The sequence below is a fragment of the Macrobrachium nipponense genome, chromosome 11 (assembly GCF_015104395.2).
Source record: "Macrobrachium nipponense isolate FS-2020 chromosome 11, ASM1510439v2, whole genome shotgun sequence".
Taxonomy (NCBI): Eukaryota; Metazoa; Arthropoda; class Malacostraca; order Decapoda; family Palaemonidae; genus Macrobrachium; species Macrobrachium nipponense.
The window spans coordinates 14,525,441-14,590,440 of record NC_061087.1 but is presented as its reverse complement, the minus strand read 5'-3'; the positions used below and the strand labels follow the sequence as shown (position 1 = coordinate 14,590,440).

The 65,000-nt window shown below is 36.6% G+C and overlaps 2 protein-coding genes and 1 long non-coding RNA gene across 5 annotated transcripts; 2 read left to right on the top strand and 1 right to left on the bottom strand.

Annotated features, from left to right (window-relative positions):
* The first annotated feature begins 26,454 nt into the window (after nt 1-26,454).
* On the top strand, nt 26,455-33,035 carry LOC135194847 (uncharacterized). 2 transcript variants are annotated; one of them, XM_064221144.1, is made up of 3 exons: nt 26,455-26,629; nt 30,462-31,390; nt 31,785-33,035. In XM_064221144.1, exons 1-3 carry the CDS (start codon nt 26,596-26,598, stop codon nt 32,565-32,567), a joined length of 1,746 nt encoding a protein of 581 aa, XP_064077214.1. In that variant the 5' UTR covers nt 26,455-26,595; the 3' UTR covers nt 32,568-33,035. The 2 variants fall into 2 exon arrangements, with proteins under 2 accessions (XP_064077214.1, XP_064077140.1); XM_064221070.1 differs by lacking the exon at nt 26,455-26,629 and having other exon boundaries at nt 29,509-31,390.
* A 7,000-nt stretch (nt 33,036-40,035) lies between these two features.
* On the bottom strand, nt 40,036-45,050 carry LOC135207761 (uncharacterized). 2 transcript variants are annotated; one of them, XR_010313091.1, is made up of 4 exons: nt 44,804-45,050; nt 42,785-42,896; nt 42,419-42,538; nt 40,036-41,069 (listed from the first exon to the last, which is right to left on the bottom strand). It is a non-coding gene; the product is annotated as an uncharacterized LOC135207761 (long non-coding RNA). The 2 variants fall into 2 exon arrangements; XR_010313138.1 differs by lacking the exon at nt 42,785-42,896.
* A 7,050-nt stretch (nt 45,051-52,100) lies between these two features.
* On the top strand, nt 52,101-55,099 carry LOC135213235 (uncharacterized). The gene is made up of 3 exons (XM_064247246.1): nt 52,101-52,137; nt 53,916-54,190; nt 54,546-55,099. Exons 1-3 carry the CDS (start codon nt 52,101-52,103, stop codon nt 54,888-54,890), a joined length of 657 nt encoding a protein of 218 aa, XP_064103316.1. The 3' UTR covers nt 54,891-55,099.
* Nucleotides 55,100-65,000: the final 9,901 nt, after the last annotated feature.

Here is a 65,000-nt window from a genome sequence, read left to right as displayed (position 1 = left end):
AGATTTTCTGTCACTCCTTCGTCTAGATTATAAGAAAACGGGGGGAAAATGGGCAAGCATGTCAGGAAGCAATAAGTTGATAATCTGAGATTAGTTAAAAAAGAGAAATACTCTGGCTTCAGCGGACTAAATCTAGATATTTGGTCACCTCTCAAGGACGTCGCTTATGTTCCTTAAGGCTCCGAAAATATAACATTCACTTTACGTCTCTCGCTCGTCGTCGATCGAACAAAAAGAGAGCCTAGTTGTTTTTAGTCCTGTTGCTCTCGTTGTTGTTGTTGTTGTTGTTATGGGGAAACGACGCTTACAAACAAGGAGATTCCTTAAGGCGAGGAGTACAACCCAGCCCGCAGCGAAATGTTAATGCCAGTGATTGTCCGAGAAGCCCCATCAAATCACCGTGATTGACATCCTTAGAGGCATCGCGGCTCTCTGGTAAGCGCTGCCTTTCGCTAAAAATGAATAAAAAATAAAAATAAATCCCAAATAGTTGCCAAAGCTTGAAAATAGCGAGCGAGGATCTTCAGAAAGCCTCCAGGGACGCTTCGGAGTTTCTTAAAATATCTCCGTTTCAGGTCATGATGAAATAAATATATATATATATATATATATATATATATATATATATATATAATATATATATATATGTGTGTGTGTGTGTGTGTGTGTGTGTGTGTGTGTGTGTATACATATGCATATACATATGCATACATTCTTTTGTTGCTCCTACTTTCGAAATAATATCAACAGACCGACTTACTCTATATCTTGATAAAACAGAAATCTTATGCCCACTTTCCAAATAAAGTAAATAATGCAGGATGCTTTTTCTGTTTCCTTACTAGATTATTCCTCTCAGAGAGCTTTCGTGAATAATTCATGTTCTATTTTCAGGAAGTATTTGACACTGCATTTTCACTCTTCCGAAAAAATATGAAATTTCTGTGCACGAATATGGATGCATCAACATAAAAACAATACTTATGTATTTTTTTCAATTTCCTCCCCTTACTGTTTATTCTTTAAGTTCAGAGTTAGAATGAGGAGATGAGCGCTTGTGTTCCTGTAGTACAACGAGTGTACGGTTCATTACGGAAATCACTTGCAGATAATAATGTTAAATATAATTAAAGGTAGTAACCTTCACCAAACTCCACATAAAGTATCATCAATAATCTTACATTTAAAAAGAAACGCCAAGTGCAGGGTGTCCATAAAGTCCCAGTGCCATTACAAGTATTTATTGCTTGTAATGGCACTGGGACTTTATGGACACCCTGTATAATAAACAAAATCAATTAACAAGAAGAAAGAGAAGAGAAATAACAAAAAAGCTATCAATCTACCTTTTGTGGCGCATACGACGATCAAGCTAGGACGACCATTCACACTTTAAAAAAAAGGAAAAAGGAAAAAAAAAGATAAACTGATACAACCCATTCGTCTTCAACCAAAGGCCACCCAACACAGATCCCGAGGGAGAACGAGACCTTCCCCCAAATGACCGAAAACCATTCACTCAGACGCATTCCCATGAATGCGAAGGTGACGATGACAAAATGCCTTTATCAGTTTTACCAAGCTATTTACGGCCGAGTTAAAAAAAAAAAAAAAAAAAAAAAAAAAGGAGGGAAGGTAGTTTCCGAAGACGCAATCACTCAAATGCCGAGAAAACGTTCTCTGGAGAGAGAAAAAAAATAGAGGAAAGAGTTCGGCTTGTGTCCCAATCAGACAGCAAAAGCCGTAGGAGATTAATTTTGAATTTACGGAGGTTGCGACAATCTTCGTCGGTATGGGGGGTGGGGGAAGTGGATTCGGGCTGTTCTTTTACCAGTATACCTATTTTGGTAATTTGCCTTTCCTTTCTGGTGATGTGGTGATATATATATATATAATATATATATATATATATAAATATATATATAAGATAATATATATATTATATATATACACACACATATATATAGCTATATATATAAGATACTACAAAGACCCATAAAAACACCACATCTTCATTGCCACCATATATTTCGAATACCATCATGTCTCTATTCCCGATCAGGAAGTACAGACGTATTTGCTACTCGAAGTAAATGGTTGTACCGTATAGTATATATATATATATATATATCTATATATATATATAATTATATATATATATATAATATATATATAATAATATATAGTGTTTTTATGGCCTTTTACCTTCATAGTATAAATTTAGATTACAATAAGTCACATTCATATGTATATATACATATAAAAAAAATTTTGTAAGGTTGTTTTCAAATGGTGTTAGCCTTCCAGTTCACAATACGAACCTCTCTTGAAGAAAAAATGAATATTCTCTTAAGAAATCCATTGGCCAGATCATCTCATGACTATTTGTGTAAGTTGTAGAAAATAAAATATTTTTCAAAAAATCGGAATTAGTAGCACGAAGACCTTCATAATTAGTCCAAAAAAATTTATCATTCTTTTTATAAAGACAAAACACTTCGGTTTCATTTCATGAGACTATGAAAACATTGCCACTATAATAGCGGCAATCAGCTCGTTCAAGCTTGGATGGACTTTGACAGGAGGGAGAAAAATTTGGAAAAAAATCATCAAGTTTCTTGTAAACTGCACGGACAGTAAAATACCTGATCACATTTACTTCATAGAAAAGGAGCTGTGCATTTGTCTTGCAAGTTGAAAAATGAGGTGTAAAAAAAAAAATTTAAAAAGTTTCTATATGAGCTTTTCACTGGTGTTATTTAGGCAAGGATTATTTTTACCTTATGTGAAAAGTATATGTGACGTTACTCAAATGAAATTGAATATAATATTTTAAAAATTATCTTATACCACCAATTAAAATTCAAATAACTTCCAAGGTCTTAAACCTATAAGACATATTTTCAGGGTTTTCTCATTTTTGCTAATTTCTTTAATAAATATTGCCATCATTCATGTCAATTCTTCATAAACTCCCGAAGGAAAATTAAACCATACTTAATTAGCTATACGCTCTTTTCGGTCTAATTAAATCTAATCCAATCCACTCATTCATTCATTCATTTCCAGCCAAATTTGAAAGTATATCTCTCCTCCCATGCAACGACTCTTTTCGACTGCAAACGCAAGAAACGGTAACAACTGTATGCCAAATATGCACCTTTGACTCTCACAGGTAATTAAAATGCCGTTAAGTATACATCCCCCCCCCGCAGCGCCCCCCTCCCCCGTTTTTTTTTTTTTTTTTTTTGTTTTTTTTTTTTTTTTTTTTTTTCTTATGACAGGTGAGGGAAGAACTGCAAAAGAGAGTGCCAAGAAGAAGCTCCCTCTCTTGCGAGATAGCTACGAGCCTCGTTCGCTATTGTCGACTTCTTTTGACAATAGCCAATGCGTGAGGTGCTGTCGGAAACGCAACCAGTGGCCGGGGATGACCCTAATCGCATAAAAAGATTTACAATAAAACCTCAATGAAGAGCTTGAATTTTTACTTTTCCTTTCATGATCAGGTGGGTTCAAAAGAAAAAAAACATACGCGTATTCCATGTGAATTAGTGGAAGGCAGAACAAGCCCGCACAAAGAGATAGTCTCATTACCATAATTTTTGGATTGTGGGACATATGTCCTATCAGGTTGGTCGTGCCATTGACTGATTTGATTATCTTGCGTAAGAATGGTTTGCGTTTGAACGCTTAGCCAAGGGATGGGGATTGGTGAGGCCTGGATAAGTTGTAGGGGGGAGGGTTGAGGGGGGGGGGGGTTGAGGGGGGGGGGGTTAGATGAGGTACTGAAAGGAAGGCCACAAGAAACCCCTTTGCGCTCACTCCATCTTCAAGGAGAAAACCACAAAGTGTAGTCACATGATCATACTTCAGGGTACGTTATCTAGTATTCATTCATTCAACAGACTCACAAACGTATGTACGTCATTGGTGAAATACATGGTTGGCTGCAAAATAGTTGCAAAGAGATCATGATCAACACTTTTTTTTAATTGGCAATTAAAGCTTTAATCACTTGTGGCCCCCAATGGAAAATTATTAAACAAACCATTCAGACAAAAAAAAATAGTAGAAAATCAGGGAAACAGTCATTCATAATCTGAACTATTAAATGTCTTTGCACAACGCGTAAAGACAAAAAAAAAATGTACGCCATGTTTCTGATTCAAATGAATTTCAATAAAGCCCAAGCAACACTTTCGGTCCCGGTGACAAAACATTTTTATAGTCTCATTGTTACGAAGACGAGAAAAAGGAAGACCTACGAGCAAAAGAATAAAACGTGTCAGCCGGCCCCCACCCCTCACCATCACCCCCCCCCCCCCCTCCATGAATAAAGTGAATAACGTGAGAATTGCTCATTCATTGACAGCAGACACAGGCGATTTCCAATCACGAAGACGTAACCGCAGCTATGTTCTTTATTCGTGCCCAACTCACTCCCACCTTTCCCCTCCCTTCCCCCACTTCATCCTTCCCTCTCTATCCCGGAGTTACTTTGAATCCAAATTCGTGATAAGGAGTCCGTTTCTTACTTGGGATTCTAATGGCATTCCATTAGTCGCTGGTTTCCTACTTCCCAAGAAGGTCTGAGAGTTACCAGTTTTTTGACGGATGCCAGTAACACTTGTCGTAATTTTTTTTTTTCTTTTGTCGCGTGATTTTCGATTTGATAAGGTGCGTTGTCACTAGTGAATTTATAGTCTTTCAGAACTGTTTGTATATATATATATATATATATATATATATATATATATATATATATATATATTATATATATATATATAGAGATAGATAGATAGATAGATAGATAGATAGATAGATAGATAGATATATAAAATTCTGAAAGTCTGTAAAATTCACTAGTAACAACGAACCTTATCCAGTCGAAAATCATGTGACAAAAAAATAAATTACACGACACATGTTACTCACACCCATCAAAAAAAAAATCTGGCAGTTATGACATATTTTTCCAGACTGCTTACACTTCATCCCATCGTTCCACTCGAAATAACTATTTATCAAAATAACACCAGCGGCTGGCAACGCATTAACCTCACCATCCTAAATGCAGGAAAACATGAAAGCCTTATAATACATTTTTTCACGATATTTCTCAGAATTAATATCGCGACCTCGTTCTTCTTCCAGCGCTGCTTGCTGCAAGCGTAAGTCCTCTTCCAAGCAGAGCTTAAGAGGCTATTAGCCAAAATCCCTCATTTCCTTTACAACTGCCAATCTCAAATTATGCATATATACGAGCGTCTGTTTCTAGTAAGAGGAAATGCCATTGCAAATGGAGTATTGTTCGGAACTTTGTCACATGCATTCTTTCTCAACATCAATATCATTTCAATTTCTACTACAGGTATTGCTGTTATTGTTATAATTACGACTATAGTAAAAAAAATAGTAACAAATTCCGTGAAAATAATCAGTGGTGGCCTGTCTTATAGCGTTGCCAGACGCACGATCATGGCTAAATTTAACCTTGGATAAAAAAGAATAAAAACTACTCAGGCTAGAGGGCTGCAATTTGATATGTTTGATGATTGGAAGGTGGATGATCAACATACCAATTTGCAGCCCTTTAGCCTCAGTAGTTTGTTTTTATTTGATTTTGTTTTATATAGATTTTTAGCATTATGCCAAGCACTGGGGCAATTAAGGTCATTCAGAGCTGAAACGGAAATTGACAGTAAAATGTTTGAAAGATTTTACAGGTGGAAAACCTCAAAGCAGTTGCACTATGAAACAATTGTTCGGCGAGGGTGGACAGTAAGATAGAAAAAAGAGAATATGAACGGAGGTACAGTAAAAGGAATGAAAGTAGTTGCAGCTGTAAAGAACCTTAAGTAATGCCTACATTGCACCGAATGAGGTGCACTGACTGCACTACCTCCCTACGGAGCTCAGTAGTTTTTTGAGATCTGAGTGCGGACAAAAAAAACTGCGGACAGAAAAATGTGCGGAAGGACCGACAAATCCATCTCAATATTTTCCTTCTCCAGAAGACTAAAGGGAATTTCCGTTCAAAATCCGGACCAAGATTCAATCATACGGGAATACCAACAGAAGCCTCACTTCCCTTCTATTTCGCTTTTGTTTTCAGAATCGTCGACGATGGTTAAAAGCTCATTATGCAAATGAGATGCAGCGACAAGAAGGAAGAGGAACCGAAATTAACATAATGACCGAAAACCGTCGAGCTTAAAATGACATTTCAAAAGTTGATTACTATATTTCTTGCTTCACGAGGCTTTCCATTAAGCGTCTATTACTGCGCCATTTTGGTAATAAAGTAATTGTTGAGTTAATTGGCGTTGGCGGTGATGAATGCGCATGTTTTTAGTGTATGAATTTGCATATAATATATATCGTTTGCAGATGTACACAGTTCGGTTTAAGCATACAGATTATATAGTATAGATACATAAATACGCTCACACACATATGATATATATATATATATATATATATATATATATATATATATATATTATATTCATTATACATATAATATAATACATATATATATATATATACATATTCATTAATACATATACTATATATATATATATATATATATATATATATATCATAATACATCATATATATCATATATATATATCTAATACATATAATATATATTATGTATATATATATATCATATTATTTATACATGATAATAGATGATATATATATATTATATATATATATATATATATATAGATATATATATATATATATATATGGTTTCAATACCGTTTTAAGGAACCTTAACGTTGGTTCATTTTACAAATTATATTAATATAGTATATATATATATGCGTGTATGTGTGCATATGCGTATATCTATATGCGTGTGTGTACGTTAGATTCAGGGTACATTAATTGTGCGTTTACGTACTCATGCGTACGTATACATATGCGTATACAAGCACTGCTCTCTCTCTCTCTCTCTCTCTCTCTCTCTCTCTCTCTCTCTCTCAGTACCCATTGTGTCTCAGAAGACGCCCCTCAAAGGCAACTGTCTTTCATCTGTTTTGCAGGAAGGAAGGAAGGAAGTAATGACGATGCACGAAAATCACCCCATAATTAGGAGCAAAAAAAAACAAAAACACTTTTTTGAGTTACAGGTATTTCTAACCACAGCGCAATCTCAGGTGTCGTCTCCGTGACCTGATTTATAATGCAAAGGTCACAGATGACGTCAGGAAAAAGTCTTAGATTTATAACAAAGAATCAGGGAGGATTAAACACCAATTACTATAGTTTAAATGTAGGGAATGTTCCAAGTTCAGAACAAAAATAATAAGAAAGATTGTTTAAAGGGAGGGAAAATCTGTATCAATTCTAAGGAGAAATATTTTCTGGGCGAGAACCAAGTAATGGTGAAGATGATTAAGGAGATGCTCATAATAATAATAATAATAATAATAATAATAATAATAATAATATAATAATAATAATAATAAATTTTACTTCAGCTCAAGGACATATACATGGAATATACATAGTACAGAAAATAACATACACAATCTAGATACATGAGATAACCTGATAAAAAACGATCAATCGGCAATATGAACACAGATGCTGCAGAAATATAAAAATAAAAAAGTATTCATTCATGATAATGTTAATGGCAGTAATAATACTGACTTTAAGACAAAGTACGACAACGATAATCTAATGAAAAGGTTCAGAGGACCCCCAAAAGAATCTCAGAAGCGATTCTCTTTCGACCGCTCCGAGGGAACACAGCGCAACCGATGCTCAAGAAATAAAGGAACTTTTGATGTCAGCTTCCTTTGGGAATTGCAGGGGAATCCAAAACAATGGATCGCTTACCTACTAATTTGAGGGTGAGGTACGACATGTTGTTAGCGTTGCAGCTAACGACAAGGTAGGTATCTCCAATAACAAATGAAGAGCGGTGTAGGGAGCTGCCAGGGAGTGCGAATTAGGCCGTTGCAAACTGCAACTAAAAAAAAAAAAAAAAAAAAAGACCTCACATTTTTGCATGTTGAGATGCAGTGCGTAATTCCTCACTCAAGCACATTAACGCACACATACGTTGGTGTGTGTGTGTGTAAAGTATGAATATCAGTATGAAATGTTCTATTACCCAATACAAATTATGGAACGAATATGATTTTTTTTAGCACTGTTCCCTTTTCAATTTTCACGTTATATTGCCCTGATATAACACTGCGTAATACGGAAAACGACTGTAATGAGAACAAATTACCTATACAAAAGTTAAACGAGCATTTGCCCTGTATAACCTGTCATTGATGATTAACTGAAATGGGCTCGACTATATCTCCATGCCTACAAACAGGACAAGAAAGACAATATAAAAAGAAAGTCTAAGTAGAATTCAGCAACATACGAAACAGTTGCCTTTATTGATCAAGTCGTCCACGTGCTAACACGGGCTCTTGCTTCTTGAAATGCTAGCAGTACGCGAAATAAACTCCTGCAAGAAAAAATTCTAAAAGTAAGACATTTACTAACAGTCATTAGCGTCTGTACGTTGAATATACCAGCACGGGCTCTTGCCCAATGAAAAGTTAATAGCTAGCGTATAATACCTTGCAACACGCAGCCTAAAATGATTGATTTTCAGGCACATCCATGCTTCCATCCAGCGATGAGAAATAATGCAGAGTGAATATCAACCTTGGCACTCGATCCTTTTGTGTCAAAATAAAGGGTGTGAGACTTTGTCAAAAGACTGAACGAGAAGATATTCTGTCTCGACAGAACCTCCATTGTATAAGTCGCTCCCGGCGCTCATTAAGCTGTCACTCACTCACTTCCCTAGTTACTCAAACATGTTCTGGATAACTCAAATTAGTGTTCCGATCTCGTAATGACGGTTTTTACGTCTTCCTCTCTGCCCTCTTGAGCAACAGAAGGTATTATTGGGATCTCCTCTTCACCCGTTACTATAAAAGCTTTATTTTTTTAAACAATTCACAGTCAATCGGGAACTTAGCATGTTTTGTCATCCTTATAAATTCAGCTGATGACGGTCATAAATAATCATTTTCATGTGAAACCAGAAGAAGAGAATGGAAGATCTTGGCGTCATAGAATTATTCAACATTCCTTCGTGAAGCGAGAATTTAACAATCGCGAAAGTTAAAGTTGTTCCCTGGGAGTCATCGCCAATTGGTGGTTTTCCTTCTAATGCTCTGCTCGACTGGCAAACAAGCGGTCATTTCCTACGATCAAAGTATCGAGAGACGGATTGTTTTCTCCGAAAATTTTCACCCACGACGAATTACTCTCAGCTCCCCGTTTGGTTTCTCGGCAGAATATGGTTTTAGAATGGTGTAGGTAACACTCAAACAATTCCTGATCTTCGTTAATGAGGTGTTATTAGGGGCTATAAGGACTGCAAGATGGCAAGTATTGAGGACCTGAGTCTAATTTGTAGGCATCTCCACGACGTTCCGTCTCCTCTTCAATATGGCCAATGTCTCTTAACTGTTTGTGAATTATACTCAGGTCCTCTGCCTTATGGTTTATTGCTTGCTTTCAATAATAGAGAGAGAGAGAGAGAGAGAGAGAGAGAGAGAGAGAGAGAGAGAGAGAGAGAGAGAGAGAGAGAGAGAGAGAGAGAGAGTTACTTGCTGGCGTAAACCTTTGTTTTATGTAAAGAATTTGCTTTTTATTTGTTTATAGAAGAAGTGTCTATTGCTTAGGTAAAAAATTTTGTTACCCCCTTAAAAAATTAGTTGTAAGTAGTCAGTGAGGCTTATATGCATATAACAGTAGATACTAGTTTTCTTTGAAAGATAAAACTGAATCAAAATATTGATTAAAAACATTTTTTAAAAAAAGTAATGACAAGAAACATTGGTCAAGAGTACATCCCTACTTCAGATCATGGATATGTCCACATTGTCTGTTGATGTGTTTAATGTGAAAGATACACGCATTTAACATTTTCTTGCATGCATTAGTAAATGCAAGATTGACAACAAGTTAGAAAAAATCTGCCTTTCTTGCAAACTGTAACAGATGATTTCAACGTATCCTCAGAAATTACGAATATTACGCTTTGCAGTCCTGTAGCAATTCCGACTGAAGAGAACATTTTTACGAGCTGCTCTATGAGCAAGAGCCCGTGTTGACTAAGGACCAGCTCAATCAAAAACAACAACAGAGAACATCTAGATCACGTAGTCATATTAAATTCCTGACTACAGCGCTATACGCAGTCCCTCAGCTATCATAACAATGTGATTCGTTGTTCTTTGCAATCCTACTACGGTAGATATCCTGAATGCAACGCTACGCAGTCCCTCAGCAATCTGCAATCCAGGCTCAGGTATCTATAAAAGATTTTAAATCCTAAAGCAATTCTGAAGGAAAAGGATGTTTGCACTTTGCATCCTACCGGAATCGGGACTGAATAGCGCATCTGCCTTGGCGACCATTTTGCAATCCTATCTAAGAGGGAGCATAATGCAAAGCATAATGACAACTTGATACCATATAACTGCCGTTCTCATCACCTGAAAACCTCGAAGTTCTCGTAATGATAGATCTTTAGCATCAGGGTAAACATTTTCTTTGAATTTTACTTCCTTCCGCTTAATTGCGTGTCCCTTTGTTTCCTATTCTAATTAACCTTTTTCTCTGTTTTTCCAGTTTTAATGTATAGTGTCATGTTCCCTTTACTCGCATGAACATTTCTGCTTCCTGATACCAGCCATGTTGGAGAGAACGACACATATGAAGACCTCGTACTCATTACGGGGTCCCCTGTGACGTATAACCCTCACGCCATTCCCGAGCACACAAGCAGCAATTTCAAAAGGCACCAAATAAATCTTCAATAAATCTTTCCTGACATACAGCTTACTTCTCCGTCATGGTTGCTGGGAGGTTGCTGCCAGAGCATCGATAATTCCCATCGTGTGAGTAATTAAAGTATATTGATGCTTCCTTGGGTGTTTGCAGAGCGAGAAGTTAATCTGATTTCTGCCGACGACCTGCGCTATTCAACCTCCCCTATCTGACTCCCTCTCTCTCTCTCATTCTCTCTCTCCCTCTCTCTCTCTCTCTCTCTATATATGTATTATTATTATAATATAATTATATATTAATATATATATATATATATATAATTATATAGAATTATGTATGTAGTTTTATGTATTTATATATATACATATATATATAATGTTTTTACATATTCATCATACATATTCATATACATATACCTTATATATATATCATTTTTATACTCTCCTCTACTATTATATATATATATTATATATATATGTATATAGTTAGTATAGATATACATTAACATGCATATACATATTTTCTCTCTCTCTCTCTCTCTCTCTCTCTCTCTCTCTCTCTCTCCTTCTCCCCACCTATCTGCCTGGCTCTCTCTCGCAGTGGAGGAAGTCGTTCAAAGAGATATTTACCCTTTTCCAGGTGAGGCATTGTCTTCCAAAACCTCCCGTCCCATTAATCTCTCATAGAGGAATTATCTCGAGTGTTTGCCTTCACCCTTTAATCCAATTCCACCGAGGCTTAATTGTCGTTCGCATGATGCGGTCTCCTTCCGCGACCTCGAATCAGTTCTTGAGATTTCGTCTCGCAATGATTCCATCTGAAACTGAAAATATCCCCCCCCCCTCCCCCCCCCCAAACAACACAACCCCACCCCACCCACCTACCATCCAACGAGATCCACTGTCCTTGCTTGTGAGAATAGTTTGATTTTCCTCTATGGAAGCAATTTCGCGAAGGTATGATTCAGTGTCGTGGTGACAGATCTGTAATTTTTTTTTTTAATATAAAAAGGCTTTAGTATTTGCTATTTATTCAATTTAACGTTCACTTTGTATCGCTGTTGATTACTTTTGAAATTCTTTAATCTAATTATTTGCCTTTTTAAATTTATTATTTTATTTTTATTTTTTGCAAAAATGTGCCATAGAAAGATTGTAATATTCACTAAACAGAATCGAATTTTGTAATTCTTCCGATAATTGATCCATCATTTGCATTTAATACCTTATCTATCTGTGGCCTTTCTAAGCTTATAATCTATCTATTTCGTTGTTTACTACAAAGCAGCAGTTATCTAAACACTGAGTGAGGTCTTGAATGAACATTAATAAAAAAAAAAATGGCCTCACTTTCTCCTTCCCTTTCTCTCTCTTTCTCGTTCATTATTGTTACACACTGACAAATTGTTCTCCGTAATGTATTAAATCTTTTATCGTCTCTGCTCCCTGCTCCATTAACAACAACGAAAACGACATCAACAACAACAACAACAACAACAACAATAATAACAATGATGGTCCCGAATATAATAATACATCTTGGGTTGAGGAATGAAACTTACCTCGTGAATTCTACTTTTCGTTTGAAGGAGAGTTCTAAATCTGTCCTAATCTATCGAATTTGCAATCAGGATAAGCAATCTCTCTCTCTCTCTCTCTCTCTCTCTCTCTCTCTCTCTCTCTCTCTCTCTCTCTCTCTGTACCTAGCCGCCTCCGACAGCTTAGCTGCAATGTATAAAAAAATTTTATAGCTTGAGTTTAGTTGGACTTATGATCTAATTGTTGAGGTATATATGATATGCAAATTATATCTAACTTACTTCCTGCACTAGACGTGGCTCGGAACCCACGATAATCGGTAACGCGATGAATCAAAAACAATTGTCTAAAAAATATTAGTTAATATCTAATTAATTAATAGATTTTTGCTTACTAGGGGAGTAAGCTTACTAACTACTTTGTTGCTGTTGTTGTTGTTGTTGTTGTTGTAGAGGGTTAGGAGAGGTCTGTGGAAAAGCCTGAAAAGGTCTAAAAAAAAAGTGTGTAGCGTTGAGTTAAAGATACAGGAATTTTAGGACGGGATATTTATTATTTATTTATTATAATGAAAATGTAAACAATAAATAGTGTGCATGTTAAACAGCACAGAAGAATTATATCTAATAAAACATTGCGTATTTAATTTTTGTTGGTGAAACAAGGCTCTATTTGACCATAGATTTTAGCACGTTTTAATTAACGATAAAAGTTAGGAATATCCTGTTTACAACTTATGCTTAAGGGGAAAATCTTGCATGTGTTCCGAGTAAGCTGGAGGTCGGATCACGTCTTGTTAAATTCCTCACGCGTCTTGTTAGTTTAGATGCAATGTAGACGTGATCTCCTGGTTAAGAAGTCCTCTGTCAATCAACATTTCTCAGGGAAATAACACGAAATGGCAACAAACAGAGGGAAACGAAACAGCAATCCAGTACCAGAGGAGCCTTCTGATACCTCGTCAGGTAACCTCGCACCCGACTTACTTTTCTTCTCTTCAAGGAACAGAATAACGCAAAGGTTACGCTGTTGCATGGCATTTTCCTGCACTTATGTATATTAACGTCCCAAAAATATCCATTTCTTCTTCAGAGGCAAGGTTTATCGTCATGCGTATGACGGGTACGGTTTTATGCACAAGTCTGTTTTCGTCTCAAGGGCATAAATTCTTTTACCATAAGACAAATCATGAAAGATATATTTGAGATTTTTTTTACAAGGATAGCTGAATTTATATCTAATTTTCTCTCTTCTATCCAAGGCAGTTATTTCTGTTCTTCACATGGAAATTAGTCTTTATTTATTTGGTCTTTAGGACATATAATTCCATCCTTCATTATTATCAATATATTTTTGACTAGTATATTTTATTTTTTCAGTAACATGTCCAATACTAATGAATTCTAAAAATTATTTTACAGGATGCACTGTGGAAAAATATTCAATAAAGTCGCAAGCCGAACTAAACTGTTACCGAGACATAATCAATTTCCAGAGAGCTTTTTTAAATTAAATATTCCCAAGAACTCTTCACACTTTCACACTGTTATTGAAGACCATCTGAATGGGACCTTTCCGTTCCTCTTACCCCTACACACGTCCCCCACCCAGCCCTCAACCAACCCCCCACCTCCCAACGTCCCATCTATCGCCTGATGATCGGCGGGTATCATTAATAGCAGAATGATACCAAAAACAATGGGTTAATTATTATTGAATACCCTTGATGATGTAGCTGGAATGCCTATCGTAATTACAGCCTAATGGTGCCATTTTTAAGAGGGCCTTCTTGTGAAATAATGACATGTTTAGCAAAGTTGTTTTTCTGATTGATGGCGTTGATAAGTTGCACTATAATTCGACAATTATCTTCGATGGTTGTTTAGGGAGGTCGATAGGCAGAGATAAAAACAAAAAACTTAGTATTTGTAAAAGATTTAGAGCCTTCTGAAGAAAAGGACGTCTAGGCGTCATTAGTGTGTCAAAAACGGTTCGTAAGAGGAAAAATTGGACACATTTGAAAAGGAGGTCATCGCGGGTTTCAGCCAGGTGACCCAAACGCCACAACCGACGGATGTTTTGGCGAAGGAATACAGTAAAAAATGAGAGACAAAAGAATTATCATTATAAATGAGAAATTTCCAGCTTTTGTAAACCATAAACATTCATTACCTTACGTCACCGTCATATTTTTCGCATCCTTTCTGATTTATTGAGCTTCTGAGAGTGTAGACGCCGTAAGGGGAATTGCCGTCAGTGCACCTTATGCGGTGCTCTGTAGGCATTACTTAAGATCTTTGTAGCTTCCATCCGGCCCCTATCTGCAACTCCTTTCAGTTTGTTTGTTTGTTTATTTGTTTGTATGGTGTTTTTACGTCGCATGGAACCAGTGGTTATTCAGCAACGGGACCAACGGCTTTACGTGACTTCCGAACCACGTCGAGAGTGAACTTCTATCACCAGAAATACACATCTCTGACCCCTCAATGGAATGCCCGACAATCGAACTTGCGGCCACCGAGGTGGCAGGCCTAGACCAAACCAACCGTGCCACTGAGGCACCTAACTCCTTGCAGTCCTTTCTTCCATCTTTCTTTCCACCCTCTCCTGACAACTGAATCATAGTGCAACTGCGAGGTTTTCCCCCTGTCACACCTTTCAAATCTTCCTACTATCAATTTTCCTTTCAGTGCTGAATGACCTCGTAGGGCCCAGCGCTTGGACTTCGGCCCTAAACCTATATTCTGTCTATCTAGCTAATGACTTCTCAGGGAGACTCTCAGAGATGAATTATTAGGGATTCCACTTATCACCGGAGATGAATATTGTGATAATTCAGCATCCATATAAATCATATTCTAAAATATCACAGATTTTTTCCGCTCGTAGTTTCCATTTCCTAAAAATGGATCAGAGTTAGGATTCAACACACCCCCCACCACCCACCCCCCCACCCACCCCCCACCCCGCTCTATGGAACTACCGTCCTCAGGAACATTCGTGTAAGCCATTCTTATAAACCTGTAAACCATTGGCAAACGGTCCAATGTCCAAGGCCATTTCGACGAAATTTACACCAGTTGTCCATTTGAATTGTGACGGTAAAAGTTACCGTGACAGAACACCATAATGTTTCACAGACGAGCTGTTCACTGAACAAGAGCCCGTGCTGTCCCAAGTCCAACAATATCTAACAACCAATTCAAACTTCCTTTTTTTTTTAGGGGAAGGTGGTCGGGGGAGGGGGTGGGTATTATTCCTGTCATGAGGATATTTTTTACTCCTGTAAACAAACGAAACCACGAGTTCGAGGATTAGTGTCTAATTTACATATTCGAGATATAAATTCTCCTCTTCAGGGTGAATGTTATTCTCATTGAAGAGGAGACAAAATGTCTTAGAACTTTTTGTGAATCTAATGCTCGAACTTGAGGACGTAATGTATTTATTGTATTCATTGTAATACTAAGTTGTTCTTGGACCCCTTAACGTATGTCCATCGTTTTCCTATTGAGATTAAAGAAAGGAAAAAAAGAAAACGTTGATAATCCCCGCATCCTTAACCTGATCTAACATTAAGCCCATTTGGAAGGTGACAGTATCGTAAACTAGAACAACACGTCATTGTTGCTTCAGGTAGTTGTTCTGACTTACATCGGCGTTGTTTCATGTCAATGTCTTTTGTTTGTCATTTACCTTGTTGTAGGTCATTACTGCATTTTTAAGCCTGTTCCATATGACTGTCTGTACATTTCGAATAATAATAATAATAATAATAATAATAATAATAATAATAATAATAATAATAATAATAATAATAATAATAATAATAATAATAATAATAATAATCTTCCCATTTATCAGTCGCACTAGATATCTCGATTTTCATGAAATACTTTGCAGCTAATTATCCATATATCTTGATTTTTAGGAAAAAATACTAATTTCAAATTACGAACATAAGATGTATATAAGAACGCTCTCTCTCTCTCTCTCTCTCTCTCTCTCTCTCTCTCTCTCTCTCTCTCTCTCTCTCTCTCTCACAGAAAAGTTTACGAAAGCGCACGTAAGCAAACATTCACAGGGAAACGTTGTAAATGCGCAGAAGACCCAAGTATTTATTGCTCTATTTTCTATCTAAATGACACACATCATCCGTGGATATATCACGGACTTCTCATATCCTTTATGCTTTTTTTTTTTTAGTTCGATACCTGGAATGGCGATTGGCAATATTGGCAGTCGTAACTTTCACAACACGAACGATTATGATTCAGCATTTAATTTCGAAGAATGCTCATTTTCTTCTCCTTCGTAGGAACTTATAAACAAAAAACCAAAAGAAAAAAAAGTTCTGTCGTCATTTCAGTTAATTGATAAGTAGCGTGGTCTCATCAACACTGGGGAAATTCATTTACGACTGAAGGGTCGTCTATTTCGTCTAAGTTTTTCTTCTCTTCTATTCATCCTCCGCCATTTTACTTTCACTTTCTTTCAGGAAGATTATGTGTAATCTTCAACTTCGTTTCGTATTCCCTTGGTTTATCCTTAAACCCGATCAGAGATTTATTTTTTTATGTATAATAATCTTTCCTTCGTTTATGAGGTTGCAAATGGCTATTACCACACACTTCTTGAATGGGTCAAGTACCCTTTTAACTTGGCACATTTCAACCTAAACCGATATAAACACTTTGTAATGTCGCCACAAGATAGGAATAATTCGGCGTTAGGTACAAAGATACCTGAACTCGTCATGTTTGTGTATGTGCGAGCTGATATAAATTCTTTCTTGGTGGTAGACTTTCATCAAGAAACAACCTATGCGTGGAGCAGTTTGGGTTCAAAATCCACCTAAGGAGGAAGTGACATTTATTTATTGCCTCTTTAGGCTCTCATTGAAGATCGTATCTAAAATCACTATGAGACAGAGCAGCTAACAGGATACTGCTGCTATTTCAGAGTATATATATATCATATATATATATATATATATATATATATATATATATATATATATAGATATATATATGTGTGTGTGTGTGTGTGTGTGTGTGTGTGTGTGTGTGTATGTGTATGTGTGTGTGTGCGTGTGTGTATATTCACTCTCTCTCTCTCTCTCTCTCTCTCTCTCTCTCTCTCTCTCTCTTACGATTATGTCTTATGATTATGATGTAACAATCTTCAAACTTAACCTATTCAAAGCAGTCTACCTAGAAACTAACCCTATTCAAATCCTGTTCGTAGTAAAATCAGATTCAGTATATATACTCTAGTTCTTATGTTTTTTTTGTTTTTGTTTTTGACGGAATATACACGCTAACTAAACACAAAGCACCTACATGTAGAAAGGAAGGTCACAACACTCTTGTCTGTTGCATACAAAAAAAAGAAACACTATCATTTCATTTCTTCGTGTTTTAAAAAAAGTCATTGACTTCTGTATATGATCTCATTAGAGATTGTGACAGACGTGCTTGCTTTAAAGGCAACTATTGTCGTTTTTGAAGAAGGATTCTCAAGAGGGTTACTGAGCGCCGCCAAGTGAAAAAGTGAAAATCTTTATAACAGATAAACAGACTTCAGAGTAAAATAAAAAAATATCATGGCAAATACAAAATTAAGACACAGGAATAAGAAAATTGCACAGGAAAAGAAAAATTATTAGAGGCCAAGCACTGGGACCTATGAGGTCATTCAACGCTGAAATGGAAATTGACAGTAAAAGGTGTGAAAGGTGTAACAGGAGGAAAACCTCGCAGTTGCACTATGAAACAATTGTTGAGAAAGGATGGAAAATAAGATGGAAGAAAGAGAATATGAAAGGAGGTACAGTAAAAGGAACAAAAGGGGGGTTGCAGGTAGGGGCCGAAGGCACGCTGCAAAGAACCTTAAGTAATAACTGCAGTGCACCGCATGAGGTCCACTGACGGCACTACCCCCTAAGGGGTTCCTCTTGTTTATTTCTTTACTTCGACGTCTATTTACCAACGATAAAGATTTTCACTTCTTCACTTCGTGGCGCTGAACAACCGTCCTGAGAATCCTTCTCCAAAAACGATAATGGATGCGTTTAACGCGAGCGTATATCACGAACATGTAATTCCGCTGCGTGTTTTCTTCGTCTTTTCACATTTCCCCGCGGCTAATTTCTCCGCGTTAATCTGCCATATTCAATTGGACCGACCTTCAGTTCTCAATGAGACTTTCACTACAAGCATAACCTTTATTTTAGTTATGTTACTAAAAGCTTTTTTTTTCGACAGTTTAACAAACAACTAATTTCGCGTTTAGAGCCCATCTTTACCATCAACAGAGACCTTCAAATGAGTCCATATTTCTTTCCAGAATTGGTTTCATATTTCTTCTGCGTTTGAACGTGACTGGCAAAATAAAAGTACAACGGAAAAATAGTCAGAGTGAAGTGAATCATCAGGCCTAACAACAGTAAATTTGAATACTCGTGAAAGAATCTCTTCGCAATTTACGAGCGAATGAGATATGGTGTTGTGGCGTATTGTATCATAAATTTCAGCAAATTATGTATATATATATATATATATATATATATATATATATATATATATAATGCATATATGTGTGTGCGGGTGTCTGTATATGTATGTATATACATACATACATACATACATACATACATACATACATACATACATATATATATATATATATATATATATATGTATACATTCTTGAAAGGTGGCTGTACACCCGTCAAAACCTCAAAAAAAAAAGTCTCATGACTGATTGCCTGATTTATAGCGAGTCTACTCAAGCAACCGCAATCCCACACTGGAAACGAATACGGGAAACACGAAAACAAATAATCTATAAGTTTTATTAATATAGACGAATAGCTTCAACTTCCAATCCTATTTTCATCTCATCAAAAGGAATTTGGTAGATAGCATACATTGTAAACTCATCTTCCGCTGGTACGTTAACGTACCTCTCAACAGAAATGCCGATAACGGGTTTATTGATATCTTATTCGCACGCGGCCGTTCATTATAGTTCATTTCGAGAACCCGTTCAATGAAACCATTGACAAAAAGTCATTTGAATAAATGATATTCTACGGAAACCTCGACCCAAAGGAAAAAAAAAAAGACAACTATAAAAACATTGTTTTGGCAAATGTGAAAAAACAGGTTAGCGAAGATCAATACAGTAAAATGGACAAATATTAAACATGTAAATTTTGCCGAAATCTGCTGTTAATGAATTCGTATGCTCTAAAAAGATCAGTAACAGAATCTGCTACCTCTGCAATTCTTATCCTGCAATTCTTATCCAGATAAATTTAAGATCGTTAATGTAGAAATGTAGAGCATTTAAGTGTACTGACGTCAATACAGGTCTATCAGAACCAATAGTGCAAATTTACGATATGGCATATAGAGCTTGTAATGAAAATCCTCTTTTGTTCGAACTGTTACATTTTTCGTAGCAGAATATAAGTAGGTGGTTAGCCATTGGCTTCTAAGCTAACATGCTATCTCAAAAGAGGTTTCTGCTCAAATAAATAAGTAACCAAACTTTGGTAGCAGAGTCAATACAATTTTTAAAGCCGAAATCGTATACACATAGTAACAGCCTCCAAAATCTTTAAATTTATTGGTTTCATAGTAAATTCCTCCAAAACCCTTAAATTTATTAGCTTCATAGTAAAAGCCTCCAAAAGCCGTAAATTTATGATTGTTTTAAACTGAACATAAACAGATTTAAATATCTCAGTCTATCACGCTGTAAGTCTTGCTAGTTTTCTCATCATAAATTATCTAAATAAGTGTGTCTATAAATACACCAACAAATCTTGCACGGTACGGCAAGACCTCCGAGATTTATGGTGCTTTCGTAAGATGACTTCCGTTCTGCTAAAATGTATTTATTTTCCCATGGAAGCCACTAATTGTCATTTTGTCATGCGCGTCTCCGTTTACAACTCGAAACTGCTCAAGGGTTATGGCAGGTATGCTTATTTTCTCCGTGACTGCCCATATGTTAAAAATTACAATCTGTATGTATATACATATGAATATATGTATATACATACATATATACTTATGCGTAAATATACACGAACACACATACACATTTTACAAACATACATATATATATATATATATATATATATATATATATATATATATATATATATATATATTATATGTGTGTGTGAATTTTTATCACATCACAGTGATTCACATACATGCATTAAGCTACAAATGTCCTTTAATATCCAATTCGCTCTACCTCGGAATTAATATATTTTCATATATGTTAACCGAAAGGGAATTTTTTAGTTGATAATAATTCCGTCCTCTCGTGGGTTCGAACCAGCGCCCAGCGGGCAGAGGAGAAATCAGGACTTCAGTGACGTTATCGACAGCATCCTAACAATAGGACTCACTTTTGACAACATCAGTGATCTAAGTAGCTGGTGAATATCTCAATTTTCATTTATAACATCACATTCCTTCAACAAGAATTACTCCAGCTATAAAATAAAGCGCCCTCATCCTTCGTTATGAAAGAAAAGCAAGAAAATCAATTCCTATCAAACTGTGTACCAGTATGGCTCCTAATCAAGGTGTCATGCGTTCAACCCCCATTATCCAGAGTAACCTATACGACACCTACCATTGCAAAACAATGTTTAAATGCGAACAATTCATCGGTTATGACACTTGAATATTTCCTCGTCTCTTCGCAAGAAGCTTTACCTTTGCTCAGCTATCAAACGCTTCCTCTTGCCGCTTTACAACTCAAACATGACTGTACTTAAAGGTGTTTTAAATGAGAAGGATTGCACAGCCGAGAGATAATGAACGGCAGCGGCAATAGCAAGTAAATAATGGTGACGCGGCAGAAATGGCGGGAGATTGGAGCGGTCCTATTCAGCCAGCGATGAATATCTATCAGCGAGAGACAGACAATGCGAGGGAAAACTAATCCGTCTTCGGGGCGAGTGACGAAAGAGTTGGGGAATGTGTCTTCTGTCTCAGCTCTCACTGCTTTTAATATGCCTTCTTTTATTTTTTTTCGTTCTTGCTTTTATGTCTCTTTCCTATCGCATGTTTTATTGTCGGTTTATATTTGTCGCTAACGCACAAGGACAAGATACGCCTAAATATATGAATGAGATTGAAAAGCAGTTACTTGGGGTTTAAATCAAGAAAATACTGTATTCTTGAAGGGCGTTGTAAAATTTTATGCCTATCGAGAATGCATATAAACTAAAAAATATGACTAGTTTAATATATTTAATAAAAATATTTATTATATATATGAATTTTGATCACGACACCGTGATTGATATACATGCATTAAGCTACAAATGTCCTTTAATATCCAATTCGCTCTACCTCGGAATTTATATATTTTCATACATGTTAACCTAAGGAGAATTTTTCATTTGATAATTTCGTCCTCTCGCGAATTCGAACCAGCGGACAGAGGAGAAATCAGGGCTTCAGTGAATTTACCGACTCGGCCAACAAGTGATTAATTATATACTTACATACACACACGCACACACACACACACACACACATATATATATATATGTATATATATATATATATATATATATATACTATATATATATATATATATTCTATATATATATAGTATATATATACATATATATTCTATATATATATATATATATACATATATATGTATATATAAATATATATATATATATATATATATATATTATATATATATGATGACAATTAATATTAGCTCACGGTCAAGGTGTGCAACTTTCTTGTCTCGGCAGTATCAAATATAATAATATACCTCTTCCAAAAACAGCGAGCAGCAAGCTGAGAACTTTTGCCTGAAAAAGATCGATGGCAGCCATAGTTGCATTGGGCCATCCAAGTGTCTTTAGGGTGGAACCACCTTTCTAAACAACAAGATCAACCTCGACTGAAGACTAGGACCTCCTTAGCTTCTGTCGGGATAAAACTAGAATCCATTCTGCATTCCAAGTGCATCCACAACTGTGGCTCCTTCATTCGGGGAGGTCCCTAAACCTTTGACTGAATAGTCTACGACATAGCAGTGAGATTTACAGTCGGTATACCTGGCGCTAGTTTCAATAGAAGGTGACATCACTCTTTCCTTTCGCTGACGCTCTGCAAACGGGGCCATCATAATCTTCTATTTACTTGAGATATTTATTGATGACAGTGTTTAAAGAGAAAGTCTTGTATATTTAATTATGAATACTTATGTACCCTAATACCTATGTTAATTACTGTACCAAATCATTCATATTTGGTGGATGAGTTTGGTAAATTAATGATGAATGAGGGAACATTTTCTTCTGGGCATAATTATGAACTTTATCTATCTTTGTATCTGGTAGTAGATATGACGTAAAATATCTATAAACAGGAAACTGGAAATCCTTTTGAGCTCAGTTCGCCATTCGAATTCATAGAAGCAAACCCTTCTTTTATCAACCTCTTGTCCGAGATTAACTTCGATGAAGTAAAATTTACATCAGACATCTTTTTTACTATGTGTCAGGACATATGAAAAGGCTCCACTGATCTGAAAACATATTCAAAAGCAACGACGAACTCTGTTTCCGCTTTTTGTTAATGTAAACTTGAAATAACTAGAGATTGTACGTCATAATAGCTACATATACACCGATAAGTTTGTTTGTTTGTTTGTGTGGTGCTTTTACGTTGCATGGAACTAGTGATTATTCAGGGACCACCGAGGTGGGACGCTAATACTATACCAACCACGCCGCTGAGGCGCTCTACACCGATAAGTAAAGCTAATAAATGTGTCCATGAGAAAATATTGCCTCATCCATCATCAATTCACCAAACTTATCCCCCAAATATGGATGACGGGTTGGTAAATAACACACATTACGGTACATACATATCTATAATTACATATACAAGACTTTCTCTTTGAATAGTCACCAAAGAATATCTGAATTAAATAAAAGATTATTATACGCCCGTTTCGAAAGCGTCAGATAAATGACAGAACGAGGTCATTACGACCAACAAACGCTTGAGGGTGAAGACGAAGAAATCACCCGAGTAGGGTCACGGGTGATTTAGATTTTGCTATCGCTACTTGCTACTAAGGAAACATTTTGAAAGCACTAAGTTGCAGATTGGGTAACCACATCGTCACCTCCAAACACCTGTAAATTTTTTAGGATACAGAAGTGCATATCCATTTTATTTAAAATATTGAAGTGCATATGTTTTTTTTTTTACATTGACATGCTTATATTTTTTTTAAACATTTTCAAGATACAGAAGTGCATGCACACATCTTTGCATATAAAGCAAATTATGTCTCTATTATTAGAGAAACGAATTGTCTTAACGATGCTATATATTCGTTAAAGACTATATGAATACCTATTTCTCCTGAGGAATATAAACAAAAACAAAACCTGACTCCATACGTAAATCTAAGGAATGTGTTTGCATGAGAATGGAGAACATTTTCACTCCACAATGAGGAAACGGTCTCTGAGATTCGCTTCCTCGCAGCCGAAGATTTATTTCTGTCATGTAAATGACGGGTAGCTTCGCTGGCAGTGACAAGTATTTTTTTGTAGAAAATGAGGCATCTTTATGCAGTACGGAAGTGCTCTACCTACTCGACTTTACCTAGATGCAAGAGTATAGTAGTTGCTTGCATGCGCTGAACAAGCATTTTTTAAAATAGTGCTCTATATGCAATGAGGAAGAATCAGAAATGAGGATGCTTGCTATGATATGCACAAGCAATGGTATGCTTGCAGTGGAAAAACATGCATCTGTTTTTTTTTTGTTTTTTTTTTTTTTTTTTTTTTTTTTTTTTTTTTTTTTGCTGATAGGCAAGATGGATGAAAGAAGAGTAAGGGCAGTTAGCTAGATAACCATGGTAGGGAATAGTTTCGAAAGTTAAGTTTTAGTATGAGTAATGTAAAGTGTGGTTATCCACAATTTTATTTGGGTAAGGATACAATTTTCTTACTATGTCCTTAACATTGATATTATTACAATAATGATCTTATTTCACCATATATCAATATGGTGAATTGTACAGATTACATGTTTTAAATTTTATTTCTTTTTATTATAACTCTACGCTAATTGAAATTAAAGGAAGCGCACAAATAACCGTAACTCAGAAAATGTGTAGAAAGGCGAAACAAAAAGTTGAAGACTTTATATTATTGCGATGAAAAATATACCTACACTATCGCACAAAAGATCCCTGCAAAATAATGTTAGTTTAAGAATCTAGAATGGCAAGTCAAATTCTACGCTAAAATGAGGCGGCTAAACAGATTGGTTAAATCTTATTATTATTAATTTATTTCTATTTGCAAGCTGATACAGACCTATATACCAAACATGAAAGGAAGAACATCGGAACAAGCATCTGACTCGGTTAAAGAAACTGCAGATGGAAATGCGAAATGCAGACTAATAAACAACAACAACAACAAAACAAGCAAAGCAACAGCAGACCCACAACAATTGAGAAAATCTCACAGACAAACAAAAGCATTTTACAATCAGACAGACAAAGATGTTTATACACCGATTGATAGAGGAGGAGGAGGAGGAGGAGGAGGAGGAGGAGGAGGACTGCCTCTTCCCTACCCAACATGATGGAAGATCAAAGATCACGTGAGAGACAATGACAGCATGAAGGAAAAAAAAACAAAAGAAAGACAGAAGTGAAAAGGTGACCTAGCAATGGGTCATCATCAGCAGCAGCAGCACAGTTCTGCCAAAACCGAGGACCTTGACCTGGGTCCGAACTGTGACCCGCCGTCAGGGGCAACTGATGTTGTTTTATAATGGTCAGGTCACGGCAGAAACGAAGATGCACCAGAAGAATGATGTCGAATGCAACAATAAACTTTCTGCATCGCTTTACAATGGGTTCTCAGAATGTCCCTCTGAAATGACGATGGCTGAGAAGTGACAGATTTCAGTAAATAAATGCCTATTTCTTTTTTCTCCTTTTTTTTTCAGTTGCTGAAAGGTAATAGGGTTTAACCATTTAATAAGGTTGAGATAAATAAGACCTGGAGCAATAAATGTGCTAGTGTACATAAAATTATAAGAATTTACATAATCATGATTATGCACTAAACACAGTGCACACACACTCTTTATATATATATATATATATTATATATATATATATATATATAATATATATTAGTTTGTGTGTAGATATGCATACATGAAGTCAGGTGAGTATGCTATCATGTGTTCATTTAGCTTTGTATATTTTGAGTCAGCGTCCCTAATGCAGTTTTATTAGATTTATTTATTCATCGAAAATATCTGTATTCTATTACTAGCAAAAGTATGAATTCTCTAAACAAATATACCGGTCGATTCATGAATCGTTCAGGATCAAAGTTTGCCTCAATGAACCTCTCTCTCTCTCTCTCTCTCTCTCTCTCTCTCTCTCTCTCTCTCTCTCTCTCTCTCTCTCTTGTCTGTGTCCATACCCGATTCAATCGCTCGGCGAATGAACTCTGAGAAATGAGGTAGGTCTGGCAATGCCCATAGAATCTGTTATAAGACGAAGAAGCCCTTCTTCCTTCCCTGAGGCTTCCCTTTAAACACAGGTCGCGTCAATCGCGCGATGATCATCGGGATCATCGAGAGCTCTCGACACCGACCCTCGCCGCTCGTGACCCCTTGGTCTAGCAGCAGTTGCCAGTGCTTGTTTATGCCGCTGTGCTTTCAGTCAGCTTTTCGCGTCTAATTCACAATTGTTTATGAGGTATTAAGGGGGCGATATCATCTTCGCAATTTTAAAATATGAAGCCCTGTGAGCTGAGAGGTCCCCAGCAGGTGCCAAACACATTTATCGCATCAGATTATTGTGGAAACAACCTTCATAAACGATCCCCCTTCTCCGCCCCTCACCTTAACGTCTGAAAGCTTCTTCTTCCCCTGGCCTCCTCCCCCTTCAGAAGGGGGGAGTCCATTTCCCCTCCCACCAGCGTAGCGTAGTATATATTCAGTGATCCCGTCCTCCCAAAACATCACAACCACCGTCGCCGCCACCGAACGAACATCGTCGACGTGAGCTACTTCGAACAAACGTCTCTTTTTCTCTTCTGAAATTTGGGTTCATTTCTCTCGATATCGAAAGTGAAGAAATAGAACCTTTCGCTTAATTCGCCTCCCCGACCATGGCTTGTGTTTCGCGCAAAATACTTTATTTGGGTAAGAGTTTACCGCTCAGTTTCTGCCATAGACCGACCGCTACACTAGGACGTTACAGATTGCAGACGACATCGGTCTACAGATACGATAACTCGTCACATTTGCACGACGACTCTGAGCAGCAACCCAAGACACGGCGTGACCGGCTTCTTATCAGTCGCTGTTTCGGACCTCGGTGCTTTCGAGGTGTTAACACTCCAGGGATTATCGAATATATGAAAAATTATCAACGACTATCTTTGCTTTATTTAACAAATTTTTTGGAAGATTTTCAGTGTTTCTCTCTCACACATGAACAAATGGTAACTTTTACTTCAGTTCAAACTTGCATACATAAAAAAGGTCACGTCACTGAAATATTTAAAAAATTATTTTGAAGAGAACGTTGTTATAAACCCCGTTTAAATTACTTACTCGTCTTTTATAACTATCAAAATTTCTTTTTGAAACGATCTCTCTCTCTCTCTCATCTCCCTCATCCTCTCTCTCTCCACACAGATCTCTCTCTCTCTCTCTCTCTCTCTCTTAATTGTCTGACTAGCTATTGATCTATTTGTCTTTGTTCTCCTTCTACCTTTCTGACTTTCACTTACGTTTACATACTAACATATATATGTGTACATAATATAATATATTATAAATATATATATAGATATATTCTATTATATTAGATATAGATATTTATGAATATATTATATATGATATATATATAATATATATATATACACCCTGCGTGTCTACGAAAGATTCCACATTTATTTCTTCCACTTTAATGTTTACATAAATACAAACGTAAATAAACGCACCCATACACACGCACACACACACACACATATATATATGTGTTGTACGTGTGCTTGTATGTGTGTGTTTCTGTCTGTATAAAACTAAATATTAGGAAACGTTCTCTCCTTCAAGCGCAACACTTCATTTTCCCCGAGAAAACTCTGAGGTAACGTTCAATGGGAGACATTATATACCAACGGCGAAAACTGGAAAAACAGTCCAGTCACTCTGACCAGAATTATTTAACCTGTCATAAAAGTCTCTCGCAGGTAAGAAAAATGTCGCAAACTGTTTTGAGCAACACTTGGGACTCTTGTTGGACTTCCAGAAAAGACTCTGACCTGTTTTCTCAGTGTTCCTCTTTTCTTGTGATTTTTTTTTTTTGTGCTTTCTTTTTTCTCCTACTTTTGCTTATGTCTTTTTCATGATTTTAGTCTCATTTACTGAATCAGTAAGTCTTTATGAAATTTTTATTTTTTCTTCCTATGTAAAATTGGTAAATGTGTATATTTGCATAAATGTGAGCCTGTCAGCTAGTGATTGTATATGTATGTATGTATATACTTATGTATATACTTATATATTTATATGTATATATATATATATATATATGTGTGTGTGTGTGTGAGTGTAATTAAAGTTACATTTGAACAAGTGATAAAAAAACCCCCCCCAATATAGATAATAAAACAAAATAAATAAATAAATTAGAATACCAAATATATCATAGATAAATATATATATATATATAGATATATATTATGATATATACATATATATATATATATATATATAGATATATAATATATATATATATATTATTATATATATATATAGTTTCATCAGCTGTTCTCACGTAACTATATACAAAATACATATATATATATATATATATATATATATATATCTATATATATATATATATATTGTAGATATTATATATATATCTATATATATATATATTAATAATATAATATATTAATATATAGATTATAATTTAATATATATAATTATAATATATATAATATATATATATATATAGAGTGTGTGTGTTTGTTTGTAGCAGTTCTGCCTATTTACTGGATAACCACTTATCTATTTAACATTTCTGTTTCCTTACTTCTATTTGGATACACTTATGTCAGGCCTGAATGCGAATGAGAAACAGATGAAAAAGCCTCTCTAACCCACTATTGCTAGTAAGAGCGAGCATGCTGCCGTGATATGCACGGGTTCGAATCCCACCATGAACGGAAGGCAAACTTTACGAAAAAATGTGTGAGGAAATTGAGAGAGTCTAAGTGAGTGTTGTAACTGATCTAAATTGATATTACAGTTAAATACACACACACACACACACACACACACACATATATATATATATATATTAATTATATATCTATATATATATATATGTATATATATATAGATATATATGTAGTTATGTGTGTGTGTATGTATGATATATTTACATTATATGTGTATATATATATATATATATATATATATATATATATATATATATATATATATATATATATATATATATATATATATATATATATATAATATATATATATATATATATATATATATATATATATATAAACATGTGTGTGTGCGCGCATATGTATTATGCATGCAGTTACGAATAACTTTGTACAGAACAATTCCATGTCTAAAATACTACTGATGATTAGACCATAGCATCTACGTTATCTTTTAGTTTAAGCACGCCATAAATTACAACGTAGGTACTTAGCGAGTATAAGGATGGTGCATGGCTCTTGTTTTTTTCTTTTTGTTTTTTTTTTTTTACCTACTTTAGGTGTGTAAATATACAGTGGGTATAATGTGTGCCAAACATTCTTGCACAAACAGGCTTTGGAGGGTCTTGACATTTTCTCTTCGATTCAGTTTTCCAACTAACTTTATATAACGATCCTATTCAGATGATAATTAAAAAAAAATTATTGTAATAAATACGTAAGATATATATATATATATATATATATATATATATATATATATATACATATATATATATTGCTTGATAGGTTAAAAACAATCAGTATTTTCAATTAACAGGATTATAAATAGATCCGGTGTTAACTCTAAATGGGAATTTAAGTCCTAAATCTAGATTCTGATATGGTATATCTTGGATTTCATGATTTTCGTGATTCGAAATTAAGATTTTGCTGCTCAATTAAAAGTAAATCTTATATTTAACCTAAGTAAAGGAAGCCAGTAATAGTTTAGGTTAAAAAATATAAAAGACTGTATAGTTACTCGTGAATTAAATAACGAATTCATACCTGACCCGAAAATAGTTGTAATTACTGTCTAATATGAGATGACTTTTACAAAGTGTTATCCATTACCCATTCACTAGTAAATAATAATAACAAAACTCCGATAAAGATAAGAATGCTTCGGAGTTAGGAAGATGGCTAAATAGAACTGGGGGCCACTGATCTCTCAGTAATTTATAATAGCAACCAATAACAAAAATTCCTTCTTAGAGCATGAGTTGAATTGCCCATGAGAGATCTTTGTTCGTTACATTTACTTTTTGTTTCACTAATCTTATTATAAAAAAGAAAATGGTGGCCTCACCCTCGGGACAACGAACGTACTCTACATCGTAGTTCGCTGTCTAGTCTTCATTTTTTCCCCTCGTGGCGCACGGTAGGCATCATTTAAGAGTGTTTGCTGCGCTCCTTTGGCCTATAGCTGCATCTGCTACTTTTTCCCCCGTTACTTTACACCCATTCCCGCATCCTATCTTCAATCTTGCTGTCCAACACCTCTAACTGTTGTTTCTTGATGCAACTGCGGGTTTTTCTCCCAATTTCCGCCTTTAGATCTTTGTACTCCAACTCCATCTTGTCACTGTCTTGAGCGGTGAGGGACCGAAAATCACTCTGTGCTTGGCAAGACAGCCTTAAATTTCATAACTTAATCCTTTTATTCCCTTTCCACAAAAGGTCTTAAATGATTTCCTCTCTCTCCCCTCCTCCTAACCCCAAATGGCGACCCGCAGCTCTGCTGGGGCTATGCAGCGCCGCCTATCTTCAAGACCAGGGGCCGAAGTCCAAACCGTTCAACCCTGTGGGCGCCGGCAGCGGCGGTGGTGGAGGCCATGGTGGCGGCGGCGGCAACACCGGAGGCTTTGGAGGCAGCGGAGGTCAAGGCGGAGGCAGCGGGGGCTTTGGAGGTAGTACTGGTGGAAGCGGAGGCTTTGGGGGTAACACAGGAGGAAGCGGGGGCTACGGCGGTGGCAGCAGTACTGGAGGAGGAGGAGTAGGAGGAGGATTCGGGGGCAGCGGTACTGGAGGAAGCGGAGGCTTTGGAGGTGGTAGCACCGGAGGCAGCGAAGGTTATGGTGGTGGTAGTGGAGGATCCGGGAGTGGTAGCGGAGGATTTGGAGGTGGCAGCGGAGGATCTGGAGGTGGCAGCGGAGGCTTTGGAGGTGGCAGCACCGGAGGAAGCGGAGGCTATGGTGGTGGCAGCGGAGGACCTGGAACTGGCAGTGGAGGATTTGGAGGTGGTAGCACTGGAGGAAGCGGAGGAAGTGGAGGTTATGGTGGTGGCAGTGGAGGATCCGGAAGTGGAAGCGGAGGTTTTGGAAGTGGCAGCGGAGGATTTGGCGGTGGCAGCACTGGAGGAAGCGGAGGTTATGGGGGTGGCAGTGGAGGATCTGGAAGTGGCAGTGGAGGATTTGGAGGTGGCAGTGGAGGATTTGGAGGAGGCAGTGGAGGATTTGGAGGTGGCAGCGGAGGAGTTGGAGGTGGCAGTGGAGCATACGGAGGAGGAAGTGGTGACCCCATAACCGACTTAGCCAATGCCATCGGAGGTGGAGGAGTACCAGGCCAAGACTACCCAATCCTCGCCTCTGTACCCAATACAGGATTCGTCTGTGATCAGCTCCCAGGATACTATGCCGACACGGCACCAGAAGCTGGATGCCAGGTGGGATGTTATCTTTGCTATGAAAGACTAGTATTAATGTCATGCAAATGCAATCCATTTCCAAAAACTATTAACCTTTATGAATGTCTCTGAAAATGCACTAAATACTAAGATAAAAAGGGTTATAAATAGCTTGACTGCTAGTTATCACCATTCAGCAAGATTGCTTATCAAATACATGTAACATGTATGCATATACCTTCAGCACAAACACACACACACACACACAGCTGAAATGCAAAACTGAAATATATGTATAACTTCAGTTCTGGATTTGGGTTCTGTTTATTTGATTGTATTAGAGCAGTGGATATAAAGCATCAATAAAACAGCCCAATAACATTCAGGGCAGAAGGATAATGACTGGTATTAACTATATCTCATCATTATCCAGGTTTTCCACATCTGTCAAGAAGACGGCCGTCTGGACTCCTTCCTCTGCCCCAACGGTACCATCTTCAACCAACAGTATTTCGTCTGCGACTGGTGGTATAACTTTGACTGTTCAACTGCCCAGCAATTCTATGGTCTCAATGCTGAGATTGGAAAGGTCGTAGGTAACGGAGCTGGCGGAGGCGCTGGCGGCAGCGGCTACTCAGGTCCTGGTGGAGCAGGAGGAAACATTGGCGGTGGTGGAGGTTTTGGTGCTGGTGGCTCCGGAGGTGTTGGTGCTGGTGGCTCCGGAGGTGTTGGCGCTGGTGGCTCTGGAGGAGCTTACAGCGGGCCTGGAGGAAGTGCCGGGTCATTTAATCCCAACGCTGGAGGTGGTCAGTCATACAGTGCTCCCGGTGGGAATCTAAACGGTGGTGGAAGGAGAAATGGAAATGGTGGTGGCGCTCCCTCAGCATCCTATGGTGCTCCAGGAAGGAATGGCAACGCCGGAGGATCTCTCGGTGGTAACAGAGGTGGTGGTGCTCCATCCCAATCTCTTGGTGCTCCAAGCAGGAACGTAGGTGGTGGTGGTTCGTCAGGTTTTGGACCCTCCGGCGGAAGTGCTGGTGGTGTAGGTGCTCCATCTGCATCTTATGGCGCTCCAGGAAGAAATGGCAACGGAAACGCAGGTGGTGGAAACCGTAATGGAGGATTCAGTAATGGCAATACTGGAAATGGAAGATTCGGTGGTAATGGCGGAGGTGTTCAGGCACCTTCCGCTTTATACCAGACCCCAGGTAAATAAGTTATGACCAAAGCCCTAGGAGGTGGCTTTCTCTAGTGATTACCCTGAATTTGTCTAAATTTACTACGATTCATCATTTATGCAATTATTCTGTACCTGAAGGCCAAAATATGACTACTTGACCAAAATCCAGAAACCTGTTTAAGAAACAAACGTCACTAGAGCAGACCACTAGTTGTTGTCTCTGTTGAAGAATTTTCCCAAATAATACTCGTCGAGCATAATATTTACGATTAGGAGATAGATCTTATATATTTTTATATGTATATATGCCTCTTTTTGTCATTTTTTCCTGGCACACGTCATTCAGAAATTACCTTTTCTGCTGCTTTTAATTCTGCCTCCTCTTTTTTTTTTTTATTGTCTTTGCTCTTCTGTCCTGTGCCATAATGCATTTTCAGTGGACACTGAAGCCTGTTGTTCATTTATCATTTTACTTTTTGCAATGCAAATAAAATTATGAAGTTGCTAAAAGTGTTTTTAAGTTCCACCATGTGCATTAAACCAGTGCCCATGATTTTCCACAAACTTCTACACAAACCCTTTAGCCAACGACTGAAAGTGCTTTCAAGATAAAGCTGAAAGTGGATGGGAGCTAGAGAAAGGAAAGGAAAGCAACTGGGAACTAGGAAAATGGTCTCCCTAGATCTGGTATCAATGGAGAGTGAATGTCAATGGTTATATAATGCATCTACTGTGATTTTTTTAAGCATTATATATATATATATATATATATATATATATATATATATATATATATATATACATATATATATATTATATATATATATCTATATATATATATAACACTAAATATATATATATATATATATATATAAATATATACTAATAAAAGGAGCCCATAAAAACACCAAAATATAGAGAGGAAAGTACTATATTTCAGAGACTGCTGTCTCTCTCTTCAGGTATATGAATGAGAAAAGTTTACAGAAAAGGTGGTATTTATACCGAGAGATCCGTCCACAAGTAAGCCAATTTAGGTCACCCCCGCTGATAATCTTCCTTTAATCTTCTTAACCGTTGGTTGAATAAACACTTCGTCGACGACATCCGAAATCCATGCCCCTTTTGAGATGTTCATTACCTGCTTCTCTTTTATTAAGGCCGATTCCATCATTTGACTCTTGTACCGGCAGTTGCTGCTATAAATTACACGTGACAAATTCCAGTTTATTCTATGGTTATGTTCATTTATATGGTTGAAAATAGCCGAGTTCTGTTGTCCATACCTAACTGACCGTTTGTGTTGTATTAATCTCTGGGGAAGTGATTTACCTGTAAATCCGATGTAAGATTGGTCACAGTCTTGGCAAGGGATCTCATAGACCCCAGAGTCCTTGGGAGATGTCTTTTGTTGGATGTTAATCATGGGATTTGGCTAAGGTGTTTGGGTAGGTAAATGCAAAAGGGTTGGATTTCCCAAGGGTGTGCATTACTCTTTTAATCGTCTCCAGGTGAGGAATTTTTATTTTATTGTTGGGTGTGTCTCTGGTCTTGTCTTTAGGGGTCGGTAGAAAATTACGTTTGCTTTTTGAATTGCTTTCTCAATTAAATGGTCAGGATACTTTAAAGATGAAAGTTGCTTGCGAATTAGTTCAAATTCTTTTTCCAGGAAATCTGGGGAACAAATTCGTAAGGCTCTTAAGAATAGGTTGCTAGCTACGCCTATCTTGATAGTAATGTCGTGATAGCTAAAGTAGTGAATATATGAAAGTGAGAACGTTGGTTTTCTGTATATGGTAAATTTGTATTCTGTCGTGTCTCTGATTATTAAAACATCAAGTAAAGGAATTTTGTTGTCTGTTTCCCATTCAACTTTAAATTTGATGCTGGGCACTAATGCGTTTAATTTTGAGAGGAATTCATTAAAATTACCCCACCTATTATCCCAAAATGTTAGAATATCATCCACGTATCTCAGCCACAGCATGTTTTTGGGTTTTATTGCATTTATTACTGTAGTTTCAAAGTATTCCATGTACAGATTGGCTAAAACGGGACTTAAAGGACTACCCATACTACACCCGAATTTTTGCTTGTAGAATGATTCCCTGAATGAAAATACGTTATTAGATGCACATAATTCAACCAACGCTTAAGATGATTAAAGGAAGATTATCAGCGGGGGTGACCTAAATTGGCTTACTTGTGGACGGATCTCTCGGTATAAATACCACATTTTCTGTAAACTTTTCTCATTCATATACCTGAAGAGAGAGACAGCAGTCTCTGAAATATAGTACTTTCCTCTCTATATTTTGGTGTTTTTATGGGCTCCTTTTATTAGATGGAATTCTGTTGTTACAGAACATTTTTACCAGTCATATATATAGATATATATATATATATATGGATATATATATATATATATATATATATATATATATATCATATATAATCTTATTAATATAATATATATATATATATATATATATATACATATCGTCTAGCTATCAGGCGATGAAGGCAGATAACTCTGGAAAGCTTGCAACTGTTTTAATAAATTTCTCTGTTAGACACTATCCTGATTAAATGAAGTCCTGGTATTAATTACATTAAAACCCAGAACAATTGTGTAAGTGATCCAAATTAATTTAAAGTATATATATATATAATATATATATATATATATATATAACAATTAATCATTTCCTGTGGCACCCACGTGTATGCCTAAGACCTCATGCTACCACATTCTGTCCTGGTCTAACTCCTCAAGATCTCCCCAACACTCATCTCCATCTTCCCACCTCATTGTCCTCAACCACATCTCCTTTGGCCTCCCTTACCTCTTCTACCAAGGGCGACCCAACCCAGTGTATTTCGTATTATTCCCTGTCTTCTACACACATGGCCTAACCACTTCCAGGGTGAGAACTGATAATTATCCACCGGCTGCACTCCTATTACTTCTCTAATTCTGGTATTTGATAACCTATCCCTTTAATTAATTCCTAATATTCTTCTGAGCGCCTTATTTTCAAATGCTCAGAATTTATCATCAAAAGTCACTTAATTGTACCATCACTCAAGGCCATAAATCAAAATAAAATACTCTTAACCATTACCTTATAAATTTTGATTTTTGTATGCACAGAAAATTGCTATTATTCTAAATATATTTGTAAGCATTCCCATTGCCTGATTAACTCTTTTAATCTCTTCATGAATTCTGTGCTCAGATAACTATCCTTATCTAAATAAGACCAAAATATTTCAACTTATCCACTTGCTTCACAACCATGCCGTCAATTAGATAATCCTACGTGTTTTCAATACTCATATTCATGATTTCAGATTTTCCACTATTAACAACCAAACCAACCTTTCGACCTTCACTCACTAGACAATACAACACTGCAGCTTTTCTGGTCCCTCGCAAGTCAAGAAGTTTCCCATTTTCGCCCCAGAGTATACCTGCATCCGTTTCCCTTTTAAGCCTTCTAATAAAGGTGCGTCCACACGGTCGAAGAATGTCCGACGGACAAACATTGTTACCATATTATGGGCGAAGCAGGATGACGTCATAAGCATTGAAGCGATGGAAGTAGATCTGGCAACAAACGTGGTACCAGATGAGGTTGTATACCATTGCTTGTACTCTGCTCACAAGGCAAAGACCGGCAGACAATTGTTAATTGGTAACAATGTTTGTCCGTCGGACATTGTTCGACCGTGTGGACGCACCTAACGCAATCTTAGACCAATACAAACAACAGAGGAGACAGAATGCCACCCTGAACGACACCAGACTTAACTTAAAATGTATCACTCAATTACCCGTCAACTATCGCTTCACAAGAAGTGCCTTCACTAAACGTTTCGGTATTACATAATTCCTCATGGTTTTCCCATAGTCCGACTCGAAATACTATCAAAGGCCTTCTAAAATCAACAAAATAAGAATCTAAAGGAGTTCCCTCAGAGTACCATCAAACACTGCCTCAAACCTATTTTCAAGGCTACATACAGGTGACAAAGTGATTCCCCTACAATTACCACACCTACTCAGATCTCCTTCCTTTGGAACTTTAATGCTCACACCATTCTTCCAGCCTCCTAATGGTATTATCCCCGTCACCCGTATCTCATTGAATAATATCTGCAAGACAAATAATTATCTATCTTCCTCCACTTTAAACATTTCTGGGAATAAACCCTCCTCTCCTGGTGCCTTATAATTCTTTAACTATTTTATTGCCTTATCTCACCTTCATCAATATTTAAATCTTCAATGGCAGGTAATATATCCTTTTCGGGACGCGGGGGGGGGGGGGGGGGGGGAGACTGGTCTGCGCGGGGGCGCTCACACGCACGCGCGCACTATCTCTCTCTCTATCTCTCTCTCTCTCTCTCTCTCGTCTTCTCTCTTCTCTCTCTCTTTTCTCTCTTTTTACTGAACCAATCTTTCACTGTTACTAGTACCGAGTTGCAACTCTCTCCCCTATGAATCTTTTGAACGTTTCATACTCACGTTTGTTTTTGTTCTCTCTTATTTGTTTGTTCATATTAAGCAGGTTTAATATTGTCATTATGGAAGATGGGAAAAAAACTTGCGTATTTTAACATAGTCATAAAATAGATCAAAGACCTTGGGGAATATTTATGCGCAGTCTCTCCAATTTGGTTTTTATTTACAACTAGACTGACCAATTCAAAGCTCTGGCAGTCGAATTGAAATTTTAAAAAATAATAATAATTATTAAAGTCTTTGACAAGACTTTATCAAATCACGTATTTGGAAACGTGTACAGAGAATTCTTCGCTAAAACCAAGAAAATTTAGTCAGATTCAATAGTTCGTCGACAATCGATTGTTCATTACTTCCTAGTTTAGTAAAGTGCCGAGTTTCATTTTAGCTACTTTAGCTGATGAGTGGCTAGTGAATGTAGGGGTACTTTTGAATTTGACAGCTCTTACAGGAATGGAAAATATTAACTCAGGAACAGTTTTTTTTTTTACATTGATTTCGTAACAGAAGTAAAAACTATTTTTTAAAGCTTACAGCGCCTCTATAAGAAACTGATGTAAAGTGAGTTCAAGTCATGTCTGCCATGCCCTGTTTGATGAAGCGAGGTAGGCAAGGTTTAAATAAGCAACTGGAATATTCAAATTTCCATAAGCATAATTTTATTGATATATAATCATGACCATACTAGCGTGTCCCATGAACAGAAATTTAGAATTAATTTCAAGTAAAAAAATACTCTGCCTTCATCACAAATTCCATAAAAGAATAAAGTATTCATGACAAAAGAGTTCTGACCATCACGTTAAACGTTAAAAAGTTTCTTGGCTCTTACGCATCACTGATTTCTAACATTTTTTACTTCCCTTGGACAAAAGTTAATGAAAATAACACTCAAGTTATCTTATTTCATGAAAATTAAAACCTTAGTATCCAAAATTAGAAAAAAAACCTGGGGGTATTTCACATAGTAACAGTAAGTATGGCAAATACCTGTCTCTATAGATATTGCTAATGCTATAAAGCCAATAGTCTCGGTAAAATGGTCGTTGATTTGAAAGGGTGACAATGAGACATTCGATCTGGATAATGAGACCTATTTGCGCACGCAGCATGATCAGCTGTGCTCAAAGGAGTCTTTCAGTAACTATGCACCGGAACCCAAAGCGGATATTTTTTTTAAATACGAACGAGTAAAATGAGTATGTCGTCATATCTATCATCACACAGTTTGTCCTCGGTAAACGACTATTTCCACCAGCTGAATAAAACTGATATGGCATAATTCCCCAAACTGCATGACACTTTATACCCCATTATATCTATGTTGCAACTATTGCCGGCAAAATCAGTCAGGAGGTAGTATCCGAGAATGTTTGTTTTGTATGGAGTTTTTACGTTGCACGGAACCAGTGGTTATTTCAGCAACGGGACCAACGGCTTTACGCGACTTCCTAACCACGTCGAGAGCGAGCTATCACCAGAAATACAGATCTCTAAAGGTGCTTTCCACACGGTCGAACAATGTCCGACGGACAAACATTGTTACCATAGCATAGGCGAAGCAGGGTGACGTCATAAGCGTTGAAACGATGGAATTAGATCTGGCAACAAGCAGTGGTACCAGATGAGGTTTTCTACCCCTGCTTTTACTCTGCTCACAAGGCGAAGACCGGCAGACAATTGTTAATTGGTAATAATATTTGTCCGTTGGACATTATTCGACCGTGTGGACGCACCTTTAACACCTCAATGGTATGTCCGAGAATCGAACTCGCGGCCACCGAGGTGGCAGGTCAAGACCATACCGATCACGCCACTGAGGCGCTATCATTTCTCTTAAACCTCTCGTAGTGCTAATGACAGGTCACAGGTCACCAAATTTACGGCGAGGATCAGAGACATATCGCCAACCAAAACGTTCAGACATCCAAAGCTCTCAGACATAAAAACTCAGTCATATCTGGTTAAGGGCGCCATTAGCTTTCACCGACAGGCGTTTGAAAGAGTTCAATTCGCCATTACCTTTTAATCGGCAAGTTGCTGTCAAAAGTTATTTAGAGGATGTACTCAAGAGGCTGTAAAAATCTGAGGTAATGAGTATCTCCGAGATGCCTGCAGCAGAGAATGACGCAGGCTGTGAAGTTAAGTTTTATTAGTGCCGTAAAACAATGGGGGGTGGAGGAAAAAGTTCCATTCTTCAACATTGGATCTTGCATTTAAAAACAGTTGCTTTTATGTAATTTTATCTAGTTATTTCTATGACATTTACCCAGCATTACACCACGTAGTTATCCGTAGGAATAATGGTAATATTTATCCATGTAGTCAGACTATTATGAGGATACTTCAAATTTAAAATTTTCAATTGTTATCAACCGAATATCAAAAGTTAAGAAATGGACTTTTTAAAGCTAGAAAAATTTAATTCTAGGATTAGGTAGAAAAGTAGTCAAACCCTACGAGTAGGCATTGATGTTAAAAATGCGTGAATTGTTGCCTCAGTTTTATTTTTGGGGCTTAATTTGCCTGTCAAAATAATCACCTTTCAAGAGTTATTTATGTTTGTCTTTTAATCGTATTGGACACGAATTTTAAATTCTTCAAAACCGTCAACGCCATCCAATGTTATTTCTAATGTTCTCTTTAAGGATAAACTTTACTCTTTAAAAATCACCCTTAAGTATCAGTTCCAGCATGAAATAAAAGTCTTTACTCAACGTTATTTCCCCATAGTGCCATTCTTATTTCCAAATAATGTTCTTCAAATTTCCTTCTCAATGATTTAGAAATAAACTAATTGCAATTTAAACTCTCAAACTCTCAAACTCTCAAACTCTCAAACTCTCAAACTCTCAAACTCTCAAACTCTCAAACTCTCAAACTCTTCTTTATTCATTAACCAACTAAAATGAATAGAAACACTAATTGCAACGTGGGTTTAAAAAAACATGCGTTGGGCAAATTCAAAAAACTTCAAAACTTTTGTTCTTTATTGAAAAATTTACAAATTCAAAAGCGGTTTTAATTACAAATTTTGCAGAAATAAATTTTTTCATGAATCAACTTTAAAATCTCTGCTTCAGCAAAAACACTAACAAAAACCTACGTAAGAGTAAGATTTTTTTTAAAACCTGCCAGTCCACCACCACCAACTTTCTAAAAAGTAACCCTTAAACCGAACCCTCTTAATTCTTACTAGCCAGACATATGAATCAAGAACTTTAAACCCTGGCAACTTTTAACCTCTTAAGCAATGAACATTAAGCCAGAAAACTTACATACAAACCTGAAATTACTAAAATTTATGCCAAAGGCCAAGCACTGGGACCAATGAGGTCATTCAGCGCTGCAACAAATTGACAGTGAAAGCTTTGAAAGGTGTAACAAGAGGAAATCCTCGCAGGTGCACTGAATTAATTGTTAAGAGGGAAATACAAACCTAAAGCCCTAAAAAAACAAAACCAGAACCCCCAAGTACAAAGGCTGCGAATCCACTAATCAGTTTGACTAGACAAAATCTCATAAGCCAAAAACCTCATGGCTGGAAACAAACTTCAAATTAAACAAATTCTAAATTTCACAATTTCACGAAATCTTCCTTACTGAAAGGACCTTCCAGGACAAAAATTTAGGAATTCTTCATAAAAACGGCTGGTGACCTTATGTCTCGCATATCAAGATATCCTTACAGGAATAAACCTTGAAACTTCTCGAGCCACAAAAAATTAGGATAGGAATCGCTGTAAACCTTAGAATCTAAGAACACTAGTATAGGTACTAAAGAAACTTACCATTAAATGAAAATAACCAAAAATTAACAAAAAATGGGCTAGCGAGTTACTACAAGGCTTTAACGAATATAGTATTCCATAAAGAATGGCTTAATCTTGAATTACTGTGTTTAACATCTTAAAATCTGCCATTTAACTTCTTTTAGCTCTTGCAGCCGAAGTCCACCATATCCATTGCTTTCAAATCTGGGTCCTAGTCATTCTTTCAAGCACAGTTACCTATAAATAGGAATATTAACTAATTACGGAGGCAACATTTCTTTCAACACCTTTACAAAATTTAAAAAATTCTATTATGTAGTTCAGAACCGAAAGTTAATACTAGTCTATTATATTAAAAGTATTCCAATGAATTAGCAAAAATAGTTCCAAAATGGAGATATAACTTAAAATTTGATTCAGTTACTTAGAAGTTTTTAAAATATAAATACAAAAAGGATTAGTTTTACTGTAAAGTGATAAAAAAAGATGAAGCTCTTTAAAAAGGTAAGTATAAACACTGAACTCAAGATTAAGAAAAAATAACTTTGTAAAACATTATCAAGCAAGAAATTAACAGTAAGAGGCAACAAAAACTAGCTAGTATCCTACTTTTACTAAAGGATCATTGGAAAATTTAATTAAGTGCTATGCAAAAAAACTCAAATTTAATATTCTTGCGTAGCAAGTATATCATTGCGAGATTAACAATACTTGCAAGATTAACACAGTGGATCAAATAACTCCCAACCTAACCAGTCTCTAAGGAAAGGAATGAAAAAACTAAAAATAAAAAGTATTAGTTTCAAAACTTTACATTCCCATGACTATGGATTTAAATATTTTAATGATCCTATTTTCGTCCCTTATGACCACCGTATTAAAGTATGTCCAATACAATTGCAAAATTTGTTAAGCTAATAAATTTATAACCAAGCTAATAAAAGTGTAACAAGAAAATCAAATTTTTTAACTAAACTTAAAATCTTCAAGACTTGAGATTACCAATGCCCGGTCTGTGTTTAAAAAACATTCTGGCTTAATTCTTAGCGAGAACCATTATAAATTACAGTGCGATTTGCGTATTTAACAAAAAATAACCTGCAGGTGAATACGAACTATCATTAATACTGCTGTAAATTAGAATAGCTTATTATATTTAACCAGTTTAAGGCGTCCTCAACTTGCAACCCTCAACCTTTACACTCCATCGATAAAATTAACAGAACCTAAAACTTACATATCCTAAATGACAGCTTCAATGGCCCTAGTATAGTGGATATTGCTGTCAACCAGTATCCAGGATTGCCAGTTTTTTTTTAATATCAAACCGTATCTAATCTATATTCAAAGAAAAATCTTACGGATTTTTACCTTTTAAGTAAATCCACCCGAAAGAAAATTTTAATTAAGTTTAGGCAAGAAAATTTGAATTAAAAAAAAAAAAAGTAAGCTCTCATGAACTTTCACAGGAGGCCTTTTGGCCTCCTGTGCAAGTTCATGACAGTACCCCCACCCCTACAGAGGTACCACCAGCACCCCAGTAGGGGTGGAGGGAAGAGAAAAAATTAAATAAAAAAAAGACTCACCATAGACTTAAGAAAAGTATGGATAAATCTTCTGATAACTTCAGCCCAATAAGTCAAAAGTGGAAAGTAGTCCTCGCGTCTAAACTACCCATCATTCACTGTTCTCAAGTGTGCACATACCTGAAAAAAATGTTCGTATTTAGTACAATTCCAAGATATACAGCGTAAACAAAACCTAAATACTGAAATCTAATGCATTTAGGAAAATTATGATATAGTATACTTAATTGCCAAAAAGTTAACTCTTAGATACTGATGAATAATAAAACTTTAGAAATAGTTCAAACGCTGAAGGCCGAAATGCTAAAACAAAAGACGTATAGTTCAGGGTTAATAAGTTAAAAATAATGATAATACAAAACTTACAAACTTCTTGGCAGTCCTAACAATACAGGGTTATTTCTATACAAGCATTCCGCATGACCGCATCGTTCGTCCCCGCGAAGGTAAAATTACAGTTTCAACCATTATGGGAAAACTGGAATAAAAATATATTTGTTGCATCAGAAATAATGTAGTTCCAACGGATTTAACATTTATTTTGACTGCAAACCATCCGATTTAGAGATTTACAATGTAATTTGAGTTAAAACTATTTTTTCCAGAAAAATCCCTATACCTACCTAAACCTATCCATGGAGCACCTACAGATTCGCGGGCCCAATCGACCGCCGACCGAAATCGGCGGAAGAACACCAAAAGCCATATGGCGGCGATTTGTGTGTGCTGTCAGTAAGGCCGTGGCGGAACGGCGCTACGCGCCTTATCCGCATATTTAAAGATTCTTGGCAAGCACGGCATGTACGGCAAGAGGTAATGTTGCGCTGCGCGCGCTAGCCACAGGGTTTACAGTAAGGCTACTTACCGTGGCAGATCACATCTGAAGGCGTTCCTGTTGAAGTCGATCCGACAAATACTAGGCTAGTAGCTCCACAACAGTTTTTTTGCTTTAGAATGAAATTATGTCTGAGCATATTCAATCAACTTCTTTACCACCACTAGACAAATAATGATAAAAATCACCGTAACCCACATTGCACTGCAAACAATCGGTAGGAAATCGAAGGTCTGTCAAAATTAATGCCAGAAGGGCCAGCCACTGCCTCTGCCATAGGTACAGGAAGACAAAATGCCGTTTTTTGCTTCATTATTCGAGTATTCAGTCAAACATGGATACCAGTGGACACTGGACAGGTAACTTTCTTTTACTCAGCTGAAATGCTAGTGAAACTTAAGTTTTCGACTAAAGTCGTTCGTAATTGGTTATGAAACCCATGACGTCATAACGATGTCACACCTCTCAGCCAATAATGAGTAACTGGAACTGCTTTTGTTTGCGTAAGAAAGTAAGTTAAGAGGGCTCATTAAAAGTAAACATTACCGTAGAGGAAACACCTCTCCCGACTAAGGAAAAATTCTAGGTAAAAACTTTATATTTTTTTTTCTGTTACTATGCATTAGCGACAATAATGTATAGAGAAGAAGTGTTTTGTTATCACGTGCTTTACTCGGGAAAAATATTAATATAATAGATTTCCCATAATGGTTGAAACTGTAATAATACCCCCGCGAATACGAAAGGCACCAGGAATTCGGGGGTCAAAATTTACTTCGCCGTTTTTAGTAAGAGCCCTTGAGGGTTACAGTCGTCCGAATAAATATGACAAAATACTTCTTCAGGAGATAAAACTGCATAGAAAAAAAACTGCCATAGTCGAGCGCCGCGGAATAGTAATATAGATGGATTACTAATATTTCAAAACTATGATAAAGCGCCTAAGTGAAAAAATATATTGCCCAACAATATATTAAGGATTAATAGTACTACAATACGTAGTGACAAGGTGCCTAACAAACTTAAAATACATCCAAAAGACGAAGAGAAAACTAACCGTACGGTTGAAACTTCATAGTTGAGAGAAATAGGACTACTTCAGTACAGTTTTTCTAAATAAGTTTAATAGATAATAGGCCATCTAAACTTTCATGAAACTGTTAGTGTACAACAACAGTCTCTTCAGAGTCGATAACTAGCAACTGGCACAGTAGTCTTAAAAACAAAACCGAGTTGTTGTGTTACGTGTCGGCATATGTTTCCTTATGTAGTAGACATTACGAAAAAAATAGTTAAGAACATTAAAGCATAATGGAAGGTATTGCCTTCTGGCATTAAAACCTGATAACGCGATAATAGAAATAAACTAAAATTCAAAAGTAATGGCATTTTTACACAGTCAAGTCATGAAACACCGCTGAACGTAAAGTCAGCTTAAAAACTAACTAAATAATCAAAGAAAATGGATACATCTACAGGAAATTATAAATCTCAAAAGAACCGATTAGATTTTATATGACACAGAAGATACAAGAAACAGTATCATTTACCTTACATAAAAGCTGTCCGTAAATTGGCTTTAACGACCAAAGTCAAAAATACTTTAGATTTCCAAGGTTATCTAATAACAGACCAATCTCCTCAAAGTCATCTCCGAATACAACACTAATTACTAAACAAACCCTAACAGTCACAGTGCTCATGAAAATTGGACTTAGAATTTTAGAAATAGAAACCGAGACACTGCCTGACGACACGGCGATATTAAAATTGATGACACACAGACACAGCCCGGCCGTTCTTACTATTGTCCTCCCTCCCCCATTCTCCCATGGACAACTTAGTACGAAGAACAAGTCAGTAGCCAAGGACGTTCAAAAACTACCTCGAAACTGGCAATTTTTTTTTATTCTTCTTTTTTTTTTAGTAAAAAGAAGAGTAACATCTTCAATGGTGTTCTACGTATATTTTTCATAGTTTCTTTCCTGCTTCATGTTGGCATAAGGTTTCTTCAGACAAAATATATTTTTTATTCTTTTTTTTTTTTAGTAAAAAGAGGAGTAACATCTTCAATGGTGTTCTGCGTATATTTTTCATAGTTTCCTTCCTGTTTCATTTTGGCATTAGGTTTCCTCAGACAAAATATTGCTGGTTACGTGACTTATATCATTCATCATTATGACGAAAAAAAGAAATAAAATACAAATCCTTTCATTACTCGTTTCCTACAAAATATCTCTATAAATAAATAAGTTTATAGTTAAGAAATTCTGTAGGAAAATGCAAATGGTTTGTACATACGTATGTGTGTTTGTGTGTGTGTGAAAGAGAGAACGAGAGAGACAGCTCTCTAGCTAATGTACGCCAATACAGGTGCGTAAGTGTGTGTGGTAGACATGCGTGAGAGAGAGAGAGAGAGAGAGAGAGTTTCTCTCAGTTACATAAGTTTCTAAGAAAAGACTGTTGGAAGTAAGTCTGATTCATCGCCCATTCAGTTCAGTCTTATATCTAAGACAGGTTCTTGCTGCATTGTTGTTGACATTTCCTTGACAGATTTTGCCCTTACTTATTTACATTTCAGATACTTAAAATTACTGTGTGCACGATTTGGAGCATGTTACCCTATTTCACCTAACGTCACTTTTCAGTTCGGTGTTGCATTACCAGGAATACCTTTAATGACGCGATTAATGTGAATTTTCCTCTTGCTAATAAATACATTCTTGGTTCACGAAGTTTACTACTGTCGTTTATAAATCAATGTTTTAATTACATTCGCAAACATTGCTTAAGTAAGGCACACATATTGCAGAAAAGTGTAAATGACCTGCTCTTAAGAAAAGTGAACCGATCGCATAATACCTATGCGAGGCGAAAGGTATTCTCTCTCTCTCTCTCTCTCTCTCTCTCTCTCTCTCTCTCTCTTAAAATCTCCCTCTTCATTTATACAGTATAGTAACGATTTGCAGCGACGACGGCAAATTATTCCATTATTCTTTGTATATCAAGTCAGAAACTGTATCATTAAATTGCCAGAACATGAATCATAAATTTAATTTCCTACGAGATTACGATGACCATGGGACCCAGATAAATTTCCTTTAACCATTTTACATATAAATGAAGTGATCCATCTGTGTCAGGCCTTTATGCTGCTGCCTTCAACAAGAAAAATGGCAGTAACATCAGTAGTGAGGTTAAATCTCTTCGTATTTTGCGATTTCATGCACACCTAGAAGCGTACAGAACAAGACAGGATCGAAGAGGGCAAATAGGCAATAGAATCCCATCAAACTCACTGCTTCCAGAGCTGACAAATTATTATTACAACAATAATCTAGATTTCACAACACTGTCTTCTATTGGTCTCAGTAATTTACTCTCATCCTTTCAGATTTTGTAGATTAAACAACTGTTTAACAACGCACTCGTAGACGCAGAAGTGTAATACTGATAATCACGTGATTTACTATTGTTTCATGAAATTTTTATGGTTAAATCAGGCAGTTTCAGTTATTACCCTGTTCAACATGTGTATAACTGCACATATATGAAATGCTCGTGAAAAATACATATAGGTTTGATGTGGAAGTCTTCCTGGTGGTAACTTCTAGTATTTATGAAGGTGAAATGGAGTCTCTGAATGTCGTACTTTGCTTCAGCAGCTTATCACACCACCGCTGTAGCAGTTCTTCGAATGATGCCTGAGACATACGGAAGTCATTGGAAAACCTGTTATCGTCCCATTTTGGATCCTCAGATAGCGTGGCAAATACGCCAAATGTCTCTGACTGTGAATTCAAGGGGTGCGCCCAATGATTTCGGTACAGTCTCTTCTTTTCCTTCCTTCAATAAGCTCTATCAAGACACAATACGTCCATTCTCTTATCCATTATGGTAACCATACTGTTCACTCTAGACTGAGTAAACACTTAGCGAATATTGTCTGATTTTGCAGGAGGCACCTGTGCGTGGCGTCATATAAAAAAAAAAAAAAATCGACCTCATAGCCGCAGTGCAGAAAACGAATCCACTGTGTGTGCAGCAACAAATCGCACAATGCGATAGAAATCTTGTTGACATCTTCAAGCTAAAAAGTAATTAAGATACGAACGCATAAATACAAACCACTTTAAAGTAAGCACCACAAGCGTAAGAATAAAAACCATGACAGAGGGAGTTGCTGGAAACAAAATCATATCACTGCATCATCTAATGGATGTAAGAGCAATTGGGAGTCCTGTTGAATTTAAAATAATATTGGTACCTACTTGAGTCACGTGACCTCACCAACAATTTTCCTGTTCTTGAAGTCATTCACTGAAACTCTGCCCGCGTCGTTCGTAATGATTTGCGAGATGTTCAGGTAACGGTGGCGTCAATAAGAGTGAAGGGCATTAAGTCGTTGCGTTTTGTGATTGGAGTATGTATTTTACAAAATTGTAATTTTATTAAGGTAATCTTATAAAACTATTATTAAACTCTCATTGTATTTTCCTTTACTTCCTCTTACTTCTCCTTAATGAACGCCATATTCTTTGGAAAATTGAATTTAAAGTCAATAGCCCCTGTGGGCTTGTTCCACATGACTTGAGTAAACTGAAAGAGATGGCAGAAAAAAGGCTAAGAAGCAAGAAAACAAGGGAGGAACTCAACGAGAAATACAAAGTACAAGAGAGGTGATTAAACAATACAATAGAAGATGTAAAATAGAGGCTTAAGGCCAAAGCACATAAGATCCAACGGTACATGAACAGGAATAAGGGATACCAACAGAACAAACTATTCGGAACCAACCAGAAAAGACTATACAGCCAACTAAGAGGGGAAGACAACCACCAAGAAATTCCTGAAGCCGAACCAAGTAAGAGACTCTGGGAAAACATATGGAGCAATCTGGTATCACACAACAAACATGCAACATGGCTCCAGGAAGTCAAGGGAGAAGAAACCGGAAGAATAAAACAAAGATTCACAGAGATCACGACAGACACAGTCAGACATCCATGGATACTGGCTCAAAAACTTCAAGGCCCTACACCCACGAATAGCAGAACAACTCCAACTCCAGAATTGTATCTCAAATCACCAAGCACCCAAATGGATGACCACAGGAAGAACATCCTCAGTACAAAAAGACAAGAGCAAGGGAAATATAGCTAGTAACTACAGGCTTATCACTTGCCAACCAATAATGTGGAAGTTACTAACAGGTATCATCAGTGAAAGGCTATACAATTACCTAGAGGAGACAAACACCATCCCCCACCAACAGAAAGGCTGCAGAAGGAAGTGTAGGGGCACAAAAGACCAGCTCCTGATAGACAAAATGGTAATGAAGAACAGTAGGAGAAGGAAAACCAACCTAAGCATGGCATGGATAGACTATAAGAAAGCCTTCGACATGATACCACACACATGGCTAATAGAATGCCTGAAAATATGGGGCAGAGGAAAACACTATCAGCTTCCTCAAAAATACAATGCGCAACTGGAATACAATACTTACAAGCTCTGGAATAAGACTAGCAGAGGTTAATATCAGGAGAGGGATCTTCCAGGGCGACTCACTGTCCCCACTACTCTTCGTAGTAGCCATGATTCCCATGACAAAAGTACTACAGAAGATGGATGCCGGGTACCAACTCAAGAAAAGAGGCAACAGAATCAACCATCTGATGTTCATGGACGACATCAAGCTGTATGGTAAGAGCATCAAGGAAATAGATACCCTATTCCAGACTGTAAGGATTGTATCTGGGGACATCAGGATGGAGTTTGGAATAGAAAAATGCGCCTTAGTCAACATACAAAAAGGCAAAGTAACGAGAACTGAAGGGATAAAGCTACCAGATGGGAGCAACATCAAACACATAGATGAGACAGGATACAAATACCTGGGAATAATGGAAGAAGGGGATATAAAACACCAAGAGATGAAGGACACGATCAGGAAAGAATATATGCAGAGACTCAAGGCGATACTCAAGTCAAAACTCAACGCCGGAAATATGATAAAAGCCATAAACACATGGGCAGTGCCAGTAATCAGATACAGCGCAGGAATGGTGGAATGGGCGAAGGCAGAACTCCGCAGCATAGATAAGAAAACCAGGAAACATATGACAATACACAAAGCACTACACCCAAGAGCAAATACGGACAGACTATACATAACACGAAAGGAAGGAGGGAGAGGACTACTAAGTATAGAGGACTGCGTCAACATCGAAAACAGAGCACTGGGGCAATATGTGAAAACCAGTGAAGACGAGTGGCTCAAGAGTGCATGGGAAGAAGGACTAATAAAAGTAGACGAAGACCCAGAAATATACAGAGACAGGATAATGACAGACAGAATAGAGGACTGGCACAACAAACCAATGCATGGACAATACATGAGACAGACTAAAGAACTAGCCAGCGATGTCACATGGCAATGGCTACAGAGGGGAGAGCTAAAGAAGGAAACTGAAGGAATGATAACAGCAGCACAAGATCGGGCCCTAAGAACCAGATATGTTCAAAGAACGATAGACGGAAATAACATCTCTCCCATATGTAGGAAGTGCAATACGAAAAATGAAACCATAAACCACATAGCAAGCGAATGCCCGGCACTTGCACAGAACCAGTACAAAAAGAGACATGATTCAGTGGCAAAAGCCCTCCACTGGAGCCTGTGCAAGAAACATCAGCTACCTTGCAGTAATAAGTGGTACGAGCACCAACCTGAGGGAGTGATAGAAAACGATCAGGCAAAGATCCTCTGGGACTATGGTATCAGAACGGATAGGATGATACGTGCAAATAGACCAGACGTGACGTTGATTGACAAAGTCAAGAAGAAAGTATCACTCATTGATGTCGCAATACCGTGGGACACCAGAGTTGAAGAGAAAGAGAGGGAAAAAATGGATAAATATCAAGATCTGAAAATAGAAATAAGAAGGATATGGGATATGCCAGTGGAAATCGTACCCATAATCATAGGAGCACTAGGCACGATCCCAAGATCCCTGAAAAGGAATCTAGAAAAACTAGAGGCTGAAGTAGCTCCAGGACTCATGCAGAAGAGTGTGATCCTAGAAACGGCGCACATAGTAGGAAAAGTGATGGACTCCTAAGGAGGCAGGATGCAACCCGGAACCCCACACTATAAATAGCACCCAGTCGAATTGGAGGACTGTGATAGAGCAAAAAAAAAAATAAATAAATAAATAATAATAATAATAATAACTTAGTAACAGACGTATCTAAATATATAATTCAACATGAAGTTTTTGTTCTGCACAGTTAGTCCCTTAACTTCGAACTGAAACGAGAGTTGAAGAAGTATTTACAACTTCAATAAAGATAGATTCGGGATACCTATTATGCTAGGAAAACTTTCTTCAAAAACTAATGCTAACGGTCTTGTCTATATGGTCATTATCCAGATGTGTACAAACATATAATAAACAAAAACATTTTCGTGTTAATTTTCTTCCGTGAAAGTCTTGCTTCTCTTAGAAGATTAAAAAATCATCCATGTGCATTTTCTTAACATAATAGCCTAAAGTAAAGGACACTCACTTAGCACTTAACACGACTGTCCTAATGAAAAAAAAAATCGTTAAATGGACTGTTACCATCACCCACGTCAGGTATCTCGGTATATAGGTTTCAAGACATTGAAGGATTTGTGTTCTATTTAAATTAGCTACAAATATAATTATTATTGGGACGTTTAATTTAACAAAGGAGCGCGAACTCGTTTGGTGGCGGTTTTCAAGGGATATGCTGCATTATAAACAAGTATAAGAAAAACAAAGAGCGAGAGAGAGAGAGGGGGGGGGGCGGCGGGGGGGGGATAAGAGAGAGAGAATATTCACTACTATCCAAACAGTGCATTTTGCTTTCAAACAAACAACGTGCGTGAAAGTATTCATGCGAGAACGTTACCCATAAACAAAACATTCCTTGAAGTAATACATTGTGTCAAACGCTCCGCTTCCTGGAGAAAAAAAAAAAACATCAGGGAAGACTCCTACAAGAACTAATGAGTAGTTACACTTAAAACAATAGGTTTTTAAGTAAAGAGAAGGAAACTTTCGAAAGGACTGATATTTGACCCCACTTTCATATTTTCTGTCGTTGTTGTTTGCGATAAATTTGTTGCTTTTGGATGTAAGTCCTTGCGGGATCGAACATCCTGGGAATAAGAATAAAGTTCCCTGTACATTTGACGAGACCACATATCGTAGAAATAACAGTGAGGGTGAACTGAAACAGGTAAATAGTACATTGCAAAAGTATGCATATTAAGGTTTGGCAATTTTAAATGTCGAAAACTGTGGAATAAAACGAGGTACCGCTCGCAGGTTACGTGTTTCTTATTTTATCAGCGGCGTTACGTGAATGGGCCGCCGAGGCAAAGGGAGAGAGATAAAAGTCGTGTTAGACTTCGCCTCGCCATTCCGAAACCAGTGCATTGTTCCAGTATGGGCCCGGTATGTCTCCATACATGACGTCATCTCGGCCCTAATAGGCCTCATATTCCACGTTTGTTTTCTGCGGAAAAACGACCTTCGACGACCCCTTGAACGCGTCTTTCTCCACAGCCTCTCTCCTTCCTCTCTTTCCTCTCTGTATATATACAGGGATTGAATTCCTCGACGCCACAGGTCTCCGGAGCATCGTCGACTTTAGACCTACGAAAATACGCCAACCTCTTCCTCGTCTGTTTCCTTCTCGTGTGACTTTGTATAATAACTCGTTCGTCGCAGTGCAGTGATCCTATCTATCAACAGTCAGCTAAGACTTGTTCTCTTAGGTGAAGGAAATTATTCGTATCTCGCGTCCATCATGGCTACTCGCGCGTTTATTGCTGCTGTTGTCATAGGTAAGATGATGTTAAAGGCATAGCAAAATTATCATCTTTATCCTTTTGCTAGACTGACTTGATGTCGTAGATCCCTTTCAGCTATTGAGTTCTAAGTTAATTTAAAGGTTTATTTGCGCTTCCACAAGTCAGACATTTTTGTATCATGTACCATTTACACAAGTAATCCACTTCAAAGTATTACAAGTTCAAGCCTTTTCCCTAGTTATCAAACGTATTGCAAATTCTGTCAGATTTAACTAATACAATTTTTATAGTTAAATGATTTTCATTTTCTCCCTGTCATTTCACGGATCTCACATTATTTAGGAACTACATAATCAATATGACCACAAATACTGATTTACAAGTCTAAGACCAATCATTAGCTAGTATTTTTAGTATTACTTCTCATATAGTGCAAAAATACTCAAGGCCCTATTTTTTGTTTCTACATACATAATTGAATTATGTATATTTTACAAAGTCCAGGATTGCTATAGCAGTTCCCACACCATTTTCAAAACTGAAGCCTAACATCAAAGCCATAGTGCTTTTAATATTTTCTATATCCGTTAACAGTTTTTAGAAAGTATCATTTTTCCGAAATTCTATCACTTGACTAGTCTTGTTCCCATATTTCATTGTTTTTTTTTATATCATAATTCGTACTTTCATATCCTATGTCTTTTCGTATTAAATTTATATCCAATATTCCTTTAATTTGTCGTAGTCCTTACTATATCGTAAGACCTACTTTCATATCTCAAGTCTTTTTCATGCCACGTCCTTTGACATGTCACAAGTCCTTTATCATGTCGCAGGTACCTTATCATATCACGAGTCCTTTATCGGGATGGAACATAAAATTTAGCCCATTTAGGTCATTCAACGCTAAAAAGGAAATAGCAAGTCAGTAGGAATGAAAGGTGTAACAGGAGGAAAATCTCACAGTTGCGAGAGGGTGGAAAGTAAAATGGACGAAAGATAATAAAAATGGAAGTATGGTAAAAAAGAAATTAAAGAGGTTGCAACCAGCTGCCTGAAGGACGTTGAAAAGAACTCCAAAAAATGAATACAGTGAACCGAGAGAGGTGCCCTGGCTGCACTACCACCTACGGGGCAAGTCCTGTATCTAAGAATACAAGGCTTCACCTTGTCACAAGCCATGCTACCTACTAATTTAGAGGGATGCAACATTTTGACTGACGTTTGTCGGTCAGACTGTCTGTCTGTAGGTGTAATACGTTTTTTGGAGTTTACCGATAATCTCAAAATCGAGGTAATAGTTAAATGAAACATGGTAGATTCATGCCAACAGACATTATTCGAGGATATTAATTTTTCAGAAAAATTGGTTTTGAGGTGAAGATTTCTTGCTTTCCTCCAACTGCCCTGATTTTGAAGTTCGTCATTTCACATACATACGATATCAAACAGGAAAATAAGGAAAAATGATAATTAGTTTAAAAATGTGAAGAGTGAGAAAAGCAGAGAGCAAAAAGCAGTGACAAGAGGGACAGATTTAACGGTTTACTAGAGAGGTGGTTTTCGGTGAATTACCTGGAGTAACGTTCACTATTTTACACACATCCGCCCTCTCTCTCTCTCTCTCTCTCTCTCTCTCTCTTCTCTCTCTCTGTGAATTGTAATCTGCAAAATTATTGCCCATCAACTTTCGTTTTTCGTGCATAAACACTCTTCAGTATAATTTCACGGGGGCCGTGGGGGGGGGGGGGTGGCGGTGTTTTTACCAACCAAAGAAAAGGTTTAAAACCATCTTTGTCTCGCTTTTACAGGCACTCTAGCTGACGTTTCCCACGCCTCGTACCCGGACGCCCAACCCCAGGGTGGAAACCAGTTTTCGCCTTTCGGGGGTCCTGGTCGCAATGATTTGGGTTTCAATGGGGGAGCGGCCAAAGATCCCCTCGAAGCCTTGGCCGAAGCCATCCCCGGCGGAGGAGTCCCTGGGGAGGATTACCCAATTTTAGCCTCGATCCCCGACACGGGATTCACTTGCGACGGTCAGCTGCCGGGATACTATGCCGATGTTGCCGACGAAGCTCGTTGCCAGGTAGATATAATTACGATTTCTGGTTTATCTTAGTATCTTTATCTCTCGCATTCATCTTTACATCATGGATGTAGAGAAAAGTTATGATAGACCTCTATATTTTTTTCACTATACCAATAGTATTTTGCCTCTATTTTAGGTCGAAAATGGCTTAGTGTGTCGAAACCGAAACGTCCCAATGAAATGAAAGATGTTGACTATAGCTCTTGTTTTGCTGTTCCTGATGAGGATCAGATTCCCTAGGAATCAATCTCTAGCAACTATTATGAAACACAGAGATTTAGCGTTTCAATGACTCACCACTTATCCAGGTGAAATGAAAATCTATCACTGTCCCCTTTTGGCTTCTTCCCAGGTTTTCCACATCTGTCAACAAGACGGGAGGCAAGACTCGTTCCTTTGCCCCAACGGCACAGTCTTCAACCAACAGTTCTTCGTGTGCGACTGGTGGTTCAACTTCGACTGCTCCACCGCCGAGCAGTTCTTCGGGCTGAACGCTGACATCGGCAAAGTCACCTCTGGCACCAACGGCAACGGGAGCGGCGCCCCTTCGGCGTCGTACGGAGCCCCGTCCGAGTCGTACAGCGCCCCGTCTGAGACTTACGGAGCCCCTCCGAGGAACGGCAATAGAAACGGCAACAGAAACGGCAACGGTGGCAATGTCAACAAACCCTCGGCCCTTTACCAAACTCCTAATTGAAACATGAATTGCCAGTTATCCATCACCTGACTTGTTTAGTTGTAAGCAAAGTTATCAATGTACATAGGTCACTCAAAACCCTCCGCTACTTTAATCTTGTATTGCTCTTATTTTGGATCTTTTTCTCTTTATCTCTTGATTTTTCGTCACGTTTCATCTTTCGGAAATCGGGTCAAAATGATCTCATTGTTTTAATGTTCTTTGTGTTGGTCGATGATGAATAAATGTATACGATTTAATACAGACCGATAATAAACAAATGTAAGATTTAGTGAGAACTTTTCTTGTCCTAATTTCGAAGATTATATATATATATATATATATATATATATATATATATATATATATATATATATATATATATATATAGTGTGTGTGTGTGTGTGTGTGCAAATACATACACACACATATACATACTTATTTAGTCTATGTAGTACGGAAACTCCTAATAATTTATGGAAATATATCAAAGAGAAAACTTTTTTTAAGCTAAATTCACATTATAAGGAAACCAACGATTTCATTATTTTTTAAGCAGAAAACAGGAGTCAGTTAATTTTACGTCTGAAAAATCATTAATTAATAAGAGAACTTTTTATAATGGCATGCTTATTGAATATGTATAAAAATATTAAACAAAAGGGGGAAAACGTTAAATTAAACAGAAAGAACAGTCACATTCCAGAGCCGAATGCACAGTCAGAGTAATGCTATGAACCTCAGCAATTGAATGCAGTTCGAGATGAAATATTGCTAACAATTATGCTTTTTTTATAATTTCATAAAAAGTTATCATAATTTACCTTGTCTTTAACGAATTCAAGGGAGCATTTAACACAGTTTCACTATCTATTATGTCTGTTATGTCGAAGCTTGGAATTCTTAGTTATCCAAAATTGTTAGAATTTATCACATTTTTAAATGAATGCAAAAAATGTCGCCTAACTTATCCTATATGGAAGTTTCCTTACTAATATGAGAACTATGGCCCTCGGTATTCAGCTCAGATATAGGTTATGTCCCCAAGTCACGCCTGCGTTAAGTGCTGCAATTCAACGCCGTGATAAGCCTCCTCTGGAGCACTTTTCAGTTAGCAATAAATGAAAAGTGCTTAAAACGAAGAACCTCCAGCTTTAACTTAAGGAAGATGTTTAAAAAGATATATATAAAAGAAGTTTTGAAAGATTCCTCCCTATACTCCCATCGCTTGAAACAAAACTTACCACCTTAAGCTGGGAAAGTTCCAGAGTAATGTAACCAATCTCTGTAAACCAAATACTCTGGTTGATCTCCAGTAATTTCACTCAAACAATGCACCATTTTCTCGATTTTCGTTATGTGTTGAATCCCCGCTGAAAACCGGTTACAAAACAATACATGTTTAGCCTCTATGTTAAAAGAACTGAAATATTTTTGGTTATTTGAAATTCCGGCGCCCGCTTTTTATTTCATATTTAGGATTGAATTCATTCTAAATAATACTGCGCATGACTCCTTTGGTACTATCACAATTTTTATTTTCATTTACTTACGTAGTACATAGGGTAAAATACCGAATGGCCAGCCTCTACCATAGCGGGACCACCTTCCCGAAAATCGGAAATGATGGCCTTCATTTGTGACTTGGGAGAAAAATCTTACTTAGAGAGGAAAGTAGAGGTCTCGAGGTGTTGCTTCGACGGACGCTGGCTCTTGACTAATGTCTATCCTGGGTTACGTGTTAAAGTACTTGGAGCGAGTGAATATCCACGGACCCACCGATTTTCTTGTTAATGTGTGTTGTCAGTAAGAACATGGCGGAACGACGTTTCGCGCCTTATCCGCATATTTAAACACTCTTGACATGTTCGTTTGTTCTGGTAAGAGGTATTGTTGGATATCAATACGAAAATGTCCGTTTTATCAATTTATCCAGTAAAATATGGCCCGGGTGTAATTTTAGGGTAGTATACCAGTTAAAATTATACGTTTTCTTTGAGAAGTATTTAAAGAAAATGCATTCCCTTAAATTATAAAATGGTAGGCTAAAATAAAATAACTGCATGCTTGTCTTTGGTGTTATGTCTGATTCGTTTGACTTATTTTTCTCTACTATTAATGAGATAAGAACAGTCAGAAAATAAGAATATGCCATATGAGTTTCACAATGGATGAAAAAGGTTTTGGTCTCTCCAATCACCTAAAAAGACTATATACCATTCTATCTCGCAATTGCAATGGTTGGTCATGAGAATATCAAAATACAATTAACAGAGTGTTTAAAGGTCTTCCAGTATTGTGATTCTAGTTTGCAGCCCTATCACTGTGATAAGATACAAAAAGTAAAAATAAAATTATCCTGTGATGGGGATGCATAGATCTACTTTAGCCTTTTATTTTATTTTATTTTTATTATTATTATTATTATTATTATTATTATTATTATTATTATTATTATTATTATTATTATTATTATTATTATTATTATTATTATTATCGTGAGAAGACTTATCGTACCTCTTATCAGTCTTTAAACTTTATCATATGAAGAAAGTGGTTTTATCCTCAATGTCACTTTGACTAACGTTCTCTTAACTTATTTTTCGAGTGATTTCTTCTCATGGACATTTATTCTTTTTATTTTCCTTCACTCCAATTTGTTTACTTTGATCTGTTTTGCCTTCTCTTTCCTCTGTTGGCTCTGTTTTAACCTCTTCTTTGTAAATGTATGAAAATGTTCATAGCAAGTTTTTAGTATTTCAAATGATTTCCATAAAATACTTCGACTTTCAGAAGACATAATGTAAGAATGAATAAATGTTCGTTTCAGCTAAGATAACAGAACACACCCTTTTCCAATCAAGAAAGAATTTTCCTCATAACATTACAGGGTAAACCTGAGTTTCGGGAGTTCTCTGTACAAAAACCTTCTTAAATTAGTCTTCATAATTGAAAAGGTGAACGAAACCAAACAAAACGCTGACTTATGAAATGTGTTAACTCTTCTGTGTAAATACATAAGATACAGTATCAGCTGATTACGTAAGTTACTTCTTATCTTCCACAGCTTCTGAGAAGTAAGAGGTGGATGTCGCTCTTAAGAGGACTTGTTCTCGATCTTCAACGTTTACTGATAAACCTAATCTACAGTACTATTTCATATTTACCAGAAATTAACGGGAATTTAGTTTTGTGTTCGTCATTATTAATGCTGTGGTGTCCTTTCTTGCAATTTCTGCATATTGAATTTTTTGTTTTAAGATATTTTTCGTTCTTTTGTCTCGACTAAAGAGGCTTCTATTATATATATTGCGATGCAGACTGTTTGTACTTTCATCGGAAATCACTTAAACAAACAAATTAGTACAGAAAATATGTCTTGTATCTTACATAATATCAGCGTAAGGTTAAGAACGATTCGCTAAATTTTAATCTAATTTGAAGGAAAAGTTTGCCCCAAAAACAGGACATGATTAATTTTACAAAACAGGTATTACTTTACCAGTTTGCCTAAAACATTCAAAAGCACTTACATACGATAATGCCCTAATTTGAGTGTGTACACCAATATTATTTGGTACTGGGTCCTCTCACTTTTCATGGCTGTCATTAGTCAGGTGTGGCCATGTACCTTATTTTCAAACATTGGTAACAGGAACCAAACGCTCTTGCCTTACTGTGATAGCAAGAACTTAAGCCTTATTTATGGCTTATCATTCCATCTATTGACTTATGCCGACATAAAGATAAAGAGGAACTTTTATTCGTTAATAGTTATGTTTATTCTTAATAGTTATGTTTATTCCGTTTTTACACCTTACCTTTTTGTGTGCTATGCAATAATAATAATAATAATAATAATAATAATAATAATACATAATAATAATAATAATAATAATAACCGCAGTGTTGGAATGGTAAACGTGGAGTTAACTCAGGATCCACTAAGAGTTTACAGGAGGTTGAATAAGCACTATGTATAATGATGGACTCATCCGACCCTTAACAACATTAAAAAACAAGTATTCATTGATATATAGATAAGTCACATCCGCTCAAAAGTATAACCCGCTCTCCAGTACAGATATACCATGTACACACACACATACATACATACACACAGACAAAGACACACACACACACACACACACACATATATATATATATATATATATATATATATATATATATATATATATCGAGCTACAATGTCCTTTAATATCTAATTCGCTCTACCTCGGAATTAATATATTTTCATATATGCTTAACCGAAGGGGAATTTTTTCTCGATAATAGATTTGCCTGGACCAGGGCGCGAACCTATGGATCCTTTCAAACCCAGGAACGTCAGTGAAGCTTTTACCTACTACACCACCTCTCGCGGTGGTGTAGTAGGTAAAAGCTTCACTGACGTTCCTGGGTTTGAAAGGATCCATAGGTTCGCGCCCTGGTCCAGGCAAATCTATTATCGAGAAAAAATTCCCCTTCGGTTAAGCATATATGAAAATATATTAATTCCGAGGTAGAGCGAATTAGATATTAAAGGACATTGTAGCTCGATATATGTATATGAATCACGGAAATGTGATATGACTTATATATATATATATATATATATATATATATATATATATATTCAGAAGGGTATTAAAGAAATTCTCCTTGGTTTCTTTGTGGAAATTCCCCCAATTACGACACATCATAAAAATTTCGACAAATCTTTTAAATTTTACATTTATGAAAACCAAACTAAAATTCATGAATACTTTTTAATTTCATAAAGTAAAGAAAACAATAGGTGAATTACAAAGTTCATGTAGCATCGGCCCCTTTTTTGCTCAAGGAGGTAAGCGCAAAAACATTCATTTAAATGAATAAAACTAGAGGAGATATCTTTACAAACAAACAAACATTTAGTGGATGTGGCCTAATACATTTGCTTTATTATTATTATTATTATTATTGTATGCTGAAAACAGACCTGCTTTCAAACATGTTTTACTGAATATAATGGCAGATGATTTACAGATCTGATCTTATACATAATGATCTATAAGATCAATTTTGTAAATTCTGCCATTATATTCAATAAAACAAATTATTATTATTAAAACTGGTTGATAACCGACTGAATTTCTCTGCACAATATGTTTATCACATCTCTAAATGAGGCTTATTTCCAGTCCATTATATTTCTTTTTAAACATTCGTAAACAACTAAAGTGCTTTAGATTTTCTACCTAACTCACAGCTGGGATTATAATAGTTAGTTGTTATGCAACTTTTCGTTAGTTTGAGAATACCTGCGTGGGTAGACGTTCTGAATATGCAAAACATGATACATTCTCATTCCCTTACAAGGCATCTCTCTCTCTCTCTCTCTCTCGTCTGTGTTCACACGTTAACCATTTAAATTTGTACTTTTTAATATCATCTTGTATTTCTAGGTACCGGAAGACCTGACCATATTTGCCATAATTTTTTTTTTTTTTTATGCGTGGATGGATTTTTGCGTAAGAAAATTACATTTTTATGAAGATTACGGAGCAGAAACAGTGAATCAGACAACTTGCTAAACAGGTTAAATAAAGAGATTTAATGTTATTTTCTATTCTCAAAAGTTTTAGAATGCAGACATAGAGTTTAGTCTCGTCTCACCGCATTTCTCCCTAAGAACTACACACACTAAAGGTATTTCTGATCTATATAATTCTTCCTGTAACTACCTATCCTCTCTACACTTACAGTGAAATATATTCCACTTTACCTTCCCTTAGCCAGCGCCCCCCCCCCCCCTTCATCTTATTTCCTAGCTACATTCTCCCTAACCAACCCCCCACCATTTTTTCCGTCACTTCATCTACCCTTACCATCACCCTATTTCTCATAATAATTTCCTTGACGAATCTCTCTGTTCCCCTCATACGGTAACTACGATTATTTTAATAAAGATTACATAACAACTGCTATTTTTATTGTTATTGGTTTATGTTGTTCTTAATGTGGTTACATTGTAAAGAAACAAACCAACCGTCATTAACGTGACCACAGAATAAATGTGCTACAGCTATACTTTATTACAACTGACCACGAGGAGGAAGCATGGCTCTTGCTTTCCGCACATTGGTCAAACACGTGCTCTACAAACACGTTCTCTCTGGAGATACAAGGATTAGGATGTCTCAAAGACTTATTAGATGAGACATCACGAGTGCTCACTTATCTTTAGGAGCAGGTTTTACAATTCATTCACGGTGTTCTAATGATTTTTTCTTAGAGAACTGAGAGTGATAAATAGATGAGATATTTTTAGAGCTATACGGATTTATTTGGGGAGAGAGAGAGAGAGAGAGAGAGAGAGAGAGAGAGAGAGAGAGAGAGAGAGAGAGAGATCTTGCAATATCAACAATTATTTTATCAATATAAGGGACATTTTTGCAGTTGGGTTTCTTGGATTTATATATATATAAATAAATATATATATAATATATATATATATATATATATAGAGAGAGAGAGAGAGAGAGAGAGAGAGAGAGAGAGAGAGAGAGAGAGAGAGAGAGACGTTTCTCACGCATAGACTCTTAGGGTCATAAGTAGTAATGGCTCTCAGGAGACCTTCGAACACGGGAGTTTTGCTTTTTGTTTGGGTTCTAAAGTTGATCGTTAAGATAAATATCGCGTCGCAAAAAGGTTCGTGAAAGAAGTAAATGACAACTGGTTACGTGGAAGCTAAAGGAAAGAATGTTTTTCGTGTGCTGTAATGAATGGGAAAATGTAAAAAGTATGTACATTAAATTTACGAAGAATATCTTTTCCTTCTCATACATATATATATATATATATATATATATATATATATATATATATACTACATATCATACCATATATATATAGTATATATATATATATATATATAATATATATATATATATATTATATATATATATATATATATATATATATATATATTATATATATATATATGATAATGGCTTAGATATAAAGCCGAAACTGGTCAGGATTTAAACCCAGTTTTTCATTTCCCTGTGATTAAATGTGACATTATCAGCAAGTGTCAGAGTGACTTTAGTTACACAAACACACACACACACACACACACACACACACACACACATATATATATATATATATATATATATATATATATATATATATTTTATGTGTGGGTATACACGTCAGTATGAATTCGCGCTCAGGAATGAGGTATACTTATTTACATACTGAGGATTTATCCAGTCTACAGCTAGAATTATATCAGAAACCCATTATTTTCCATACATCGCTCTTTCGAAAGTGGCTGAAATTACATCTTAGGATTATTTGTTTCTGAATCAAAGGCTTCTTATTCACATATATTCTATAGTGGTCTTATTCACGTGACAGCTAAATTTTTACCCTTAGTTAGTGGTGCTTTAGTTAGCAGCATTTTATTCTCAACTATTTTCGTAGCTTTCACAAGTTCGTATATGTATAGATAAAGAATTCCTCTTTTTCGAATATCTACAGTATACCCAATATTTTTTCTTATTTCACTGGCGATACCAAACATTCTCCGCCTCACACACACACACACACACACACACACACACACACAACCACACGCACGCAGCTTTTGTTTTTTACCAGCGTTATACCTTTTCTTGCAGCTAAAAAATAAAAGTGAAGGGTGGGACTGCAACGGGTGAAGATTGATGAAAGGTATTTAATAAAGTAAAAAGGTAATTGCAAACTTGCTCATTGTTTTTCCCACGACATTTATGGATCTTCCGTAACAGGTGACGGTTTTATCCTTGACCGCTTAGCACTCGGTGTTTCCCTGACCGGTAAGAAATATCGCAAATACCATCACGTTTACTATCAGATCCTCATCTGGGTATTATTTTGAGGTCTAACTTGTGGTGCTACTACTACTACTACTATTGTTGTTATTATTATTCAGCAGTTGGACCCTATTTATTTGGAACAAGCCCACAGAGACCATTGACTTGAAATTCAAACTTCCAAAGAGTATGGCGTTCATAAGGAAGAAATAAGAGGAAGTAAAGTGAAACACAGAAGGAAGAGATCCCACTTAACTAAAAAACTAACATATAAAAAAGTACTAACATGGAAGAAGCATAGTATTAGGGTATAAATGCATTGCCTTTTCGCTTGGCTTGAACTTCCAAAGTTCAAATTGCACGTCAGTTGGATATATCCTTAGATATGTCTCATTCTTTATATCATCTAAATTAACTGACTCTCAGTATAGCGCATCCTATCACACAACTACCTACTAACGCAAATACGGATGATGTCTCGAACATTTCACGGAATGGTGTTTGTTTGTTTGTATGGTGTTTTTACGTTGCATGGAACCAGTGGTTATTCAGCAACGGAACCAACGGCTTTACGTGACTTCCGAACCACGTCGAGAGTGAACTTCTATCACTAGAAATACACATCTCTAACTCCTCAGTGGAATGGCCGAGAATCGAACTCACGGCCACCGAGGTGGCAGACCAAGGCCATGCCGATCACGCCACGGAGGCGCTGGAATGGTGTTTGGTCAGAGGTTCATGATGGTTAACATTCAAATCTGTGAAAAAATCTCGTGGAAATGCATTAAATATTTTCCCCAAAACTTGTCATTACGCGAATGAAAATCACGGTTAAAATAATGAAAATGCACAAAAGAATGAGTATCTGCGAGCAATTTCGTGAAATATCTGAAAGAATATATTATGAAATATATTCAGAATTTATTAGAATCCTTTGAAAAGATATCATGAAAATGTTGTCGATGAATTCCAGGGTTTCAAATTGTAATCCGACTGATAAATTTCATCTTTAAACAAAGTTGGATCAAGATTCATGTAGCGCCTATATCTAGGTCTTAAAGCTTGACTTTCAACCACTAGTCAACATTCTCCCAAAATATCATGGAAAATCGTCTCTGTTCGTGGGTCACATTCCTGAGGTCTACACCTTTTCTGTTTTCTTTCACACCTTGATACACTTAACAAGCCGTCTCATACCAAGGTCTCCTTAGCATAAAACCGCCTTTATCTGACCCTGACTTCCAACTATGGAAAATCATTAATTCTTTGCAAAATGTTCCTCCATCACGCTATGAAGCTTTCACAACTTTATTTTCTTTCTTTTTACAGTCTCCTGCTAAAGATCGAGATCTAAATCAAAACATTATATAGCCTTTGTGTGGCTTCAACGAAGAGAGACACGGAAACATAGATAGAGACAGAGGGAGAAAGTAAGAGAGTTACCAAGCGAGAGAAAGTAAGAGTTAGAAAGAGGGAGAAAGAGAAAGTAAGAGTTAGAAAGAGGGAGAAAGAGAAAGATACTTAAAAAGAGAAAGAGAGAAAGTAAGAGAGTCAGAAAGATAGAGAAAATAAAAGAGAGAGAGAGAGTTAAAAAGAGGGCGAAAGAGAGAAAGTGAGAGAGAGAGAGAGAGAGAGTGAAAGAGAGTTAAAAAGAGAGCGAAAGAGAGAGAGAGAGAGTTAAAAAGAGAGCGAAAGAGAGAGAGAAAGTCAAAAAGAGAGCGAAAGAGAGAGAGAGAGAGTTAAAAAGAGAGCGAAAGAGAGAGAGAAAGTCAAAAAGAGAGCGAAAGAGAGAGAGAGAGTAAAAAAAAAGAGGGAGAGAGTTTCTCTGGAAGGCACTGACATTAACTGACCTTAAAGAAAGTCCGCTGGTAAAACAACTCGCTGTAGTCGTAGCGGGACTTTGATACTTATTACCGTCACAGCCTTTCGTCAGTAATGAAATTCCAGTTCTTTTCTCGAGCTTCAAATCATCGCCAAAAAGAGAAGCAATTGTTCCTGTTATAAAGTCTCAAATAATCAAAAGGGTTAGTTATATTAATTGGGCGTTTTTATCTTTCATTAAAAGAATTGCGTCTCAGAATAATCATACTGTAAATAAAGTGATCTCAATTTTCTTTTAATTGAAGAATGTCGTTGCATAAATAATGTCAAGTTATTAATCTTATATGCCTCTCCATGTCGGTATTATTGAAGGCTGTGCCACCTTTTACTTGTTATCAATTAACTAAGTGAATCATACCCTACTGGACCATATACGTAGTTCATCATCGCACTGTTATCAAGGTCA

Coding starts and splice junctions, on each gene's coding strand:
- LOC135194847 (XM_064221070.1), top strand. CDS start 30,413: ATGATTTCCTCTCTCTCCCCTCCTCCTAACCCCAAATGGCGACCCGCA. Junction 31,391..31,784: donor CACCAGAAGCTGGATGCCAG/GTGGGATGTTAT, acceptor ATCATTATCCAG/GTTTTCCACATCTGTCAAGA.
- LOC135213235 (XM_064247246.1), top strand. CDS start 52,101: ATGGCTACTCGCGCGTTTATTGCTGCTGTTGTCATAG. Junction 52,138..53,915: donor TATTGCTGCTGTTGTCATAG/GTAAGATGATGT, acceptor TCGCTTTTACAG/GCACTCTAGCTGACGTTTCC. Junction 54,191..54,545: donor CCGACGAAGCTCGTTGCCAG/GTAGATATAATT, acceptor GCTTCTTCCCAG/GTTTTCCACATCTGTCAACA.